A 72,089-nucleotide genomic window follows, 5' to 3' on the forward strand; every position below is an offset into this window, starting at 1 on the left:
ATCATCTTTTAGTTAAGTCTTTTAGTATTTTTAGTCGAATACCTTGTCTTGACTTGTTTTCATTTTTCAAGAGAAGTTAAATACCTAGTTCAAGTATCTTAAGCATTGAGTGTCTAGATCAGTTCTCTCTCAAACACTTTTAGACAGGAGATCGTCTAATCAAGTGTCTGGTTGCTCTAGCGTAAATGTTTTTCTATTTCCTAGAACCTAAGTGTTTTCCTATTACTTCTAAGTTTTTGGTTTTAGGTTCTAGTTTTGTTTGTTTGGGTTTCTGGCCCTATGTTTTTACCCTAGGTTGTTTTATGATCTTTTAACCTGTTTTAATGTTATTTGATTAACCTTCAAAACATGAGATTCTTTATTCATATAGATGATTTTATCTTTAACAGACATCAGTTGTTCAAATAGTCGAGGCCATATGTCATTCCCAGAAAAAGAAAAATAAATAGAAATTTTGAAATTTAAATTAACCTTTTGGCCTTGGTTGTTTAGGAAACCACTACAAAAGGTAGATACAACAAAAATTGTTCAAATAACCAAGGTCATATGTCCTTCGTAAAAAAAAACAAGTAGCAATTTTAAAACTTTGATCAACCTTTTCGGAAATTGTAGCAAAAAGTATATATGACAACGGTTGTTCAAATGTATGTCATTCCCCAAAAAAAGGTCACAATTTTGAAATTCCGATCAACCTTTTTGCCTCGGTTGTTTAGGGAACCGCGAGTTAATACACCAAATTTACACTAATGAATGGTTGTCGTGGAGTAGTGTTTTCGACAAGGGAGGTTCGTTTCCAACAAGCAGTGTTTCTCGACGGCTTGAGTAACGTAGTGATGTGTGTCACTTTTCCAAATGTCATAACGATGGTGACAAGTTCATAAGGAACCTTTAGTGGTAGGCGAGACGCGCTTCTCCTTCCTCTTCTAACGACACTTGTGGTGGTTGTTGGTAGAGAGGAAGTGAAGATGAAGAGGCTTGAATGGAGAAGAAGAAAAAGTATGGAAAGAGTTGTTGTGCATGGATGGAGATGAAGAAATTAATATATATTGACATTAAACGTGAGATTTAAGAAGGAAATTTGTCGTTTTATATATCAAGACAGATTTATCTGTTGATAATAAATTATATAATTATCAATAAAATTTATATGTAATACATATTTTATTTATAAACAAATTTTATTGATAATTTTTTTCTCGATAAATTAAATTTGTAAATAATTAAAATTTAAAAATTTATTGATAATTTATATTTATCGATAAATTGATTTGCATTTATAAAATTTTTTGCCATGTAAAAAAAATCATAAACACAAAAGTAAAGATTGCTTTTTAAAATCAAACCTTTTAAATATGAAAGATAGTTGTCATCGTCACAAAATAATAACTTTTCACAAAGGAACACAAAAAGAAAACGGAAGGAAAAGATTATAGAAAAGAAGAAGTACATCGAAAATGAAACACTAAAAGATCAAAAGGCTTTGAATTAAGAGAAAATGAGGTAAACCGAAAATACATACAAGGAATGAGAGGACTATAGAACAAATCAGAGTGGTGGAGGAGATGTGAGCACAATATTAGAAAAAGTGAGAAGGGTTTCCTTTTTGATGAACCTCTAGGATTTCAGTTATTGTTTTGGAAGAGTAATAAAAAAGAGGGATGATGGTTTAGAGACACAAAAATGGAGATATTTTGAAACAGTTCATGTGCATTCATTTTAAAATAATTCTAAAGTAGGTAAAAAATATTAAATTTTGAAATCAGAAGTTAAGAAGATTGATTAACAAGATGACTACAAAAATTCTTAAAATTACCAACAAAATTTTACCGACAAACATAAATCTATAGATAAATTTGAATTATCGACGGATTTTACAATGGAAAAATTTATTAATAAAATCTATCGGTGAAAAAAAAGGAATTGTCCCACCTCTTTTTACTAATTGAAGGAAAAATTTGTCAGCAACATCCATCGATAATGTATATTTCACTTATCGACAGATTTTTTTTCGATAATTATCAACAAAATAAAATTTTGTTAGTAACATCCGTCGGTAATGTATATTTTACTTTTACTAACAGATTTTTAGCCATCAATTCGTCAATAATTTTGTTTAACCGACAGAGTATATACATTACTAACGAATTTTGATCATCAGTAATATCAATTTTTTTTGTATGTTTTTTTAATTATACTTTTTGTAGATTTATTTCAACATTACATATGTCGTGAACTACAATAATTATACTGTATACATGAATAAATGAATAAATATAAGTATAGGTACAGGAAAACGTTTAGAAAATAATAAAATTATATATATTTTATTTTATTTTCACCACTTTTTATAAATATGTATATACATATTTCGTGTATTTTAAGTTGTAATATTATTATTTTGAGATTCCACGTTCATGAGTTTATACTGTTTATAGATTATATTTTGTAGGATGTTATATTATATATTCATGAAATATGAGAAAATAATTTTTAAAATATATAAAATTGGAAAAAATATAAATAAGATATTAACTAATAATTTGTTAGAAATTCTTGTCATGATACTTTACGTAATGCTGATAAAAACTTTACTTAAATCTTTATGGTTTTTTTTTCCTACTAGTCTTAAATGAATATAATAATATTTTTTTCAAACAAATATCTTAGTTTAAAATAGTTATTAACTATTTACTTAAGTAACTCATATGTGATTTATCCTTGCGTACAAATATTCAAAATATTGAAATAAGCATTTAATTAATCTGAAAACACTTTCGTTAGGATGAAGGCTACAAAGTTATATTTACACAAGTGAAAGCTTAAAAAGAACGAATTTGTGTTACAAGTCAATCAACTCTGACAGTTTCTTACTCAGTGCATAGAATTTGAAGCTAATCAAAATTGATCATAAGTGATCGTAGAAGCATAATGTGAGACACACAAAACCTAAAACTATTAACAGCGCTGATCAATCCTAAGACTCCTATAAAATATATAGATAACATTTGAAACAAACCTAAAATTGATCGATATTGTTTTCTTCTATTTCATGAATAACTTCCAACTCTAAATTTTGAGGTCTTGCTGGAAGAACGGTATTTGTTGTAGAAGAACCAGAAATATGAAAAGGAGAAGGGGGTGCTACTAACTCACATCCATCCCCTTCAAGCATTTGTACCACAGTTTTCATGGAAGGACGATCTGCTGGGTTCCATTGAATGCACCAAAGTCCTACAATGGCAAGTTTCTTGGCAATTTTAGCATCTCCCTCGTCCTCAAGGCTAATTTGCACATCTTTTCCTTCCACCAAGTTATGGATCCACTCTGGATACAGAACTTGGAAACTGTCCTCAACTGAGACATTGGTATTCTTTCTTCCTCCAACCATTTCTAAGAGCAACATCCCATAGCTGTAAATGTCAGACTTGTAAGACACATTACCAAAGTTCCGAGAGAAAACCTCAGGGGCAATGTACCCCAAAGTTCCCCTGGCGGCAGTCATCGACACGGTGCTCTGATTTTTGGGACACAGCTTGGCTAAGCCAAAATCAGTGATTTTTGGGACAAAAAGGTCATCTAACAAAACATTGTGAGGATTAATGTCAAAGTGAAGAATTCTATGATCACAACCAAGGTGGAGATACTCAATCCCTTTCCCAACACCAAGACCAATTTGTTGCAACTTCTCCCAACCAAGGAAAACATCCTTGTTGTCCCGTTGAACCAAGAATCTCTGCAACGACCCATTCGGAAAGAAATCGTAGACGAGAGCACGGTGGAACTCATCTGCACAGAAACCAAGCAGGCGAACAATGTTAACGTGATGAATTTTCCCAATGGCTCTCACTTCATTTATGAAATCCTTTCCATCTCCCACTGTGTCTTTGAGTATCTTCACAGCAACAATAATTTCACTAGAGAGCATTCCTTTGAACACTGCTCCATGAGATCCTTCCCCTAAACTCTCACTAAAACCATTTGTGATTCTCTTGATGTCAGCATAAGTGAACCTGGTGGGCTTCATTGCCCTGTAATCCTCCAAGAATTTCTCTATTCGAGCTTGGTCTTCTCCTCTCTTTTCATAATAGACGTACGCATAAAACAATGCCTTGACAAGAAGCAGCAAAAGTATCAAACCAGCTACTCCTCCTGTGGGTGAAAAAATAAGTTAAACAAATGTGGTTGTTGGAATCAACAAAATAGCAAAACCATAACATAATGATCACTGTAATACTGCATACCTGCAGCAATTTGGACGATAGTTGACGTGGGAATCCTTTTTGTTCGGCAAGCATTACATTCAGTTCCACCGTTAGTACCATTCCTCCATTTACAGTTTTGGCCCTGTGCTTCACAGTATCCACAATCAGGTTTTGACCATTCCATAAAAAACTTCTCCTCATAATACGAAGACCACCATTCGACGGAAACATCTTTCAGCTTCGTGCAGGATACTAATCGTGGGTCCACAACATCTTTGTAGGATGGTAGTAGCGAAATAGGGCACGACAATGAGTCGCAACAGAAGAAGGAAACGTTCAACTTAGGAGGAGGACGACCAAGATATTTGGGGAATCGGAATGGAGAGATGGATATATTGCCGAGTTTCAAGAGTTTATCGGGAAGGCAATTTTGGGGGTCATATATTTCAATTAGCGTAGATTTGTAATCAATTTCTCTGACAAACAATTGTATTGGAAGGGCAGGCAGCTCCAGAATGGGCTCATTTTGTTGGGTGCATAACAGACCGAACTCAGGCGGGTAGTCGGTGGTGTGATTCAAGTTTTTATTTCTGAGATAAAATGGAAATTCAATGCGAACTTTGCCACATTTATCGGCGCAGTGGTTCTTGCCGGTCGCAGGATTCCCTACCAGAAACAGCAGCGTCCATAGAAGAGATAGCTTCTGAAAATTAAGCATTTTGTGGTTGATTTGCAGTTTCAGGATGTCTTTCTAGTCAGCGCAAGTTTAACATGGACTGGGTGCGCTGCCCCGGTGTAGCAGCAACTCCGCGTTGTCTTACTGTTCAGTCAATTCAATGACTTGTCGGTCGAAATTTTCCATTTTAAAAAAAAAGTCCAATATAAGATATAATTTTAAATGAACAAGCTATTGGTATCATCCCGTTTCTTGTCCAGTAGCTTGTGTTTTAAATGGGATTAAATAACACATACCTACCACTTGACTTTTGCAATAATTAAGTGATCAACTTTAGGGAATATATAAAAATTGGTTATACAAGGGAAGTTAAGGAAAAAAAGTTAGGTTTTAACTTGGGGTTTGAAAGTTTCTTATGCGTCGAGCTAAATTTTAGTTCAATTTGTCTACTCAGCTAAATATATTGTAATTTGGCTCTACTCTCAACTTTTTATTATTTATTATTATGGGTTGATTAGTTAGTTGTTGATTAGTTTTAGACTGTTTTGATTTTTTAATTTATTTCATATATATAAAAAAGGTGAAATTACTCAAATTTTGTAATTCAAGTCAACTCAATATATATTTATAGGCTAGGTGGATTGAGTCATATTAAATTCTTATATATTTATTATAATAAAATAAAATGGCTTAACTTTTTTTTATAATAGTATAATCAAATTATTCATTCATTTTATTAATCAAAATTAAAATATCAACTCGATAACTTGACAACAAATAAAATAAATATTTAAACGGTTCTGTTTCGGCAGGATTTAGAACCCTAATCCAAAACATTTAAAGTTGTCCGCTCCATCTTCCAGTTGTGATGTCTTCTCTTTTCTCCTTGTCCAAGCCGCGGAGGAGGGTGCCTGCAAAAGACACTATGACGCTCAAGTCAGTGACCTCACGTAGTAATCTTGTAATCAAGATCAGTTATCGGAGCTCTAAGTTCAGTTCAAAGTTACATGTCTTCTTTGCGAGACAAATATTTATAAATTATAATGAGCTTACCGTTGGGTCTGACTCATTAACCACCAATGAATGACAATATTAATTGTCAATAAATGACAATTATTTTCATTAACTCCCCGACAGTTATTACTATTGATTACCTTGACGACTGATTTTACCGATCGGTTCATTAACCTGAGAGGTATCATCGGTCGAACTGATTTTACTGATCGGTTCATTGACATGAGAGGAATATCAGTCGGACGACTCTTCGTGAGCTCTCACCTTGGTCTTAGGACACGCTCCTAGTGAACTCCTAAGACTTAAAACGAGCAGGTGAGGCAGATTTCTTTCGTGAACTCTCACCTTGGTCTTAGGACACGCTCCTAGTGAACTCCTAAGACCTAAACCGAGCAGGTGAGGTAGATTTCTTTCGTGAACTCTTGGTCTTAGGGCACGCTCCTAGTGAACTCCTAAGACCTAAATCGAGTGGGTGATGCAGATTTCTTTCGTGAACTCTCACCTTGGTCTTAGGGCACGCTCCTAGTGAACTCCTAAGACCTAAATCGAGTGGGTGATGCAGATTTCTTTCGTGAACTCTCACCTTGGTCTTAGGGCACGCTCCTAGTGAACTCCTAAGACCTAAACCGAGCGGTGAGACAGATTTCTTTCGTGAACTCTCACCTTGGTCTTAGGGCACACTCCTAGTGAACTCCTAAGACCTAAATCAAGCGGCAAAGCAAGCTCTCTCGTGAACTCTCGCCTTGGTCTGGGAACACTTCAAAGGAACTCTTAGCGCAAAACCCGCTCGGACGATAAAGAATGCATGCTAGTATGAATTGAAACTCAGGTAAAATCCTCTGCCGATCGATATAGCTTTATATAAACCCAACGCAATATCAAAAATTTTGCTAGGGCTTGGGAGGCTTATGTTACTGTGGGTTCATAGCCGACCGAACGGTAAAGGTGCAGAAGAGTGGTCCGACCGATCATACCTCTCATGTCAATGAACCGATCGGTAAAATCAGCCCGACCGATGATACCTCTTAGGTCAATGAACCGATTGGTAAAATCAGTCGTTAAGGTAATCAATAGTAATAACTGTCGGGGAGTTAATGAAAATAATTGTCATTTATTGACAATTAATATTGTCATTCATTGGTGGTTGATGAGTCAAACCTAACGGTAAGCACTTTGAACTGAACTTAGAGCTCTCATAACTAATCTTGATTACAAGATTAATACACGAGGTCACTGACTTGAGCGTCGAAGTGTCTTTTGTACGCACCTCCCCGCCGGCTTGGACAAGGAGAAGAGAGATGAATGTTTTGGATTAGGATTCTAAATCCTGCCGAAATAGGTTCAAATATTATTGAACAACAATCAAATATTTTAAAAAATTAAATTTTTAATCTAAATAATAAATAATTATATAACAACACTTATAAAAAAAGTAAAACAAATCGTAAAGTTATTATTAGTTGATTATTGATTGATAAGTGTATATTTATGTCATTATTTAACATTTCATTTTGACTTCTTAATTGATTTTAAAGTTTAATGAATTGTTTAAATTAATATTTATTATAATTATGTTTATTAAGCATAGGGGTGATAACGGGTCGAATCGGATACAAATAGTTCATATCCACTATATGACTCGTAATAAAAAAATTAACTAATTACTCACCTCATTATCTTTCAAGTATCTCTTTAAAAAATATTCATAAATATTTCAAAACTCTTAAGTATTCATAAATACTCACAAATATTTTAAAAAATAATTTATAAATTTTTAAAATAAAATTTTAAAAAATATAAAATTTAATATTTATTAAATTAAATTCTAATTTTAATTAATTTTAACTTAATAAAATATGTAAAATAAATTTTTATTTTAATTCAATTTAACCTAATAAAATATAAATTAAATTATAATTTTTATATTGTGGGAATGTATTATCCAATGTAATATGTTGTACAATTTCTATACTTTACGCAAAATTTTGTGTATGAATGATTAATCAATGTTGTACACTCTCTATACTTTTATTATTTACATTGCCAATTTAAAGGATGTTATAGGTCGAAAATAAAATATGGTTTCTGCACTAATGTGGATTTAGACAATTATAAATTGGATTTGAAAACTTTAATATATATATATATATATATATTCAAATCATTTTCTTATTTATTCTTTATATATATATATATATATATATATATATATATATATATATATCACTCTATTTAATTAATTATTCAATTTAGCTAATGATTGTTTATATATGATATAGCTTAATTAGCATTCAGAAAGTTGGATTGGTACCTTAATTCACAACTTTTATTGTCATTCCTTTGTGCTAACCAAATTTCTCCTTCTTTCTATAACTTTTTCTTCACAGTCATCCTTCGAAGACACACTAATATAAGGGAACATACGACTTCATGCTACTCCCTTAGATTTTACTATAGCAGTGTCGGATTTAAGCATTGCCCTACTTGTAAGCGATGTGTGGAACAGTTTGACCACCATTGTCCATGGATATCTAACTATGTTGAGAAGATTAGGGATTTTGTGCTATGAATTTCTTATGATTAATTTCTTTTATTTTTAATAATAATCACAATAAATGGAAGGTAAGGGATTTTTTATTTAAATTAATTTGAATTTAGCAACAAGTCGAATAATAGATTGAAAATGGCGTTGTAATAATGGAAATGATCATTAATGGGAATTTATTTTCAATTGAATAATTGATCAGTGTTATTTTATATTCAATTTAAAACGTCAGATGAAAAAGGATTCTGGTTGACTTGGTCACCACTTGTTTGCAGGGACCAATGTGGAAAGGGTATCGATTGCAACTTCAATCAAACCACGCAACAAATTCAATGCTTAGGTTGTGAAATGTTCAACCACGGAGTCAGCAATTGTGGTGAGATATATATCATTCTACCTTTCTCTCCCTTCCTAACCTTATCCTGTTAATTTTATCATTATTTATCTTTAAATTTTTAAATTTTATAGAATGAATAAAATATGAAAATACAAATACGTTTAAAATACGAGTTTTAATAAACAAAAACTATGTTTCGATAACATACTGAAAGAAAGTGTTCAGATTTCTCTTTTTTAGATTTTAAAACTAAAAAATAATTATATTATTCATATTAGAAAAAATAGAAAGAATTATTTTTTATCAAATATATATGTTTTAAAACACAACCTAATTTTTCTCTTTTTCTTTTTAAATTTACTAATTTTACATAATAAAAAAATGGATCAGTCAGGTCTTTTTGTCAATCCATCCTTGATCCATAAAAATACGGATCAAGTCATATTATCCCGTTAAAAAAACAAACAGAAATTATAATATATCTTATCACAATACCAACCACTATTTTTTTTATAAACTTTTAATTTTGTTTAAATTTGTTGGTTTTAATTTTTTTTATTTATACAGATATAAACAAATATTAAAAATATGATTAATTATATAAATCTTTTTTAAAAATTTTAATTATTTTGTTCTAACTAATAATCGAAACTTATAAATATTAATAATCTAAATTATAATATTATTACATGTTTATAATTTTTTTTAAGTGTAACATAAAATTTTTTAATTTTTAAATTATTTTAATTTTAATTTTTAATTTAAAGAAAAAAACGAATTAACGGAATAGGCCAGGTTGGTCCTACCCATTTTTCCACCACGTGAATGTAGAAAAACCTATATACTTTAACGTTAAGATGTCATGAGATACATCATTCTCTTTTTCCAAATTTTATAAATATTATAGTGAAGTATAACTATGGTTAACACATAATAAAATATTATTTTAAATTATAATTATAGTTCAGAATTCTTTTCTAAATTACATTTTGTATACTCTTTTTGTTTTTAATATTATAACGGCTTTCTTTATTAGAAATTATAGAATGATATTTTTGAAACAGTATATATGTAATTTAAAAACAAATAATATAAAATTTTAAAATAAAGGACAAATTTGTAAATTAAAAAAGTATTACTGTGTTAAGTTTTTGACGAAACAATTCAACATAATTTATTCGAGACATCAACAAACTTATTAGGTTATAACAAAATTTATATTATATATAAATTTATATATATATATATATATATATATATATATATATATATATATATAATGAATTTTCTCGTGTACAAAAATTTTTTACAGTATTTTTTAATATAACTGTTTTTATATTTCTCATCTGATTTTTATTCTTTAGCATATCATGTCTTAAATAACTAGAAAAGATAAATAAAAATAAATTATTCTTTATTTCTTTAACTTCTAATTATAACATTTAATAATAAACTACATTTTTATGTTCTTATATGTTTCCCAGCACGTCAATATATTTTACTTATTTTCTTCTTCTTATTTCTTATGTAAATAATATCATATTTAATTTTATTACTTTTACTTTTATAATCAAAGTATTTTCTCTTTGTTATTTTAGGAATTCTATCACGAATTAATCAATACATTAGAGGTACGCACGCTATCCGATGGGTAATTATTAGCAGTATTTTATCCATTTTATTTATTGCTTAATATTATGTTCTATGCTAAATTATAATTTTGGTTCTTGAAATATTTTTATCTGAGTTTATTTTTAATTTCTTTAATTTTAAAGATTAAATTTTGATAATTTTTTAATTTTGTTTTTATTTTCATTCAAATGAATTCTCTATCTCACATGTACAACAAGAAAATAATTTAACCAATTAAAATATATGGAAATTGAAAACTAAATCAAAACTATAAACTTTTAAAACCAAGGAACTAAAATCGTAGAAAAAAAACCAAAACCTTAGATAAAAATAACTTTAAAAAAACATGAAAATTTCAATTAAAACTATTATTTTGAGTAATTAATATGAACTACTAGTAAATAGGAATAATTTGAGTAACATGAGAGAAATTTTAAATATTAATTTATGAATAAGTTAATAGTAGCTTAGAAAATATAAATATAAATATATATATATATATATATATATATATATATATTATTTTTTTTTTATGTATGACTATAACAAAATATTAAAAAACATTTCTGTCAGTTCTCAGAAAGTATAGATGCTTTAAACTGCATTCATTTTTTCTCAGTTATTTTATATTTTACACAAAGAGTATTGTCTTGTCTAACATCAAAGACGTATATATGTGTAAGTCTAGTCTTAAAATCCCTCCATTAGACTGTAATGTGGGATAATGTCTTCTTCCTGATCCTTTCATTATTAGGAATTTCAAAATTTTGCTGTTGAAAAAATATAATGTTAAAGCATCTTAAACAAAAATAATCTTAAACAAAAATATCCTGCCATGGTAGATTTTTCTCAACCTTTGCAACATCATCCCAAGAGGGTATGACAATAGAGATATGTGTTTTTGTCAACATGCCCAAGTAGCTCCTAAACTTTTTTGTATGTGGCCCACTAGGAGTACCCGATCAGGGATCAATCTCCACTGCCAACTTCTCCTCCGCAACCCGACGGGATGTGACTTCAGGCAACCGAGTCACAAATCTACCACATCCTCCCGTCCGACCTGATCCAGAGCTCGTCATACCTGTTTAAAAAGTGTTAGTAAATTAAAGTTAGAACAGACAAAATAAATTGTATAAAGTTACTAAAATAATAAAAAAACACTTATTTCTCTCATATGCCTTCGTTGTGATCACATCTTATTGCATGTATTTCATCGGGTACATCATCAACCTTATTTTCAATGGTTTTTTATGAGAAGGAGTTTGTCTCAAGTATATCTAGAGAGTCTTCATCATCAGTTGTGTGCATGGTTCTACCTTACAATACCACTCACCATTTATGATTCACTAGGTCACTAATATAGAATATTTGTCTTGGTTGACTAGCCATAATAAACGGTTCATTCGTATAACTTATTTTGTTAAGATCCACCAAAGTGAACCCGAGGTCATCTGTCACCACACCAGAATTACTATCAACCCATTTACACTTGAAAATTGGAACTCTGAAACTGGCATAATCAACTTCCCAAATTTCTTGTATTATTCCAAAATAACTCATCGATGTTGTAATTTGATTCTTATACTTGGAACTAGAAAAGTGTACACAGTCTCAGCTTGTAGGGTAACTCCACTATTTTGAACTCTACTTTTATCATCTTCCTCCTTTGAATAGAAAAAGTAATTGTTTATGTAATAGCTATCGAAAGTGATCACATTGGTGTTAGGCCCACGAGCTAGTCTCAATAGATTTTCAGAAACATTTGGAGTCGCGTAAACATTTTTCTTAAACCAAGTTAAAAAGGATTTGTTATGTTCATGAAGTGTCCATCTTTCACTCATACGTGGGTGTACAAACTTAATTTCATCAATGTGTTGTGAAATGTAAGGAATGACATCCTCTGTGTTGTTTAAAAGGTACAAATGAGATTGACTAACTTCTTTTCTACAAACACTTTCAATCTTCACTCCTCGAACTCCCTTTCCTTCACATCTACTTTCATGTCTATTCTTTGGAAGTCTTATTGGTTCACAACTTGCGATATAACTTGAGCAAAATTCAATGGCTTCCTCTATAATTTAGTGCTCTATAATCAAAGCTTTCGGTCTCAATTAATTCTTAACATATCCCTTTAAGATCTTCATGTATCTTTCAACCGGGTACATCCACCTCAAAAAAATCGGCCCACATGTTCGAATTTCTTTCACTAGATGGACAATCAAACGAACCATGATATAAAAAATGAGGGTGGGAAATACATTTCTAATTGGCACAATAGTCTAAAGGCCTCATTTTTCAAATTATCTAACTGTCGAGGATCAACAACTTTCTTGCAAATGACATTAAAGAACAAACTCAAAACGTGTGAGAATACCTCTAACAGAAGTAGGTAATATGACTCGAATAACTACTGGTAAAAGTTGTTGCATTAAGACATAACAATCGTGAGACTTTAAACCAACTAACTATAAATCTTGCATATAAACAAGACTACTAATATTTGATGAATAACCTTGTGGAACCTTCACACTATGTAAACACTATCAAAAAATTTGTTTTTCTTTTTTTGAAAGAATGTGACAAGCTGGAGGAAGATATGTGCGTCTTCCAATGGATTGTGGATGTAACTCAGAACGGATTCCCATGTCAGCCAAGTCTTGTCGTGCTTTCACCCCATCTTTTTGTCTTTTCTTATACGTTTATTAAAGTTCCAACAACACTATCACATACATTTTTTTCAACATGCATCACATCTATGTGATAAACAATTTAGCAAGTGTACCAATTGTTATTGTAGTAATAAAATATCGTCCTTTGAGATTGAAATAGTTGAGTACTAGATTACTAATTCGTATAATTTTGAGCAACCAAAATTCAAGTAAAATAGTGAACATAAACAAATGACAAAAATTTAATTAAAATAAACAATGTTAGAGAATTGAATTTTTGTACGCTTTCATAAAAATTCTTAACCCTTCCCAATTGATGTGCAAATTATAATTATCTAATTGAGTTTATTAAGAGCTTGTTTACCCCTAATCCCTTAGATAGGCAAACATATTCATCAAATTCTAACCCCCAATCTCTTAGGCCAGTTATAAAATTTAATGAAGTTATGAAGAACAATTACCATCTCAATTGCAAACTAATTAGCTATGCCCAATTTCCCAATTGTGACAATTTCTAATCTGCTTTATTTACAATCGCAAGCAATCCCCAATTTCCCAATTGTGAAACTGCTCATAGAGAAAGACATTCAAAACATAAATAGAACACTGAGATAAATTAAAATTAACGAAACATCAATTGGAAAGGTTCAGAAGTTATAATCAAAGTACTACATCAATTCTCTAACAAAAGGAAATTAGTTCTGCATACTGGAAATAAAAATCACCCAAAAACCCTAAGGAGAAGAAGAATAAATTTGCGTTCTGGATCCTCCGCGTCCCCTCTCCCTCCAAAATCGTGGCATTATCTTGGCCTCCTACGTGCCTTCACCCTCCAAATTAGTGGAATTGGTCCGTTACTTCTCTCAGTAACTGTCCCTTTTTGTTTTTCTGCTTTTTTCTTTAATCTTTAATTCCACGTAATATCAGAGGTTGATTACTGCTCTGACCGTTTTCACAGTTCATGGAAAAAACCGCAGCTCATTTATGGAGCGCTCTGGTTTTGAGTTTACATCTCCTGAAGCAAATCCATAGGTTGGGTAAAAAATCATAGTTCAGTTGTGACGCTCTCTGGTTTCACCTTTACATCTTAAGCACTTATTCTTCCTGATTTGTGATTTTAACCCTCACAAAACACCTATTAACAAGAAAAAACACAAAATCCAACTGTATGATCTGAAACAACTATAATTCTTAATAAAATGATTCAATTAATATAATTATGCATGCAAATGACCTAAACTAAACTACTAATGCAACTACATTTTATTTACCTATCAAAATACCCCACACTTAAACTTTTGATTATCCTCAAGCAAAGGAAATTCCACTAATGCAACAAAATGATGAATGAATTTAAATGAAAATATACCCTCTTAACTCAAGTTCAATTCAACAATGATATTCCTCAAGCACACATTTCACAATTGTTTTAGACTGATGACTAACTTGTTGGGTCCCTAAGTGCAAATTATTATTTGAGATATGACACTAGACAACAAGGCAGATAATATTTGGAATTTTTGGTGTCTCATTAAAAGGATTTTCTATTAGGTTCCTGACTTAGAAGACATTTACTTGTCAACTAAGCCTGGATCTTCCACTCAATTACACTCAGTCTCAAAGGAGTGTCTCTTCCCCAGTAACATACAGTCTCAAAGGGGTGTCAATTTATTCACTCAATTTTTTTTATTTTATTTTTTTTATTTATTATTATTTATTATTATTATTATTATTATTTATTTCTAAACAAAAGATATTTGACAGACAATTCTCTAGTAACCCAATGCATTGAATGTCACCATAGAAACCTAACAAAAAAAACAAAAAACTTATTTATGTATATCTCAAAAATTAGCTTCCTTAAGTGTCATCATGTCAATTCTCACTGTGTAGTGTGTGAAGTTTCCCAGCAAACAAGCTCAAAAGAATTTTAATAGAGTGCTCGAAAAATCTCATTGAACTCACTTAGAACCTAGTGTTAAGATGATACATTTCCACTAAAACATGAGATGCAATGTTTGTAGTCCATGCATGCACAAGAACAAAGTAGCGTAAGATGATATATGATATATGAAAATGCACAAGACAAAATAACATAAAATGATATATGCAAATGCACAAGAACACCCTCCACCTAAAAATTAACATTGTCCGCAATGTATAAAGATTGATGGGAAAGGCTAGAACTCACCAAAGTACTAGGGTCGAGAACGAAGAGAAGTTAGAATTTCTTGCAAGAGATTGTGAACATCGTACTGATGTTGAAATTGGGCTTCTCGAAACTGGACAAACTCTTCATAATGGTTGAGTTGTTGAGTTTGAATTTCAGTAATAGACTGCTGAAGATGAGCAAGTGTGTCCATAGAAGATGTGGTAGAAGCAGAAGGAATTCGAGCAGAGGTAGGAGTGTGAGGAGAAGGACATTGAGCATCAGATTCAACAAAAATCCACCTTTCTTTCCCATGCACAGCAGTGAACTCAAGATTAGGAAGAGGTTGAGGTAGTATGCCTACCAGGTCACTCATTACCAAGTAATAACGATCATCCCTCTTTACCAAGATTTCATTATTTACCAACATTTCTAGATCAAGTCTAGAAGTTCCTAGTATTGGTGTATCATCTTCCAAGGGGATGTTGAGATGCAAAGCAATAATAGTGATTAACCCTCCAATTGCTATTTGTCCAGAGGAAGCCCTCCCTACCTTTGTAAACTGGCGTGCTAGCCAAGCCCCTGAATCTAATTGGACATCATTCACCATACCCCACAAAAATAATAATTCAGATTTTCTGACTGCAGAAGTGCTATCACCCCGAGCAAAAAGAGTATGAGCCATGAGGCGATGAGCATATTGAAAACAGGGGTTATGTATATGAGATTCTTTAGAGTCAGATGAAGCAAAAACACGAGATAAAGACAATTTATACCAAAATGAATGAGCATCAAATTCTCTGGGGTAATTCCTTTGACCTCCACAGGGAAATCCAAAAATTGCATTAAATTTAAATTCAGCTAGAGTAAAATTATAATTAGTGTTATGCAATCTGAATGCAATTAACCACTCTGTACAATTCTTTCCCTGCAAAATTTCAGTCTTCACAGAACTCAGAAATTCAAATGTAATTTTCTCATAAGCAGGATACTTGAGAGCAACAAAAGAACTCCAACCCAGTTTATTAATCATCCCAAATACTTCCTCCCACATGCCTAATGTCCTCAATGTGTTTTGATCTAAATACCGTGTAGGCACAATAACTCTCTTAATCAAAGAATCATACCTTAGCCTTTATTCTTCATTTTGAAAAACAATACCAAAAGAGTTGTTATCAGGTGAAGAATGTGCTTGTCTGCTTGAACTTGGTTCAACTTCTGGTATTATTGAAGATAGTTGTTCCGTCGAGGAAGACGATGGTTGAACAACATTACGACACTGGGTTGACGTCGTGTCGGAGGCGGTTGCTGGTTGGAAAGTGTGGTGCTCTGTGTAGGCTTACGTGATGACTGACGGCGACTATGGTTCATTTTTGCTGGTGTGCGAAATTTGTGACCTAGGGTTGCCGCTATTTGCTGTGGAGGAATTGGCTACCAGTGGTGAAGAACAACGCAAAACCTGAAAATGTAGAGTAATTAGAAACTGCATCAGATTTCCCCCTCTGTTACATTTTAAATTTAACACTTTTTTTTAATTTAAATAATTTTTTTTTGTAAAAAAAAAATTTAATTTTCTTTTTTAAATAGTGTAGTTAGTTTTTTGGTGGTGATCTAAGTGAGACACTGGTCCTATATTTTTCAATATCACCTCCTAAATACAATTTTAATCTTTGACCATTTACTCTTAAATTTCTTTCTGAATTAATGTCCGAAATTTCAAGTGTACCAAAGGAAAAAACTTTTTTAATAACAAAAGGACCTGACCACCTAGATTTTAATTTGCTTGGGAACAATTTAAGCCTAGAATTATATAATAATACATGTTGTCCTGGGGCAAACTCTCTAAGAAACAGCTTTTTATCATGCCATTTTTTTGTTCTTTCCTTATAAATTCTAGCATTTTCATAAGCTTGTAATATAAATTCCTTTAATTCATCTAATTGCAAAAGCCTTTTCTCACCTGCATTTGTTAAAGTAAAATTCAGCAATTTAATAGCCCAAAATGCTTTATGCTCTAATTCAACTGGTAAATGACATGATTTTCCATACACCAATTGATATGGTGACATTCCAATAGGAGTTTTAAAAGCTGTACGATAAGCCCAAAGTACATCATCTAATTTTCTAGACCAATCTTTTCTAGATGAGCTCACAACTTTTTCTAAAATTCGCTTCAACTCCCTATTAGAAATTTTCACTTGTCCACTGGTTTGGGGATGGTATGGGGTAGCTATCTTGTGTCTAACTCCATATTTTCCCAAAAGTGATACAAATGTTTTATTATGAAAATGTAAACCTCCATCACTAATGATTGCTCTAGGTACCCCAAATCTAGAAAAAATATGTTTCTTGATAAAAGAAACCACTACCTTAGCATCATTTCTTGGTAAAGCAATAGCTTCTACCCATTTAGACACATAATCCACAGCAACTAATATGTATTGGTTTGAGAAAGAAAGAGGAAAAGGTCCCATAAAATCTATACCCCAAACATAAAAAATTTCTACTTCAAGTATATTGTTTAATGGCATCTCATTTCTTTTTGATATATTTCCTACCCTTTGGCATCTATCACAATGTTTAATAAAGTTATAAGCATCTTTAAAGAGGGTAGGCCAATAAAATCCACTTTGTAAGACTTTAGAAGCTGTTTTTTCAACACTAAAATGTCCCCCATAATCTGACCCATGACAATGCCAAAGAATATTCTCAAATTCATTTTCAGGGACACATCTCCTAATGATACCATCACCACATCTTTTAAACGACAAAGGATCATCCCAAAAATAAGATTTAACATCATGCAGAAATTTTTTCCTTTGCTGAAAAGTAAGACCATGAGGAATTATACCACCTGCTTTAAAATTGGCAAAATCTGCAAACCATGGCAAGGAAGTAATAGCTAATAATTTCTCATCTGGAAATTCCTCTGAAATAGGCCTCATATCCTGGTTCATGTCATTAAATTTCAATCTTGACAGGTGATCTGCAACATAATTTTGCTTACCTTGCTTATCTCGGATTTCTAAGTCAAACTCTTGTAATAAGAGAATCCACCGAATTAATCGTGGCTTGGCATCCTGCTTAGCAAACAGATATCTCAAAGCAGCATGATCAGTGTAAACAATAACCTTAGACCCAACAAGATAAGATCTAAATTTATCGAAAGCAAACACTACTGCAAGCAATTCTTTTTCAGTCGTGGCATAATTCTTTTGAGCTTCATTCAAAACACGACTAGCATAATATATAACGTGAAACACTTTTTCTTTTCTTTGTCCTAATACAACACCCACAGCATAATCACTAGCATCACACATCATTTCAAATGGTAAAGACCAATTAGGGGCTGTAATTATAGGAGCAGAAATAAGTTGTTTCTTTATTGTTAAGAATGCTTCCATACATGCCTCATCAAACACAAAAGGAGCTTCTTTTTCAAGAAGATTAGTCATCGACTTTACTATCTTGGAAAAATCTTTAATAAACCGCCTATAAAAACCTGCATGACCTAAAAAACTTCTTACCCCTTTTACATTCACTGGAGGAGGTAATTGTTCAATTACTTCTAATTTTGCTCTATCTATCTCAATACCTTTAGAATAAATGTGATGACCAAGAAAAATACCTTCTCTCACCATAAAATGACATTTTTCCCAATTTAACACTAAATTAGTTTCTTGGCATCTTTGTAATACTAAGGTCAGATTAGATAAGCAAGAGTCAAATGAAGAACCAAAAACAAAAAAATCATCCATGAATATCTCAATGCAATTTTCAATCAAATCAGAAAAAATGGAAAACATACACCTTTGAAAAGTTGCAGGTGCTTTGCAGAGACCAAATGGCATCCTCCTGTAGGCAAAGACTCCATAAGGACATGTAAATGTTGTCTTCTCTTGATCTTCAGGAGCTACTGCTATTTGATTATAACCAGAATAACCATCTAAAAAACAATAATATGCATGTCCTGCCAATTTTTCTAGCATTTGATCTATAAAAGGAAGTGGAAAATGGTCCTTTCTTGTGGCTTGATTCAATGTTCTATAGTCAATACATACCCGCCACCCTGTGATTTTTCTTGTAGGAATGAGTTCATTATTTTCATTTTTCATTACTGTCATCCCTCCTTTCTTGGGTACAGCTTGAACAGGACTCACCCACTCACTATCAGAGATTGGATAGATAATGCCCGCATCCAAAAGTTTAATTACCTCTTTCCTTACCACTTCCTTCATAGTAGGGTTGAGTCTTCGTTGTGGTTGACGTACAGGTTTAAAGTCCTCTTCCAAATAAATTTTATGCATATACATAGTAGGACTAATACCTTGCAAATCTTCAATTTTCCAACCTATTGCAGATTTATGCTCTCTCAAAACCCTTAAAAGTTTATCTTCCTCAGTGGTAGTAAGTTCACTGCTCACAATTATGGGATTTAGCTTTTGCTCATCCAAGAACATGTATTTAAGGTGAGAGGGAAGTTGTTTCAATTCTATCTTGAATGTCTCTTCTCCTCCGTCCTCACTCTTGTGTAGATCTTATATTCCTCTCTTGGAATTGAATATTGGCTTGAGAACTTCTAATTGATGAGCACACTTCACCACCTCTTCATCAGTCAATTTTTTATTCAACTCCTTTGCTTCCATTCCTGACAATAGAGCTCTCTCTAATGGATTCTTCCTCACATGACAGTGTATATCTTCCAACACAAGAGACTCAATTATTTCAGCCCTGAAACAGTCTTCTTTGTCTAATTTATGCTTCACTGCTTCATTTATAGAAAATGTTACTTTTTCATCTGCTACTCTTAACATCAATTCACCTTGTTCTACATCTATCATTGCTCTTCCTGTGGCTAAAAATGGTCTTCCCAATATAATTGGGACTTTAGCATCTTCCTCCATGTCAAGAACCACAAAATCAGCGGGAAAGATAAATTTATCCACCTTCACTAAGACATCTTCCACAATTCCATAAGGATAAGTCATTGAACAGTCTGCCAATTGTAGAGTTATCATAGTAGGCTTCACTTCTCCAATACCTAGCCTTTTAAACATGGACAAAAGCATCAAATTGATACTTGCTCCAAGGTCACACAATGCCTTACCCACCGTTATATTTCCAATCTCACATGGAATGACAAAGCTTCCTGGATCCTTCAACTTAGGAGGTAATTTTTGTTGAATTATTGCACTGCACTCCTTTGTGAGCATAATTGTTTCATCTTTTGAAGCTTCCTTTTCTTTGACAACAAGTCTTTCATGAATTTAGCATAACTTGGCATTTGCTCCAATGCTTCAGCAAAAGGAATATTAATGTGGAGCTTCTTAAAGACATCAAGAAATCTTGCAAATTGCTTCGCTTGTTCTTGCTTCTTCAACCTGTGAGGGAATGGAATTGTAGGGACATACTCATGCATTTTACTCCCACTCTCTTGATTTTTTTCTCCCTCATTCGTCTCCTCACATTTTCTCTCAACTTCATGTTTTTCACTCTCTTCTACTGTTTCATCAACTCTTTTATTGTTCTCTCTCTCCATCTTACTCCTTTTTTCATTCTCTAACACTCTTCCACTTCTCAATTGAATTGCCTTACATTGTTCCCTTAGGTTTGGTATAGTGTCACTAGGAAATGTTCTAGGAGATCTCTTTGAGAGCTGTCTTGAAAGTTGACCAATTTGATTCTCCAAATTTCTGATTGAAGCCTCCTGGTTCTTGAAATTAGTCCTTGTTTCATTCATGAAATTAGAAGTCTACTCCACAAAGGTAGAAGTTTGCATAGTTAGCTTCTCTAATGCATTTTCCAATGTAGACATCTTGTTTCCTTGATTGCTAGGTTGTGTTTGATATTGATATGGAGGCTTTGGTTGATTAGATTGGATTGGATTGCTCCAAGGTCTGGTTTGTTGATGCCTCTAATTTGCATTAAGGTTGGTAGAAAACTGATTTTGTTGTTGTCCCACTACATTCACTTGTGCCTCTTGTTGAGTGGTCTGACATTCACCATTCTGATGCATTCCTCCACAAAAGTCACACACTGGAGATATTGTATTAACATTATTTGCTTGCATATTTCCCAACTTCTGAGTCAAATCAGTGATCTGTTATGTTAACAACTTGTTTTGGGTTAGGATAGCATCCAAAGTATTAACCTCCAAATCTCCAACTTTTCTATTTTGGCGATCAAACTGCATATTTACTGTGTTGTTTGCCATTAGCTCAAGAGTCTCCAAAGCTTCTTCTGGTGTTTTGAGATTGAATGATCCTCCACTTGCTTCATCCAAAATTTCTTTAAAAGAGGGTGAAAGACCATTATAAAATATCTGCACCTGTAACCAAACGGGTAGGGCATGATGTGGACACTTCCTAATTAGCTCCTTGTATCTTTCCCATGCCTCATATAAAGATTCAGTGTCTTGTTGCACAAAAGTAGTAATCTCGTTTCTCATTTTAGCTGACTTGGAAGGAGGAAAGTGTTCAGTTACAAATTTTGTAGCCATATCCTCCCATGTAGAAATACTCCCTTGAGGTTGTGATTGAAGCCAGCTTTTTGCCTTATCCCGTAGTGAGAAGGGAAACAACCTTAAACGAATTGCATCATCTGAAACTCCATTAATTTTCAAGGTATCACATATATCCAGAAAATTCTCCAAGTGAGAATTAGGATCTTCTGAATTTGCACCTCCAAATTGATTCTGTTGAATGACTTGCAACAATGCAGGCTTGATTTCGAAATTGTTAGCTTGAATAGGGGGTCTCACAATGCTCCCTTGATAACTATTAGGATTTGGCATTGAATAGTCACGAAGAGTCTTTCTAACAGGTTGTTGGTTTGCCATTGTTAATGCCTCCTTTTCTTGTTCAATTAATTTTTGTTCTTGTCTTCTTTCTCTCTTTCTTCTTCTTGCACTACTTCTATTTCTTCTAGCAGTGCGTTCAATTTCTGAATCGAAAAGGAATTCTTCTAGGGTAACAGTACCTTGCATAAACAACTACAAAAAACACAATACTGCAACAGAAATTACGTGACAATAAAATTGAAAATAAAAAAAAATCAAAAATAAAAACAAAAATTCCCTAAAATCTACAACTCAAATCTTAAGCCAATTAGATCACTAATATCAACAGTAATCAATCCCCGACAACGGCGCCAAAAAACTTGATAAACAATTTGGCAAGTGTACTAATTGTTATTGTAGTAATAAAATATCGTCCTCTGAGATTGAAATAGTTGAGTACTAGATTACTAATTCGTATAATTTTGAGCAACCAAAATTCAAGTAAAATAGTGAACATAAACAAATGACAAAAATTTAATTAAAATAAACAATGTTAGAGAATTGAATTTTTGTACGCTTTCGTATAAATTCTTAACCCTTCCCAATTGATGTGCAAATTATAATTATCTAATTGAGTTTATTAAGAGCTTGTTTACCCCTAATCCCTTAGATAGGTAAACATATTCATCAAATTCTAACCCCCAATCCCTTAGGCCAGTTATAAAATTTAATGAAGTTATGAAGAACAATTACCATCTCAATTGCAAACTAATTAGCTATGCCCAATTTCCCAATTGTGACATTTTCTAATCTGCTTTATTTACAATCGCAAGCAATCCCCAATTTCCCAATTGTGAAACTACTCATAGAGAAATACATTCAAAACATAAATAGAACACTGAGATAAATTAAAATTAACGAAACATCAACTGGAAAGGTTCAGAAGTTATAATCAAAGTACTACATCAATTCTCTAACAAAAGGAAATTAGTTCTGCATACTGGAAATAAAAATCACCCAAAAACCCTAAGGAGAAGAAGAATAAATTTGCGTTCTGGATCCTCCGCGTCCCCTCTCCCTCCAAAATCGTGGCATTATCTTGGCCTCCTACGTGCCTTCACCCTCCAAATTAGTGGAATTGGTCCGTTACTTTTCTCAGTAACTGTCCCTTTTTGTTTTTCTTCTTTTTTCTTTAATCTTTAATTCCACGTAATATCAGAGGTTGATTACTGCTCTGACCATTTTCACAGTTCATGGAAAAATCCACAATATGGGTGTGAACCTCTCTGGTTTCCATTCTGCACACCTTAGTTAAATCCACAGGTTGTGGAAAAAACCGCAGCTCAGTTATGGAGCGCTCTGGTTTTGAGTTTACATCTCCTGAAGCAAATCCACAGGTTGGGTAAAAAACCGTAGTTCAGTTGTGACGCTCTCTGGTTTCACCTTTACATCTTAAGCACTTATTCTTCCTGATTTGTGATTTTAACCCTCACAAAACGCCTATTAACAAGAAAAAACACAAAATCCAACTGTATGATCCGAAACAACTATAATTCTTAATTAAATGATTCAATTAATATAATTATGCATGCAAATGACCTAAACTAAACTACTAATGCAACTACATTTTATTTACCTATCACTATGCAATGCCGCACATCAAGTTTACATTAATATGGAAGATTAAAGAATATTGATCGCTTTTTCCAAATGTTTTTCTCAATGATCTTCTTTTTATGTTTTCCAAACACAATATCAATGTTCTTCACCTGGTTGTATACTTCTTCTCCATTGCGAGGTCTGGACACTACATTATCTTCAAGGCTTCCATTAAACGCTTTTTTCAATCTATGCTAAGGGTGATTTCGAGGAACGGATCTTCGGTGTCTTGTGTACACATTTTTCTACCCATGCTTCAATTGAAGATAAGTAATTTTGTTCACAAATCGGGCATGCAAAATGACCTTTAACGTTGTAACCACTCAAGTTTCCATATGCTGGGAAATCATTTATGGTCCAAAACAATATTGCACGCGAACAAAATTTTTCTTCTGAACATGAATCGAAGACCTCAACACCCTTTTCCCACAACATTTTTAAATAATCAATTAACGATTTTAGATACACATCAATTTCATTTTCAGGTTGTCTTCGACCCAATATCATCAACATCATATACTTTTTCTTCATGCACAACATAGGAGATAGATTGTAAATCATCAATAGAATTGGCCATGAACTATGTTTTCTACTTAAGTTTCTATAAGGATTCATACCATCGGTAGCAAGTGCAAGTCTTAAGTTTCTCGACTCTACAATAAATTCAGGAAATGTTTCATCAATCTTCTTCCATTGTGGGGAATCAACTGGGTGTTGAAGAATATTATAACACTTTCTTCCATCAATGTGCCACAAAAGATTATTCGCATATTCTTTAACACAAAACAATCGTTTCAACCTAGGTACTATAGGCAAGTACTACATGACCTTAGCAGGTGGACCATCATTGTCTTCATCGTTATTTCCATCAATTTTCTTCTTAAACCATGACGAACCCCACGCTAGACACACCTTCAGTGAAGAATAATGATCTCTATACAATACACAATCATTGGGACATGCATGTATCTTTTGGTATTCCAAACCCATTGGATATAGAATTTTCTTCACGTCGTAATATAGCCAACAACAAAAATCTGCAGCAAGAATAATCTTCTTCTGTAGTCACCCTTTGAGACACCTCTCAAAGCACAAAGAACCCCACACTCTTCTTCCTGGCCGCACGCACAGGGAGCAACTGATGAGTCGATATTTTATTGACTTCACTTAGTTTATTGTGCTAGAATTAATCAGGAAATTGTGCTTAAATGTCCGATATTTTCCCGTTTTCACCAATTGTGCTTAATTTGATCGGAAATTCAAATTTTAATTAATTTGAATTATTTGAGCTAATTATTTGCATTATTAATTGTAGGGAAATTATTGGATAATAATTTGGAACATTTGGAAAAACATTCACACAGTTTGCTTAGAAGAACTTGCACTGCATTTATTTATTTTGTGTGTTGATAAATATTTTTCTTGAATTTGTAATAGCTAAGGTCCATTGGAAAATTAATTTTGAAAGAGGGGGCCACCATATTACAAGATGCTTCCACGGTTTTTGCTGAAAGAATGGTTTGGCAAAACTCAAAATAATTAAGGGGACCACATTGAAGCACACGTCCAGTAAACATCACCTCGGCCCAGCTTGCTTTCATATGAAGAGCATCACGTTCCAGCAGCTTTCACATGGGAAGCAGGGGGTGCATCCAGCAACACGTGCAACAGCCACCGAGAGAATGAAGATCCACACGTCCATCACGGTCCAAGCAGCACACATCCACGCTCATTCTTCACGGTCAAGGGGTGCACATCCAGCCTTCAAAGGGGAAAGGAATTCCACGCGGCCCAGCATCCAGCTTGCAGGGGTGTAGGAAGAAAAAAAAGAGGAGACACATGCGCTGATTTGGGGACAGCCTTCACACGTCCACGCGGGCTTCACGTTCCCAGTATCTTCATTATCCAGCAAGCATTGGAGGCACACGGGGAATCCAGTAGCCACGCGGAGAATGGGCAGCAGCTTGGGAAAAAGGGGGTGCTGGAAGAAAGAAAAATACGGAGCTGGTTTTTAGTGGGTCATTCACCCTTAATAGGAGAGGGAGGAAGAGTTGTAGTCACTACCGAGAGGGGGGCCTAGGGCTGGATGGTCTAGGGCTCTAGCCGCCACTGTAGAAAGAGAGGGAGAACCACCGAGAGAATGGAACGCACACAGTGATTTACTTGAGAGGGGAAGATACGCTGCACGGAGTTGAGATGAGTGGCACGTGAATTGGAGGAAGAGGTGCTCTCGATTTTATTCTGGAAAAGAGAGCGGTGCATTCAGCTTTTCAAGTCCCATTTCTCTGTTCACATTTAAATGCTTAGTTTGCATCTTAAATTGGTCACACACTTTCTTAAAGTTACATTCCAATTGCACGGGTTTCTAAGTTACAATATACTTTTTTTTTTTCAATTATTAGCTTAAATGTTACAATTTTTTATTCCTGCTGCAATATGATACTTCTTTATCTAAATTAGCAAATTCACGCAACTTGCATTAAATTTTATTCTGCGGCATTGTGCTTTAAATTGGTGTGTTACATTCAAAAGTAATATATGCATTTTTGTTAAATTTTAATTTCGTTGCTTCCAATTGCTTGTGCCGACGCAAGCAGAGTTCATTGTTTTCGTTTATTATTATGTTTATTATTTTCGGTTTAATGTTTTTATTCAATATGTTGCAGTCTATTTTGTTCAGCTTTTTTATTTTCCTTTATTTTCACTTACTTTAGAGATTGTTCGGTCTCAATGTAGAACCGTTCGGTCATGGGTAGGACCGTGCGGTCTTCATGTTTTATTCATTTATTTATGTTTAGTTGTATTTAATTTCTAATTTTAATTTAGTTTATTTCCAAGCACAAAAACACTTTCAAAACCCCCCACTTCGTGTTTGATCTGAGACTGAACCCAAATTGGTCCTTGAGAGACGACCTAGGAGTCACTTCCTAGTACTGTACTGCATTCTTTTATGCACAACTTTTGTGGGAGGTGCGACCCTCTCATCAAAATGGCGCCGTTGCCGGGGACCAATGGTTCGGTCTTAGGTCTTTTGTTGTGTTAGTGTGTGTTGTGTTTTGTCTTGTCTTGTGATGTGATGTTTTGTTTTGTGTGTACGTGTCGCATGTTCAATTGTGTTGTGTTTTGTTTGTTTCGTAATTTTTAGCATTCCCTTTCTACCTTTCCCCTTCTCTTTCCATGTCTACCTATTTTGATTTTGTGAATACTGCTTATTCTGCTAGTGCCTCTGATTATGATTCTCCTTCTGCATGTTACTTTGATTGTGATTCATATTCTGCTGATTTGTATGTTGAGAGTAATATGGCTCATCCTCCGACTTCTGAGAGTTCTCTTTGGGAACCGGTTCCACCTACTAAGGATGATATTCATTGCGTTCTCAAGACTGGACTGATACATTTGCTGCCTAAGTTTCATGGTTTTGCAGGTGAATGCCCACACAGACATTTGGAGGAATTCCACAGCATTTGCTCTTCAATGAAGCCTCCACATGTACCGGTTGATCACATGTTCTTAAGGGCATTCCCACATTCATTACAAGAAGCAGCAAGGGATTGGCTGTATTGTCTTCCTCCAGGATCTATCACTTCTTGGGAAGATCTTAAGCATATGTTCTTGGATGAATTCTTCCCCGCGCAGTATGGTTACAACAACGATCCTGGATGGAATGACCCTAGTTTGGGATGGTATGATGCTCCACAGCAATATCAGGAAGCACCATCTCAGAATGCTTGTATGCCTCCGCCAGTCCAGCAACAACAACAGCTGCAACTTTATGAGTCTGCCCAGATAGCTCCTCAGCCTTCTACTTCTGAGCCTACATTGAAGGAGTTGTTGGAGCAGATGACCATGCAGAACTTTCAGTTCCAACAAGAGAACATGCAGTTCCAGCAAGAAATAGGAGCTGCCATTCAGAGTATGACTGATCAGATAGGGCAGATGGCCACTCAACTCACTGAGGAACAGTCTCAAGATTCAGAGTTACCATTTCAGACTGTTCAGATTCCAGATGATGATGATAGTGGCATCAACATAGAAGATTGGGAGAAGAGTCATGAGCTTACTACTGTGCCACCTACTTTCCCATCGCCCTATGGCCCCACTCTTGCACCTGAGGAGACTGCTGAAGATCTTGAGGACCAGGCAGGTATAAGCAGTAATTTTGAATCAGGTAGACAATTTTCATCTTCCACCACTTTTCCGATCTTTAGGGAAGTGGAAGAAAACATACCTAATTTTGACTATGCTATCCATGATTATGATGTTGATGGGTATGTTATTGATGATTATATTGTTGATGAGAATGCTTTTAATTTTCCCTCTCTGCATGATGAGAAACCACTTTTGCCATCATATCTGAATACTTCTCATCCATGCACTGAACATGAATCTGAGTCTGTGATTTATAATGTTTCTGAAATTGAAATTGATTCATGTTCTGAGAGTTTATCTGTTGTTCAGCCTGTTACACTGGGATTGGGTGGTATACCCCTGCATGTCATTTCTTTGGAACCACATTGCACTAACCCTATTGCAGGAGGTACAAATGAATTTGATCAACAAACACCCACAGTGGACAACAAAGGTGCTGACACTGACAAAAGCTTCAAGATCAATAGGCACCTGCTGAACCCACTCATCAACAATCACTTCTTCTTAGATCCAGCTGTGGAAGACATTTCCCTGCTCGATCAAATATGGAGGATGAAGCAGTTCTTCCTCAAAACTTCTTTGCTGGATCCTGTGGTGGAAGACATCTCCCTGAAAGTCCAAAATTGGCAACTGCCACCATGATCAGGGGAGTTTTCTTTCTCTCTTCTCCCCCCTTTTCCCTACTTTTATTGCACTTGTCCATGATCTGTTCACTGTTTTGATTTTCGATCTTATGCTTGTGACACATTGAGGACACTGTGTAGTTTAAGTGTGGTCTATTGGGGGAGATTTTTAATTTTCTTCGTTAGTTTTTGTTTTCTTGGTTAAATTTTTTCTTTTCTAGGTAGTTTTTGTCGTGTCTTGCATACAGTTTTACATGTTTCTCTTGATTTCTGGACTTTGTTTAGGTTGTAGATGTGTCTTTCACTTCATTGATACTCTGATATGTTTGAAATCCTTGCTTTTCTCTGCTTGGGAAGATGATCATGATGTTTGAGAGTTGAATTGATTGTGACACAAATGCCCTGTGTGAGAATTTGAGCCACTTTATGTTCTTTCTTGTGTGTGATATGTCTCTTGATTGCTTGCACATATGCCTTGGCTTGACTCTTGTTGATAATTCTTGATTGATATGCATGTTTGGAAGTGACAAAGGCAGTTTTGTTCTTGAGCCTCTCTAGCCACATAAGCCTACCTTGTTCTAATCCTTTGAAAACCCCTTTTGAGCCTATACTTTCCTCATTTCTTTGTTTTGAAGCTCATACACTAGCCTTAAGTGAAAAAACCATGATTACCTTAACCTTAGGGAATTTTGGAGCTTTGGAAGTGTTTTGGAAACAAGTGTGGTCTCCTTAGGGATTCTTATGAGTTGGCTAGTTGGTTCCTCTTACTGTTTTGTTTTTGTAAATCTTGTCTTTTACAGTTTTGTTTTGAAAAGAGAGAAAAGAAAAGAGACAGGATGAAAAAAAAAATGAAAAAAAAAAAATGAATAAAAAAAAATTGTGAATAATGGAGTCAAGAAGAGGATTAAATTAGAGGTTGTGGGTGTGTTTGAATGTGTTTACTTCCCCATTGCTCCTCTGTTCCTTATGGTTTGTAGCTTCTTATCCAGATATATCCTCCCTTGTCCTTGGCCCCATTACAACCATGAAAAGACCTTTTGATTTGAACAGGCATATGTTTTGAGTGTTGATATTAGAGGCTTGCCAAGTCTGTTGTTGTTTGCTTTCTTGAGTGCATTGAGTTGAAATTCTTTACCTTATACACTTGAGAGAAACACTGATAGTGCATCTGTGAGGTTTTGTTACTTTTGATTCACCTCTTGAGCTGATTGATCATTTTGCCATGTCTTGAGTTGCTTGGATGATTTCATGAGTATCTGCTTTCTCTGATTGATTCTGTGTTGGATATTGTCTACTTCCTTTCTTGGTCCAGATTCCTTGAGAACTATGTAATTCTGTTTCTTTCCTTGTTCGTCTTTATTTTCCGTGTGCCAAGTTTGTGTCATTTCCCTGATGTCCTCTGAACTATTCCTTGATCTGCGTCTTGATTTTGCCCAGGAGTGCAAAAGACTAAGTGTGGTCTATTTTGATGAGTCGATATTTTATTGACTTCACTTAGTTTATTGTGCTAGAATTAATCAGGAAATTGTGCTTAAATGTCCGATATTTTCCCGTTTTCACCAATTGTGCTTAATTTGATCGGAAATTCAAATTTTAATTAATTTGAATTATTTGAGCTAATTATTTGCATTATTAATTGTAGGGAAATTATTGGATAATAATTTGGAACATTTGGAAAAACATTCACACAGTTTGCTTAGAAGAACTTGCACTGCATTTATTTATTTTGTGTGTTGATAAATATTTTTCTTGAATTTGTAATAGCTAAGGTCCATTGGAAAATTAATTTTGAAAGAGGGGGCCACCATATTACAAGATGCTTCCACGGTTTTTGCTGAAAGAATGGTTTGGCAAAACTCAAAATAATTAAGGGGACCACATTGAAGCACACGTCCAGTAAACATCACCTCGGCCCAGCTTGCTTTCATATGAAGAGCATCACGTTCCAGCAGCTTTCACATGGGAAGCAGGGGGTGCATCCAGCAACACGTGCAACAGCCACCGAGAGAATGAAGATCCACACGTCCATCACGGTCCAAGCAGCACACGTCCACGCTCATTCTTCACGGTCAAGGGGTGCACATCCAGCCTTCAAAGGGGAAAGGAATTCCACGCGGCCCAGCATCCAGCTTGCAGGGGTGTAGGAAGAAAAAAAAGAGGAGACACATGCGCTGATTTGGGGACAGCCTTCACACGTCCACGCGGGCTTCACGTTCCCAGTATCTTCATTATCCAGCAAGCATTGGAGGCACACGGGGAATCCAGTAGCCACGCGGAGAATGGGCAGCAGCTTGGGAAAAAGGGGGTGCTGGAAGAAAGAAAAATACGGAGCTGGTTTTTAGTGGGTCATTCACCCTTAATAGGAGAGGGAGGAAGAGTTGTAGTCACTACCGAGAGGGGGGCCTAGGGCTGGATGGTCTAGGGCTCTAGCCGCCACTGTAGAAAGAGAGGGAGAACCACCGAGAGAATGGAACGCACACAGTGATTTACTTGAGAGGGGAAGATACGCTGCACGGAGTTGAGATGAGTGGCACGTGAATTGGAGGAAGAGGTGCTCTCGATTTTATTCTGGAAAAGAGAGCGGTGCATTCAGCTTTTCAAGTCCCATTTCTCTGTTCACATTTAAATGCTTAGTTTGCATCTTAAATTGGTCACACACTTTCTTAAAGTTACATTCCAATTGCACGGGTTTCTAAGTTACAATATACTTTTTTTTTTCAATTATTAGCTTAAATGTTACAATTTTTTATTCCTGCTGCAATATGATACTTCTTTATCTAAATTAGCAAATTCACGCAACTTGCATTAAATTTTATTCTGCGGCATTGTGCTTTAAATTGGTGTGTTACATTCAAAAGTAATATATGCATTTTTGTTAAATTTTAATTTCGTTGCTTCCAATTGCTTGTGCCGACGCAAGCAGAGTTCATTGTTTTCGTTTATTATTATGTTTATTATTTTCGGTTTAATGTTTTTATTCAATATGTTGCAGTCTATTTTGTTCAGCTTTTTTATTTTCCTTTATTTTCACTTACTTTAGAGATTGTTCGGTCTCAATGTAGAACCGTTCGGTCATGGGTAGGACCGTGCGGTCTTCATGTTTTATTCATTTATTTATGTTTAGTTGTATTTAATTTCTAATTTTAATTTAGTTTATTTCCAAGCACAAAAACACTTTCAAAACCCCCCACTTCGTGTTTGATCTGAGACTGAACCCAAATTGGTCCTTGAGAGACGACCTAGGAGTCACTTCCTAGTACTGTACTGCATTCTTTTATGCACAACTTTTGTGGGAGGTGCGACCCTCTCATCAGCAACACAATCCAAGATTGGTAAAAACGAAATCTAATTAGTCAAGAGTACACCTCAGTACTGCAGTAGTTGATCGGCAATGAAAACCCAAATATGTTCTTCAAGAAACCTTCAAGATTATCAACTTTTGTGTATCTCGTTTCTTCGAGCATCTCAGCACACCTATAAATCTTTTCTCAATTCACAAATATCATATATGAAAGTTTAGAATGATCCAAAGTCATTTGTGCAGTGTGCAATGTGTCAATTTATAGTTTTCTCTTAACAGACGCAATCAAATCGATTACTATAATAATGTAATCGGTTACATATATCATGTAAGTCAAAACATATAAAAATATGACCGTTGAGACAATTAAGACTTATCAACAAACAATTTTCAATGTATAACAAACTTAATTAATTACATAAAATGTGTAATCGATTAAGTACAACACTTAGGCATTTAGAAAACATTTTCAACACAAAACTCATCACATCACAATCCAGAAAGATGTATTTCAAAGGCACGAGTTTTAATCGATTATACACATAATGTAATCAGTTAAAACTTTTAGCTTGCACTAGTTTAAGAAAATGGCTATCTGATAAACTTAATTGATTTTCACATATCAGAGTATGAGTATGCATACAATAGATGTTAACACATGTATAATCACAATAAGTATGCCTATCAACCAATTCATACAAAATATGTTGCAGTCATGCAAACATATGTATTGACATCATCAAAAGCAACTACATGTGTTGTCATCATAAAAAAAAAACCATATAAGGAGTTGAGTTTAGCATTCATATTGCTCCCCCTATCAACAATTCACTATGAACTACTTTGAATCACATGCACAAACCAAGGAGCCATATGCAACTAAAAACACTAAAATGACTTAAAAAGTAGCAAAATATGTGATAGACGACGCTCCGAGGAGAAGACAGAACTTGAGCGATTTAGACTCCTCAAGGCTCCTCTATAGAAGATCGCAATGGAAAGAAACAAATGAAGCAGTCGAAAACCAACCCTAGCTAGGAACCCTAGGTTTTGGAGTCGAAGAGGAATAGTGACGAACAAACCCTAGATTCGAGGTTTGTTCGGTGGAGATTCAAGATCGGGTGTTGTATGGTGGTTTAATCGGTGGAAATGGCTAGAATCCGATTTCAATCGGTGAAATGGAACGCAAATGAGATTCTAATCGAGCAGAGATGAGGGAAAGAAGATCTAAAGGAAGAATGAGGTGAAAGGTCGAAATCAATCGGTGGATTGATGACAAACCTGATGGAAGAGGCTGTCCTGTACTTGGATTCATGATGGAGTCGAGAGTTGGTGAAAGCGAGGCCAACAATGGAGGTCGTCGAGAAGAGAGAATGGAAATAGGGCTTGGGCGTGAAAATATGAAATGAAGATGTGACTTACGAGTGAGGCAGCGAGACGTGAAGATGTTGCTGCTAGGAAGGATGACGCAAGCCACGGGAAGCTACAGATTGGTGAGAGTGGCATGAGATGGATGCCACGGTGGAGGAGTGTGAAACTGATGAGAGTGAAGGAGAATGGTAGATGTGAATGGAAGGTGGCTAGAGGAGATCCTTTGGGATTCTCTAGCCTTGACTTTCAAGGTAGAATTGCTCTAGAGTGTTCTCAACCGAATAACAATTCATTATGCTCAAAAGTGTCTTACAAGAGGTGGTGACATGTCTATATATAGGACTAAAAGTCCCTACGATCTACCACATGCCTAACACCTTTTACACATGCTTTAATAAAAGTAAAAGAAATATTACACTAGGATAAGTGGGCTTGGACCCCGTCTATCAAGATGAAATTACCCTATTTTGAACTCTAGTTGAATGTGTAGATCGCTCAACAAGGTGCCCTTCTACGATCTCTATTCTTCAAACAAATAAAGGATGAAGTTAGGATGAAGTTAGAGATTTAAAAATAAGGTAGAGAGAAGTTTCAAAAAGATTTCTTAGAATTGATGATTTTTATAAAATGAAACTTGATTAATAGTAATTCTATTTATAGTCTAACATCTTAAATATTAAAATGATTTAGTGTCATATTTTAAAAACCGTTACCACTCTTTACTATTTTATAGGTCCTTACATCTTTCATAGTAAGAGTTTTTCCTATATGACTTTCACATATCTTATTTCTAACTAAGAAAATGAAACTCCTTCAAAACTCAATAGTGTTTAACAAACCCAAAAATTAGACGATGTAAACAAAAGAAAATTAAGTAAGTAAATAAACCAAATATTTCACACAAAATCATTGCTCTTTTAAGTAGTCTCCCAAACCAATGGAACAAATTGCTATTCCGAGCAGCTTCCCCGATCAATGGTACAAATTGCTCTTTCGAGCAACCTCCTTAACTAATGGAACAAATCACTCTTCCAAGTAGCCTCCCCAACTTTGGAACAAATTGCTCTTTTGAGCAGCCTTCCTGGATAGTGAAACAAATCGCTCTTTTGAGTGGACTCCCCAACCCATGGAACAAATTGCTTATCCGAGTAGTCTCACCAACTAATGGTAGAACTATTCATAATCACATTTTCATAGATAATTCCAAAATATATATGTCTTCAAACAAACCTTTTTTTTAACCCATGCACCCAAATATTCATGCAATTCAAAAACAAACATAAAAAAGTTGGTGCCATTTATCAAAAACTTCCAAATTTCATATGCATTATTCACTAACTCTCTCTCTCACACACATATACACACAATTCAAAATTGAGACCAAATTAACTCCAAAATAGTAGCCCCAAAAGTTTTTGGTTCTCTCACACAAGAAAACAAGGCTAGGCTATCACTCAAGCTCTCCTAAAAGAGTATAAACTCCTCTAGGTTCGAAAATTATGAGAAAAGTAACAAAAAGATTTATGTTTTGATAAAATCATTAGGAAAGAAAGAAATGAATTCTGCAAATAACAAAACTAGGAAGCCTAGTGGCAAGCAAGAAAAGCGCAAAAACAATGAAAGTTAAACTCTAAGGAAAGAAAATTCATGTGACAAACTAGTAACAAGACTAACTAAAACAAAACATGGAAAGAAGACTCTATGGAAAATATTTAATTATACATTCACATAGACTAATCAATCATTCATATACCAAAGAAAATTAAGGCCAATTAATGATAAACTAATTTGCCAAAGCCATCAAACACTCAAATCATGCAAGATAGAAATGTAATGCACCATAATTTTTCAATTTTTGAGTTCACTAGGAAGCAAAATAATTTTCGATTTAAAAATTTTTCTAATTTCAAATCCTAGCTTAGAAAAAGTTAAGGAAGGGTGTGTAGATGTATTTCAATACTTAGATCCTATTTTTAAGTCACAATCAATTCCAAGGAACATACATAAAAACTAGTCATGGTGATCATGTAATTTCAAATACTTTAAAAACAAAAAATAGAGATTATTCAGTCATGTATTTACAAAGACCAATCAATCATGCATATACCAAAGAAGATTAGGGCCCATTAATGATGGAACCAATTTTCCAAACTCATTAAAACACTCGAATCATGCAAGCTAGAATCATAATGCACCATAATTTTTCAATTTTTAAGTTCTCTAGGAAGCAAAATAATTTTCAGTTGTTCACTTTTAAGGCTGAAAAAAATGTTCAATTTGAAATATTAGCTTAGCAAAATTTAAGAAAGATTGTCTAGATATATTTGAGCACTTAGGTCCTAGTTTTAGGTCAACCAATCAAATCCAAAGAACATACACAAAAACTAGTTATGTTTATCATGCAATTTCAAATACTTGGAAAACAAGAAATAGAAAACTTTAATTTAACATATGACATATGACTCACAAACAAAAGTTAAGTACATTTAAAGACTCATAAGAAATAAGGAAATGAAAATTATGACATAGGAAAAACCACAAAGCTCATAGTCATACACAAAACAAGGCATGTTTTCAACTTGGCAAAACAACAAACACAAAGAGTTAAGATTGTGATAATCTAACTTCAATGCCAAGTGGAAAATTTTTTCTAAACACCATGATTCTTCACTTTACCAAGAGCTCCACCAAACAAGAAACAAAAGACAATTGATTGATAGCATATGAAAACAACATATTTTAAAGATAACCTAGCCTCTAGATACCAAATGATAAAGACCCATTTTATAGTTTAACATTAAATGTGTTTTGATGATTAAGAAAGTTCTATGAATATTTCATCTAGACATTAAGATAACAATGTTATCTAGATCTAAAGGTAGACTTCAATGAACTTTAGAGACTAAGAGAAGTTCAATTACTCAAGAACATAAAACCAGGAACTTTAAAGACATGAAAGAAAGAAAGATGATAAAAGATGGAAGACATGAAAAGGAGAGGGCACTCAATGGTGATGACAAGCCATTAAGGGGGAATTAAAGCCCACCAACTAAAGCTTAGTGTTGTTGGTGCCACTTGAGAGCTATTCTCAGGATAAGGCTTAAGGAAGAATATACTCCTAAAGAAGAGCCTCTAAAAATTGGTCAAATATAGAGTATATTAACTTAAAACTATTCAACCTTTTCAACAGATAGTAAGTAATCAATACATGTGTGAATGTTGCTTGTGCAATAGGCTACCTGAGTGATATCATATTTGAGAGCATGACCCTTTAAAGGTAGTGACACACAATACTGAGTTTAACACCCAAATCATAAGCAATGCTTCCTGAACATAAATTATATCCATAATCATCTTTAAAATTGTACTATCATATACACTTTACTCACTCTAAATGCAAAGACATATATATTAACTTTCATTAAAAAACTTTATTTATCTACTGATTTGGTGTCCAAATAATAAACCCAACGCGATCAACGTCTCTCTAATCTCTCCTTTAAAATACATAAGAAGAAACTGGATAAATTTCTTTTAGAAATTGAACTACTTACTAGGATAACAACTTTTTTTTTGTTCTAGTTTGATCATCAACTTGCCATATAATTTGGCACTATAGGAGAGTGTTGATTATTCTCTAATTATAGAGAGATTGACAAAAATAAATTTTAGAGAAAATAAGTTTTAGAAAATTAATGAAATAAATAATAAATCTTTATAACTTTATAAACCTTTGTCCTGCATTTAAATTTTATCTTTATGAAACTCATGCCTGACAATTTCAACCGCTAATTTCAGCTATAACATAGGTAAAATCTTTACCAAACATACTAAATAGAAAGTCATTTAGCCGTACAAAAATAATATAAAAAGCATAAAACAATAAATGAAACGAAAAATGGTTTAATTATTTATAATTTCAACACTAAATATGAAATAATGTAGAGAGTGTCATATAAACATGTGAAGAGACGTTATAATAGAGGAAGAAGTTATCGGTTTGATTTTCATTAAGTAAACTATTTATAATTATTAAGAATAAAAATATTAAATGTTCAAATCATGAATATTACTAACTACGTGTCCTGTGTCTCTAAATCATAATATAAAAACATGTTAATGTTATCAATTTTTCTGATTCTAAATATAATTATTTCATATTATTATATATGTTCATTATGTTAGTATTCAAAGAAAGATAATTTATTATTATTATGACTATTATATATATATATATATATATATATATATATATATGAATTAAAATATAAAACGAAATATTTATATTTTTTTGAGAAGCAATAATTTATTGATAATTTGTTTATACTTAATATGTGAAAATTTATAAATATTTAATAATGTATTACTTTTGTGGAATGTGTATCACTAAAGTTTATAATGTTAATAAAGTTCTGTTTTGTCTCAATGTTATGCATATTTTTGAATTATTTATGCAGTCTTTTGTTTTTGCAGGTTATGTTGCATTTGTCACACGTGGTAAGTTATATATTTCTCCATTTTTAATTTACGTAATATATTATGCCCTGGAAAAAGTTATTTATTAGATCCATTCATATCTTTTACATTTTGACCAAACTTTATTTGACAGGATTTGCCAATAGAATAAAAAATATCATACGACCATTTTGGGACTATCGTGATGGAGAAATCCTAGGTCAAGATATTCTACCAATATTCATAGTAGTTAGGTATTTATTTGTACTCTCACTTTTGCTGGTGGTATTCATCTATAAATGGCGAAGACGACACTTTTCAATGTATGAAAATATTGAAATTTTTTTGTTAGACAACAATATAAATCCCATTAGGTATGAGTACAAAGAAGTGAAGAAAATGACTAAAGGTTTCAAAGTGAAATTAGGTGAGGGAGGTTTTGGTTATGTGTACAAAGGAAAGCTTCAAAGTGGGTTAGATGTTGCAGTAAAGATGTTGAGCAAATCCAAAGATAGTGGACAAGACTTTGTTAATGAAGTATCTACCATTGGAAGAATACATCATGTGAATGTAGTTCGGCTTATTGGATATTGTGTTGAAGGAAAAAAACGTTGTCTAATTTATGAATACATGCTTAATGGATCCTTGGATAAATACATTTACTTTAAAGAAGGAAGTGTTCCTTTGAGACATGAGAAGATATATGAAATATCTATTGGAATTGCTCATGGGATAGCGTATCTTCATCGAGATTGTGATGTGCAGATTTTACATTTCGATATCAAGCCTCATAATATTCTTTTAGATGATAATTTTATTCCAAAGGTTTCAGATTTTGGACTTGCAAGGTTGTATCCTGCAAAAAATGGATCTATTATTTTAACTGCAATAAGAGGAACATTAGGCTACATGGCTCCAGAGTTATTTTACAAAAATATAGGTGGAGTTTCTCATAAAGCTGATGTCTATAGTTTTGGAATGCTTTTGATGGAAATGACGAGTAGGAGAAAAAACTCAAATCCTCATACAGAACATTCAAGTCAACATTATTTTCCCTTTTGGATCCATGATCAACTTAAAGAAGACAAAGATATTGACATGGAAGGTGCTTCGGAAATGGATAATATTTTGATGAAGAAAATGTTTATAGTTGCACTTTGGTGTATACAATTTAAACCAAGTGATCGCCCATCAATGAATAAGGTTATAGAAATGCTTGAAGGAAAAGTTGAAAGTCTTAATATTCCTCCAAAACCTTCTTTTTATCCTCATGAAATGTTAGAAAATGATGGTACAATCAACTCTCCAAGAACATCATGGATTGATTCAAATAGTTCGATGTGCCCCTTGACATAAAAATTCCTAATCACTCATCTTTGGAATAACCCATTTGGCACGAGTTAAGTATTACTATTGAAAAGTTTGTAATTTAAAATTGTGGCTCATGGATTATATATTAATTATACTCATACTCTTGTATGACTTTCTAATGGTGTCTAAATTAATAATGTGTTATCTTTTTTCTTATTTCGTTAATACTCTTAGTTTTAGAAATTTAAATTAATCTTTTATGTTTCTTTATAAGATTTAAAGGAGTATTTTTTTTTCAAATGTAGAGTTGATCTTATTAATCATTTAAATATTTTTACTATTAAAAATTATCATAAAACAACACTTACTTTTTAAACATATTTATTAGTTAAAAGTTACTTTATAAAAAAAAACTCATCATTCGTTATTTGGAGATGTAAGAGGAAGGGCTAAATGAGAATGTTAAGTGTGATGTGTTTAAATTGAATATAATTTGTGATAATTATACTTATCAAGTTTGAGAATTAAAAGGTCTTAAAAGTTGATTTTTAGTTGCATAAATTATTTATGGATATTCTAATATTTGTTAATGTAATTGAAGTTCAAGTTTGATTCAATCACAACACGAAATTAAATTGTCCGAGTTACAAAATAAGACCAAAATTAATGAATTTGGGAAAGAAATGTACAATGAGCTGAATGCCCCCATAGTGTAACTTATACACTCTCTTAACCAACAATGGATCACTTTACTTCTACAATCCCTTTTTTCCTATTAAACACCCTTCCTACCAGTCACAAAATCACATTCAATATGATGTTGCCATATGTCCTGATCCACTACTTTCAAATTTATCCATTCAGATGATGCCATATGGTGATCCTATAACATTCATTAAATAACCTCGATCGCACCACCACAAATATATCAGGAAACACAACTCGCGAATCACCACCACGAGAAAACAACCACTACTAAACCTACAAATGAAACTAGGTCCAAGCACCACAACGAAACAGAACCGCCACTAAACCTTTAAAACGTGATGCACCTAAAACAAACCGCGAAAGCCTCAAATTGCGAAACCCAGTTTGTGTTGCCATATTGTTTCAGCCACCTAAAAACCCTAAACGACCTCCTCAATTTACCTACCATGTTTTCATTATCATGCCTTCTCCATAGAAGAACGCAAAATCTTTGCACCTTGCCATCATTTTTCAAACAACCACCGCGAGCCAAAAACCCTGTCAACTTTAAACCACCTAAGCAAAACCCTAATTTTGGGAGAAGAAAGTAACTGACATGTGGCAATCCCTCATTAGACAATCAACCTTGGTCATAGTTTCAATTTGGTTAAACAAAAGGGGCTAAAGTGTAAATATTAATATATTTCGAGTTTCTCTATAATTTTAGGAAAAAAAAGAAGGACTAAATTGAGATTTTGGAGAAAATTCAGTTATTGATAATTTATTAGATATTTACAATAATAATTAATTTAATTATATATGAAAATATCAAGAGAAATATCTCCCAAATATTTTTAAAACTAATTAAATATGTTAAATATTTGGGAGATATTACATTATCAGAAAAGTCAGAACCTAAGCCCAATCAAGTTCTATATAAAGAGACCAAGGGAAAGCAGAAGGAGGCAATTAACAACTTTGGTCTAGAGAAGAGTAATCCACCACTTCTCTCTTTCTCTTACTTTTATTTTTATTCATCATGTATTCAACTTCATCCATGGAGGGCTGAGCTTCTGTGGTTGTTCTCTTGTAATTTCATTATGGATTCTGAGGTTAAGTTGAAATAATGTTTTTGTTCTTTTGATTATTTTGGTTATCTTTCTTTTATGTCTTTTATCTCTCAATCACATTAAAAATAATGGTATTTACATCATAGTTAATTAACGAGGTGTTTTAATCTATATGCATATTGATCATATGAGTCTAAAAGTTTTTGATTTTCATTAAGAATGTACTTTGATTGAATTTAGGAACTTTCATATGATTAAATGGGTTTCTGCTACCTATTGAGAATGTACTTTGGTTAGTGGTAAAAACTTTAACAATAATTAGTCAAGAATGTATTTTGATTAATTAAATTTTCACTTGGTTAGGAGATAAAAGAATAGTTACGATTAAACATAATAACATTTAATTCAAAATGTACTTTAGTTGAATTTATTATGAGTAATCTAGAAAAATCTTGTTTTTAGTTGAGAATCTACTTTGGTTAATAGTAAGATCTCAATCAAATTAATTAAGAATATACTTTAATTAATTTGAAATCAAAAATTATAATCAATTGAACAATAATCTTTGATTAACCGATAAAGAATCTATTTTGGAAAAGCAGTGAAATTTGCCTATTTACTATTTCTTTAAAGTCTTTTATTTGTTATTTAATTAAATTCACACTTAAACAATCTTCAATATTAATTTCATTAGGATAGATTTTTACTTTTATCTTTTAGTATTTGCATTCTGTTTTACGAACAATTATTGAAAAACAATTATGTATTCGTTAGGAAACAATTCAGGACTAACTTAACCCTATCTAGTTTGTTAACAACTAACTTGATAATACTCAAGTTTCCATGCTAAGTAGTAGTAATTTGATAATGTCAATGATAGTGTATCAATGAGGAAGGGAGAAAACTTGAAATTATTTGAGAAACAAATAATGCAAAGGAGGAATTTGGACAATGAAACTTCATTGAATATTGATTTGATACGGACACTAAGCACAAATTTGTAATAAGAAAGAAAAGTATACTTCAATCTTAAAATGTATTGATAAAATTTGAAACTAACCCTATATATTCACTAGGTCAAGGAAGGCTCATAGATTAGAAGGATGACAAAAACATATTCATATTTGATAATTGATTAAGTGGTGGTGACATTGGGTTCATAGAGTGGTATCTAAGGGATGATAACAAGTTTTGAGGACCTTTGACGGTAAGAGAACCGTGTAGCTCTCTTGATAACCCCAAACATGTGAAGAATCACCATGAGTGGTTGAAAGAGTTCTACTTGTGCACTAGGTAAGAACTAAACCCTCAATTGTGACTAGAGAATGAAGAAAGATGTCACATTTATGTTTTTGAAATGCAAGAGGTTTGAAATATTGAAGGCTAAAACTATAATGGTTGTGAAAGAATAAGAAAATTGGTTAGGAGAGTCTAGTTAACTTAACAATATATATGTATGATATGAATGTAAGATTGACTTATTGATTAATTGAAGTCTAATAGATTATTCGAAGCCACCCATATATACGTTTTCCAAATAAAGATGTCGGGACTACCTTTGTCTCCTCTATTATTTAAACTAGTGATGCGACCAATTGCGAATTTGTGAATTTGTAAGACTCGGGAAAATTAGGAATATTTATAAATTTAATATAGTTTAAATGTGTCAGGTGAATGCATGTAATGTTGTGTAAGTGAATGTTATTTTTGATTTGATGTTGGAGAGCTACCAAAAGAGTAAGAGAGGGGTTATATATATATATATATATATATTTATATATATATATATATATATATATATGTATATGTATATGTATGTATTAGTTTTTGCACCATGTATTAGTTTAGGCACGTTGGCCAATGGTGGATGCACTTGACCTGACTATCCATGTTTGGGAGGACCTACCTCCGAACCTTGGTTGTTGCTGGGAATTAGTTTCCTTTTGAGTGCGTTGACGAACTCTAAGTAGAGGTTGCCGAGCTCCTTGCAACGTGGACTCCAAATCGAGCTTTGGAGTGGTCAAGCTACTTGTGTCAATGGCCTTGGACCAAGTTGTTGGGCTGCTTGGTAAGGTTGGCTAGGATGGGAGTTGATCGAGCTTTTTGGGTTGGGCTGGGTTCTATAGGGGGAATTGGGCCAGTGGTCTAGAAGTGTTGTTGTTTTGAGTTTTATTTTTCTAAAACAAGGTGAAAAACTGTAAGTGTGAGTAAGTACTTTGATTTTAGGCTTATGGGCAGAGGTGTGATAGTTTTAAGCCTAGTTAGGGGTTATAAATACTAGATTAACAAGTGCTAGCCTCATAATCAAAATCCCTAACAGCCGTGAGGGTGGTCTGGAAAGGAAAAGAGTTGGTAAATTCTGTCAAAGGGGACGTTTGGGAGTACTGTTGTGACTTGAAATCAATTAAAGGAAGGTTTTGCTTGGATTAGAGGTAAGGGGAGCTAGCCTTCAATGTCTATGATTGAATAATTGTGTGTGATTGCATGTTAAACTATTCTGTGTTTATGCCGTGAAGATGATATATGATAATTGTTGATAGGGGAACAATATGAATGCTGAACCCAATCTCTGATTATTTGGATTTTGATGATGACAACACATTGACTGTAAAAACACATATATGCTATATTGAGACAACAGAAATATGTATTTGTGTTTGATACATGTGTTGGTTTACAAGTGTTTCAATATGTTTAATACATATGTTATCATGTTGATTAGTTTGCATACTATTGTGTTCATAACTATGTATATCTTCTTTATGCATGTTAAATGTTTTGATGAGATTAAACATCAAGCACAAAGGAATTCTGTATGATACAATCGGTTACATTGATGTTGTAATCAATTGAAATCATAAGATAGCTTATGTTTTGAATTGTGGCAAAACAACAGGTTTTGAATCGATTACATTAAGTGTTAAATCGATTAAAACTCATGTCTTTGCAAACATCTTTTTGATATGTGTTGTGATGAGTTTTGAAGAGAAAACGTTTTCAAAATTTTCTTAAGTATTTAGCTTAATCGATTACACTGTGTATGTAATCAATTAAGTCTGTTATGTTTTGAAAACTGTTTTAAAGCTAAGTTATAACTATTTTAACAGTCATATTTTTAAATATGTTGATTGACATTTATTGCAAATCGATTACATTAATTGTGTATTCAATTAAATCTGTTTGAGATGTAATTCTGTTACATCTGTCATGAGATAACTATATATATTGACGCATTGCTTACTGTACTATAACAACAAGAATAACGAATTGATCATTTGAAATTTTCATATTTGATATCTTCGATTAGAGAAAAGTGTTACAGGTGATTGAGAAGCTCCAAGAACCAAGATTCAAAGATTTGGAAGAAACTTGAAGGATTCTTGATCATACTCTGCATTACTGAGGTGTTTTCTACATTGATCAGAAACATGTTTTTGCAATCTCGGATTGTGGTTCCCTGTTCGTACGAGACAGGAAGAAGAACAAGGGGTTCTTAACTCTGAGAGGTGGTCTCAAAGGGTTCTACAGCAAGGACATGTGGTTTTGTGTGCAGGTGTTTTCTCTCTATATTTTATTGTGAGTGGGAGAAGTGTTTACATTGTGAGAGTGTGTTCTCTATAAAACCTTTGGTGTAAATCTCAAATCATTATAGTGAAAGATCCTTCAATCTAAGTTTGATTGGAAGGGTGACTGGATGTAGGCATTGAGGCTGAACCAGGATAAAAACCTTGAGTTTGTTCTTCTTTCCTTATCTCTTTTACTTTGAATTGCATATGCGTCTTACTTAGATTATAAGAAAGATTCAAGATCATTCAAAGTTCATGAAAAGATTTAAAAAGCATTCATTTTTAGTAATCGCCAATTCACCCCGCCTCTTGGTGTTGAGAAACAAGGCAATTCATATCTAACAATTGGCACCAGAGTTGGTTTTCAAAAGTTATTTGAAAAACTAATCGATTACTCTCTTTGTAAAATCGATTAAGTGATCCTGTGATGGCCTCTATTTTTCAAACCTTCGGTGAAGGTGCATACAAACAAACCTCCGCTGTTTGCTGGTGAAAATTACCCTTTTTGGAAAATCAGAATGAGAATCTTTCTTGAATATGTAGATAAAGCTGTATGGGATGCTGTTTTAAATGGTCCTTTTGAACCCACTAAACTAGGTAATGGAAAACCTGTTTTGAAAATTTTTTCTGAGTGGAATCAAGAGGAAAATAAGAGAGCTTAATTTGATATTAAAGCTAGAAATGTTATATCTTATACACTTACCATTGATGAGTTTTTCAGGGTGTCAACATGCAAAAGTGCCAAGAAAATGTGGGAGGTCCTAGAGGTAACTCATGAAGGGACAAATGAGGTGAATAGAGCCAGAAAGAACTCTCTAATCTAAGAATACAAAATGTGTAGGATGAAGGCTAGAGAGACTATATATGATGTACAAAAAAGATTCACCCACATTGTCAACCATTTGATTGCACTTGGCAAAGTCTTTGAGATAGAAGAAATCAATATAAAGATCTTAAAGAGTCTCAACAGAAGCTGGCAACCAAAGGTAATGGCTATATCTGAATCTAGAGATCTAACCACTATGAATATGGCCATAGTGTTTGGAAAGCTCAAGGAACACGAATTGGAGCTGGGAAGATTGAAAGAAGAAGAGGAGACTAAACAAAAATAGTCAATTGCTCTTAAAGTAACCAAAGCAACCAGCAAGAAGACATCCAAGAGATAATGTATATGATGGTAAAGAAGTTTACAAAATTCATGAAAAATAGAAATAATGTATCTGACTTTGCAGGGAGTTTTAAAGGTGGAAAAAGGATAGCAAAAGCAGCAACTATTACATGCAATGAGTATGGAAAAGAAGGACACATAAAGCCTGACTCTCCAGATTTAAAGACAAAGTAGAAAGCTGCTAAAAGATACACTCGGGACAGAAGGAGAAATAAGCAGAGAAAATCATACATTGATGGGAAAATAGTGATGATGACTCGTCCAATGATGATGATCAAAGTCTAGAAGAAGAGACAAATTTATGCCTTATGGATGGATCAGTGTGCTCTGAAAGCAGCGACAATAACTTTGAAAACGAGCCAATAGAAGTCAGATATGATCAATTGCTGGATGCATTTCAAGAGCTACATGCTGAGGCAATGAAACTGCAATACAAGGTTAATTGATTAAATTCTATGAGACGAGATTTTGTATATAGAATAAATAACCTTGTTGATGAAATTGATAAGTTAAAATTGAACATGATCAAGCTTTACAATCTGTTGAAAATGCTAAAACAAAAATTAAAATTGTTGAAAAAGATTATAAAGAATGTCATGCTCATGCTGAAAAAGGTTGAATAGCTAACTAGTACTTTGGAAAAATTTACTCTTGGAATATCTAATTTAGAAGTTGTATTAAGATCACAAGGTAGAGTAATCAATAGACAAGGAATATGATGTAAAGCTAAAAGGGAAAGAATTAACTCGAAAAAATTCATTGATTTGAGTAAACCTTTAGCCACTACTTGTTTCTACTATAATATTATTGCCCATACTGTTAGAAACTGTTATTGTAGAAAGGCAGGTGTTCCAAAGGGAAAATACAAGTGGATTAACAAAGAACAACCTCTTGTGACTAACAAGAAAGGCCCTAAATTCATTTGAGCACCTGCTACAAAACCCTTTGAAAGTTTTGAAGAAAAGTATTAAAATAGAATGACTCAATTTCTCACACCAAGAGGGGGTTGAATTGGTGAAGTATAAAATTTAAAACTTTCAAAATCTTTTTCACCAAAATAGATGCCTTTATACTTTTCTTGAAACGCAAGTTAAAAGATTTTCAATGCAGCGGAAATTTAATCGAATGCGTATAAAGTATAATCGATTGAATGTAAAAGAGTAGGGATAAGAAAGATCACACACTAAGTTTTTATACTGGTTCTGCCAAGCCTACATCCATTGTCTTTCCAACCACAGGAAGCCAATGCACTATAATGATCAAGGTTTTTACAACAAGGTTTTTATAGAGACCTCACGTGAAAAATATAAAACAACTCTCTAACCCTCTAATCAAAATATAGGCAGTACATAAACAGACTAGCAGCAAGAATCCTGTCTCCTGCAGTCCAACCCATTTGAGGCGCTCTCAAAGTCAAGAACGCATCACGTCCTTCTTCTTGTAATCACAACAGGGAACTCAACCCAATCTTTAGCAGATTATAGAACCTGATCTTGCAGTAGACACCCAAATGTGCAGATAGACTAGACTTTGAAAACTCAGCAATCTTGCTCTTTAAGAAATCACAATTAGTTGATCACCACGATCAAACTAGTTTCTTGGAGCTAATTGTCTTTATGTAAACTTTACACTTTTCTGCAAAAGAATATGAAATTGTTAGAATCACAAAAGTCTATACAAAAATCAAATCCGCGTCAATATATAGATAAACTCGTACAGACGCAACATAATCGACTTTGCTACTAATGCAGTCGAATACACCAATTTAGTTATAACAGATAGTAGCAGTCAAAATAATTAGTTGAATTCACAATTAATGCAGTCGAATAGCATTTAATGCTTGGTCAACACATTTTAAAATATAGTCGTTGTGACAGTTATATCAAGCATTAACAGATTTCAAAACGGTAACAAACTTAATTGAATACATATCGCATGCAATCGATTATGTAACAATGTTAAGCCAAGTTTTGAAAACTTTTCTCTTTGAAAAACTCTGAACACTCTTGAAAATAGTTTGTGCAAAGACACAAGTTTTAATCGATTCACCCTATAATGTAATCGACTAAAAATAGTTGTTTTGCTACACAATTAAAATTCAACATTAGTGCTTGTAGTTTTTCTTATCCCAAAACATGTGTCATGCATTCATGTATAAAATCACATATATAACAGTGAAATACAATGAACAACACATATATAAGACAATCATGTTCTCATATACGCATAGAACATGTAACAGACAATACACATGTGTTATTAATTATGCATTGTCATCATCAAAAACTCATATATTACTGAGATTGTGGATTTCGCTAAACTAATGCTCCCCCTATCAACAATCTCAACAATCTCCCCATTTTTTGATGATGCACAACCATGATTAATAATCAACCATGTTGCACAACTCAATACAGATTATCAATCAATTACCAATCAACATAATTCTCCCCCTTTGGGAATTAGCAAAAACGGTAAGCACAATGGTATTGATATACAGATAAGCAAGCATAAGAGATGCATCAGATAATCATAAAACAAGTAATGATGCTCCCCCTGTCAAAGATATTCACATGAAATTAAGATATTCTCCCCTTAAATGAAGACATGTGAAATATATCAATGATATGCAATGCTTCTCCTGTCATTATGCACATTTCAATCCCAAAATACAAATGCACAATGCAGTAATCAGAATATGTCAGAGCATTTATCAGCATGTATTAACATTGTATCAGATCAGATATATACAACAATATCATAGTAATACTGATTTAATCAAACACACGTTTTAATCTCTTATTATCTCAGATATTTTATGCAGCAGATAAGCATAGAGATATAAGAAGAAACAATCAACAACAAATAAAATAAGATATAAAGATATCAGATACTCCAGTTTTGGAATCTTTAAACTCCTGTTGATGTTTAGTTGATTTGATCTCAGTGAGAGTCGATTTCTTATTGTAGTATATTTCAGATTATCCAGTTCCATCTAGTGAGCAAGTGATATTCCTGCAAAACCTTTCAAAGTCTTTCCAAATCAAGCATTTTAGAATAATGTTATATAGGAATTAATGTGTGAGTATGTAAATGTATGAAAGTAATAGTAATCAATAATTCATTCGCATACAAGCATAGTGTAATCGATTTTAATAACTTATAATTTCATTAATATCAAACTTGAAATACAATCAGATAAAGCCAAAAGAAGAATGGCATATAAAGCCAACAATACAACCAAAACAAACTAAAACATTACAATCAGAACACTAAAGAACTAAAAGACGCAAAACATAAACACAAGACTCAAGATGTGTAATCCTAGAGCCCTATTCCGAATCAGAAGAGTTCTTAGAGTCTTTATCAAAAGATACATCTTCTCTCTGATGTTGAGCATTGTCAAGTTTTCTCTCAAGGTTTGTCACCCTTTTAATTAGATTTATGAACTGGTTAACTACAAACCTCTCAAAATTAGTTTTAGGAAGAAAGTTGGTTCTATCTTCATTTACAGCAGGTGAGCTACCTGAACTATGGACCAAATCTTCTTCCCCTTTGAAGCAACACCTTCTCATTGTCTTTACTAACCCACAAGAAGCAATAGTGTTTTGGTTAACCACATTTGTTCAGTTACATGAGCATTTATGCTCTCCACCAACATTCACACCTTGAAGAATTAATATCCTGCTGAACAGAACTACATATGGCAAATAATGTGATTAACTTAGGGCAACTTCAGTCATGTGATCTTTTAAAACCTCCACCCAGTTGGTGGGAACATCATTCTTAATACCATGTAACAGATAAACATCTTCTGTGGTCATTCTATCTTGCAACAATCTTCCAGGCATAACCACCCATGCAAGAAGATATATTGTTATCTTTTCTTCCATGTTTGAGCCTTCGTGTACAAAGAGTCTTTCAATGGTGTATTTTCCCGAAAATCTCAACCAGCTTCTGTAAAGATCTCTTTTCTTTAGCCAACGATTTATTTCTGAGTTTGGTAAATGAGAGAATATTCCCTCAACTTTTAGTCCAACAACTTGTTGCCATACATTATTATCAATGCATATACTCACACCTTTCACCTTTGACCGAATATCATGATTCACGATTTCCAAATTGTGGTAGAACACCCTAACTAGATTAGGGTACCAGTCACCCTTCATTTGAATCAATGTAGAGAGTTCTTGAGTTTCCATCCATTTCGGAAACATAAAGCCTTCCCTTTCGAACAGATTTAAGTTTAGATACTTGGGGGGGGGGGGAACTACAATCTTGTTTCTTCCATTCAGAAATCTTATTCTTGTCTCATCATCACTGATTCAGCCTGAGGGATTAGGGTCTCTGGCAGTTGCCACTGCTTTTCCTTTGCTTTCTCCTGAGTGACGATTAGAGGATGCCATATGATATTGAACTCTTGAACACTCTTCTTCCGTTCTAGGGTTATGAAGATTACACAAACTGAGCACACTAAATGCTAACACATATTTACAAGTTTGATATGTATGAGGGCGCGAACAAACATCACATACAATCAGGCCCACTTTAGTTTTAAAAAAAAGTAAAGCCCAAAACAGAGATTATTAATCGGTTTCATTAAAAACAAAGTCGACTCAATGTTTAACAGAGTGATACCAAAATTAGAGAAACACAATCACAAATTATAATTGACTCAGTTCATAACATAATCAATTAAAATTCGCATAACTATATTTTCACAGAAAATAATCAATCAAGCAGCATACAACAAACATGCATATAACAGTCAATCATACAAAGGCTTATGATGCATGAAAGAGTTTTATTACAGTTACCACAATCAGTGACTCAAGAATTTTTTATGTCATAATGATAGTTCATCCTTGGGTTGAATACTGCTTCAGCAGCTACTGCTCCTTTCCTGCAAAACAATTAAAAGGTTTTGACGCTGGTACCCATTTGAACTTGGGTCCTGTCTTGTTAGTAGCAGGAGGCTGTTCCTTGGGAACCCATTTGTAATTTCCCTTTGGAACACCAACATTTCTAAAATAGTAGTTTCTAACATTGTGACCAAGTGTGTTGTAGTAAAAGCATGCATTAGTAGTAGGTTTACTCAGATCAATAAATCTCTTTGAGTTTATCCTATTACTTTTAGCCTTATAACCAATACCTTGTTTGTAGATAGCTCTTCCAGATAATCTTAACACAACATCAAGATTTTCTTTGCCTTGTGTATTGGACAATTATCACACTCTTTCTCAACAATTTGTATTTCGGTCTTGACTGTCTTTGTAGATTTCAAAGCTTTTTCAAGATCTTTCTCAAGCTTTTCATGATCCTGTACTAGATTATCAATTATGTATTCATAGTCTCTTCTCTCAGAGGATAATCGATTCACCTAATACTGAAGTCGCATGGTGATGAGTGCATATTTATACCCACATTTATGCTTTAAAATTTAAATTTTTGATGGGATAATTGTGCATAAATGATTGATTTAGAGTGAATTTGTGATGATTGGAATTGTTGGGGTTGAGAATTAAAGAGACATAAAAGGTGAAGTTTAGCGCATAAATTATTCCTGGATGTTCTAATGTTTATTTGTGCAGCTGGAATTAAAGCTGTATTGGTCCAAACTGCAAATTAAGGCCCAAAATCAGATTTTATTTGATAAATAATGTACAGATGGGCCAAACAGGCAATCTTTACCCTTGCACCTCCTAAAATCCCTACATACACTCCTATTTCTGAAATAGGCCAACAACCAAGCTCATTCACTAACCATTTTCTCCTGCAACCCCTAAGTTTCCTATTCCTACCCCTCCTAAATCAGACTCTGCCAGATTCTGCCATGTGGCAGTCCACAACTAATAAATCCAACCACCCAGATAATGCCACGTCACCATCTTCTTCAACCTTCAGAAACAGAAACCCTAATCCAGGCAAACCCTAGTCGTCGTTCCGCTTCCGCGAGGCCATGCGCCGTCGCCGCCATCCTCATCACCATGACCAACCTTGTCGCGCCGCAACCGCAAGACCGCCACCACCTTGTCGCAACTACGCCGTCACCAGAAAGCCACCATCATTCTCACGCCTTGCCACCACAGCATTGCCGCTGCCGCGCAACCTCCATGGGCACCATTCACAACCGTCAGCACCGCCAACACTAAAGCGTCCTTCCGCCGTGACTACCACTTCTTCCGCTCTGAAACCTCCATCTCTGATTGCGACATCTCCCAACCACGATCGCCACCACCAAATCCATTATCTTCTTCGTTCATCAACTTCTTTGCATCAGCAGCCAACCAGAATCGCGAAAACCAACATCGCAAAACCGATGCTTCCCACAATCACACTGCTGCAAAAGGCCACCCAAAGCCGCCTCCATCACCGCATCAGAACCTGCATCAAAACCAGACCTACAATAAACCCAGCAATCGCGATTCAACCTTCAAAGAAACACAGATCCAGAATCGCGATGCACCCCATCCTCGTGAGCTCACCTTCATCACCATTGTGCACCGAAAATGAGTGCAACCCCTTTAAGGACTTACCATCCAAAGAAATATCAACTTCAATCTAAGACCAAGAAAGGGAAGTTGAATAAAGGACTTAATCTTTTCTTTCCAAAGTCTTAGCATGTTCTTCTTTAACTAAATATCTTTACCTTGTTTTGTAGGACATTAATAAGGATGGAAAGTATGCTTATACATCCTAAAAAGCTTACCAAGCAAGGGAGCACAATAAAACTGTGAAGCCTTCACATTAGAGAACATTTTCAACTCTTTCAATGTGCCAAATATTCAACCATGCAAATGTGGAGCACATTCCAACCGTGGACCATATTTTCCACGTGAAACACATTCAAACCATGCATCTCCTTCATCTAAAGCACATTCTCCACGTGAAACATCTCTAGCTGGTAGCTTTATGCACGTTTGAATGTAAATTGGTAGCTTCCTTTGCACATTTCAGAGGCTTCTCTTACTCTATAAAAGAGAGCTTCTCATTCTTGTAAATCAACTTGAATTGATATAGTGAAAAATGTTGTTGGATTGTTTCCAGCCACTACTTTAAATTCTCTGTCTTGTGCCACTTTAGCACACTCACTATCTAGCTTCCTTCCCTCTTGGAAGGCTTTCTGAGTTAGAAACACAACATACACACCTTCAAAACCACACCAAACCTTCCATCGAACACCTGGTGTGCACCTCCGATTTCCTTCATCAAACCATTCCGCTGCCTACTTCTGGTTCATGGAGCTGCTCAATCTTGAAGAAAGGAGCTTCTTCCATCATTTGGTAGTCAGAGGCAGCACGTCCACACTTGTCTTCAAGAGATAAGCTTCTCTACTTTGCAAATTTCCAATTCTGTCATGTGTTGTTCTACTGTCATGCTATTTTTGATTTTTTTTTCAATTCTGTTTGGCTTAATTCGGGTCTGTGATTGTTGTAATTGTGTTTTCACTTTTCCTTAGTGTTTGTTGATCATTTTAAATGGTGAAAATCGTTTGTGTCAGTTCATTCCAGCTTTCAAATTCATTCTCCAGTTTTGTCTAGTATTGTGCACAAGTGTTGTCGTGTTTTACTGTTACATTGGTTTAAATCTGTTCCAGCTTTCATTTGGCATTTTAATCTGAGGTTTGATGCATATGTAGTCATCTATTGATCATATAAAGCAGTGAGACAATGTCTAGCCTGATCATATGAGCTATAGCATTGCAAAAAGAAAATTGATTCTGATTTTCAAAGTCTGCACAAAATTTTCAAAACTGGTGTAATATCCCAAAACTGTTCCAGTGCACATTTTGTTGTTCTTAAGCTTTGAACAAGTTTATTTGATGATGTGAAACATGTTCCAAGTAGTGCCAACCAGTACTAATCACTACAATGCAATAAGCATAGTTGAGTTCCTCAAAAATCTGGTTTCGAGTGCTGTAACAATTTCCATTCAATCTTCTTCACCGTGATTGATGTCTTTGATGTGTCTTAGGTGTTTAAAATTCTACTAGTTGATATTCTGCAGTTAGATCTAGTGTTAGGACTTTCCTAGAGTCATTGTATGTGCTTTCAAATTTTCATTTCCATGCTGTCAAAATCTGGTGCAGTTTGGTGGAAAAAAATGCTGCATAATTAGCAACTCAATCTGTGATTTAGAGCATTTGGTTGTTTCAGTGCAGTTTAACCATTTGTGCAAGTGTATTTTACCATTTAAAACTTGTGTGCACTGTTGATTTGGTCAAATTTGAGCTGATATGAAAAATCACTTCCTAAACCATCAATTTTGCCTAAATTTGGAAGCGAACTAGTAAATTTCTGCTACAGTGTGTTTCTTGGTTGTTTGAGTGTTTTTACACCTTCCTTTTGATGATATAAACTTGCTTGCACCATCAATTAACTTTTCCAAACAATACCATACAATTTTCATTTTGAAAGCACCATTTTCACATCACTTTTCTGGTGCAGTATGCAAATTATGTGTTGTTTGATTCTGTCCAACCTTTAAATCTCATTTCTGGATTGGCAAAAGCTAGGGATTCTGTTTCCATATGCATTTAAAAGCTTATTCAACTGTAAACCAATCATGAAAAAGCAAATAACCCTACAATCTAGTTTGAAAAAAATCAACAAACCAGAAAACACCAAAACAGTATCTCTTTGTGGCATTTCATCAAACAGTTTTGAATTTTCATCAAACACTTTACTACACACAATTCACTTCTTGTTTTGAGTTTTTCTTGCTTTTTTAATTTGTTAAAGTGCCTCTCCTAGGTTCCTTTAGTGTCCCTACTGTGATTCAAATCTTAAATTCACTTGAATTCAATTTGTTTGCCTTCTAATTGGTGCCCAAAATATGTACTGCGAAAATTAAATCCTGCTGCAACAGCTGATTTGTTTGTTGACTGGTTTGGTGTTGTGAAGTATTGGTGCAACTTTTCTACTCTGGTTTCTTGCTACAAGAGGGTAGCATCTTAGGAAGTGAATGAGGTGTTAAAAGGGCTACAAGCTTGCAACTTAAAGTGCACAATTTCACTACTGGTCCAACAGCATTATAACATCCAACACAACACATTTTCTCACCTTTTTCGTTCTGCACAGCCATAAACAACAGCCATACTTGGCTTGGTTCTTTTGTCCACACAATAATTTGTATTTTGGCTTTATATCACGGAACCTTTGTAGTTTCTTTCATTTTTGTGTTCATTTTCAACTTCAAGTGGCTTGGAAAAATGCTTTTCAAGCAATTCCAAGTGCACCATCAAACATTGTAATAGTTTAGTTTACACTTCTTAGTGTGAAAGTGTGTCAAGTGGCTCCAAGTGTCACTTGAACTTTCACTTAGGGTCGTGTCTCACTCTTTCATTTCATTATCATCTTTCTTTAATTTTTGCTTGTTGATATTTTTGTTTTTATTCTCCGTGATATCTAGGTGCGCGCTCATATAGATAAACCTTCTTTTGGTTTCTAGGCGCATCTCATTGTTGCATTCCAAATGTTTTTGAAAAACTTCTACATTGAAACTTGGGTAAGAAGCGACAGAAAAACTCTGGCTAAGGAAGGACAATGTTTTTAAGCTTGTCCGTTGAGACTCACCTCTCCTTCCTGGGAGCTATTTGGTTTCTTCACCTTTAGAATCTATCTAGAAGTAATTCACCAAAAATACAAAAACAATCTTTGAAAATTATTTTGACTCAACAACTGTGAAGCCTTTCAAAAACTCTTGTGAAACTCTTTTCTCTACTTCACAAGTATGACTCACTCTAGTGTTCAAGGTATCATTCATCATGATCAGGAAGTTATGCAATTGAGAGAGGAAGTTAATAGAACTAAAGCTGAGTTAAACGAACTCAGACAGATGGTTGCAAACCTCACTCTCAATCAGAGCGGACAAAATAATGAGGAACACTCTCATAGGCAACACCATGATAATGGTGATCATTCCCAACATAGTGATCACAATAGTTTTCATCCTTATGATCACTATCAACACCCTCTTAGGAGACACCATCATCATAGAAACCATCATGTGGAACCCAAATTAGACCTCCCCCCCTTCTATAGCAGAGACAATGTGGAAGAATATTTTGAGTGGGAGATGAAGGTTGAACAGATTTTTGAGTGTTACCACATAGATGATAGGAGGAGAGTGACCCTAGCCACCTTAACCTTTCAAGGTACAGCCCTCTACTGGTGGACCTCCATAATTAGAGATCAAAAGATGCATGGCGACTATACAATCCAATACTGGAATGAGTTAAAGGCAGTCTTGCATCGGAGGCATGTTCCAGCCTACTATGCAAGAGAGGTCATGAAAAAGTTCCATAGATTTCAACAGAGAAACATGAGTGTTGAGGAATATAGACAAAAGTTGGAATTACTCATGTTAAGAGCTGTAATCAAAGAGGAAGAGAGATTCACTACAGCTTGGTTCCAAAGCGGTCTTAACTATGAGATCAGAGATAAGGTAGAGCTTTTAGCTTATTTAGATCTTAATGACTTTATGCAGCTATGTGTGAGAGTGGAAGAAAAAATTAAAAGAAAAGCTTCCACTAAAAGAACTACCCTACCACCTCCGAGTATAGGACAGAGGTAAAGAAAAAGAGAGAAAGAGAGAGAGAAAGAGAGAGAGAAAGAGAAAGAAATACCTTTCACAAAGAATCTTCAAAAGAAACAAGTGGTAGAGAGACAAAATGCTTTAAGTGTGGAGAGAGAGGACATTATTCTTCTGAGTGTCCTCACAAACGGTTTACTTATCTCTTAGACCATCAAATTCAAAATGAAGATTCTTCTAGTGATTCAGATACTTCTATATCTGAGGAAGAGGCCTTACCTTGTGAAGGTGAGTTATTATTGGTAAGAAGACTTCTTGGAAGTCAAACCAATGAACTAGAACAATCACAAAGGGAAAACCTATTCAGAACACGATGCAAAATCTTTGAAAACACTTGTTCATTGAATGTGGATAGTGGTTCCTCTTGAAATTTTTGTAGTTCTAGAGTGGTGAACAAATTGGCCTTACCTACTATTTCTCATCCCAAGCCTTATACGCTTCAGTGGATAACAGAGGATGAAGAAATAGTAGTGACCAAACAGGTAACCATACCAATATCTATTGGCAATTATGAAGAAAACGTCTTATGTGATGTTGTTTCAATAGATGTTGGGCATTTATTACTTGGTATGCCATTGCTATATGATCATAACTCCAATCATGATGGCTATACCAACAAAATAACTTTCCTCCACAAAGGAAATAAAATCACATTGATTCATCTTACACCTCAACAAGTGAAAGAGGATGAGATAAAAATCAAAGAAAAAATTGAAAAAGAAAGAAAACATGAAAATAGGTTTGAAAAGCAATCTTCTTAAGAAAAGAAGAAGGAGACAAAGGTATGCATGTTGTTAACTTCTTCATTAACAGGTAAATACCTTGACTCTTCTTCTCAAAAACATCACTTTGATTCTTCATTTTCTCATGGGGAATGTTCCAAACAAAGTTAAACCAAAAATATATTAAAGGCCAAGACTTCTTTTCATCCAACTTTTGTCAAAAGGCCTTCATTTTATACCTCCTTTTACTCATACTAATTTTTGCTATTTTTTGTAGATATATTTTTTACCCCGGTGGCCAATAGGAACCATAGTTGTGCTTCTTTCTTCCTTCCCGATTTGAGGACAAATCGTTTAAAAGAGGGAGGGAATGACGACAATCCCTTTAGGGACTTACCATCAAAAGAAGTATCAACTTCAATTTAAGACCAAGAAAAGGAAGTTGAATAAAGGACTTAATCTTTTCTTTCCAAAGTCTTAGCATGTTCTTCTTTAACTAAATATCTTTACCTTGTTTTGTAGGACATTAATAAGGATGGAAAGTATGCTTATACATCCTAAAAAGCTTACCAAGCAAGGGAGCACAATAAAACTGTGAAGCCTTCACATTAGAGAACATTTTCAACTCTTTCAATGTGCCAAATATTCAACCATGCAAATGTGGAGCACATTCCAACCGTGGACCATATTTTCCACGTGAAACACATTCAAACCATGCATCTCCTTCATCTAAAGCACATTCTCCACGTGAAACATCTCTAGCTGGTAGCTTTATGCACGTTTGAATGTAAATTGGTAGCTTCCTTTGCACATTTCAGAGGCTTCTCTTACTCTATAAAAGAGAGCTTCTCATTCTTGTAAATCAACTTGAATTGATATAGTGAAATGTTGTTGGATTGTTTCCAGCCACTACTTCTTCAAGTTCTCTGTCTTGTGCCACTTTAGCACACTCATTTTCTAGCTTCCTTCCCTCTTGGAAGGCTTTTTGAGTTAGAAACACTGCATACACACCTGCAAAACCGCACCAAACCTTCCATGAACACCTGGGGTGCACCTTTGATTTCCTTCATCAAACCATTATGCTGCCTACTTCTGGTTCATGGAGCTGCTCAATCTTGAAGAGAGGAGCTGCTTCCATCAGAAAAGGAGAAGAACTTCTTCTCCAATAGCAGCGCGGCGCAGGAGCAAAGGGGAAAGCCCTTTCCCCAATCTGAACCCTAATTTGGGAGAAAGGGGGAATTCCACGTGGCAGGTCCTCATTGGGCTCGACCTCTCTGGTCAAAGTTGGTCAACAGGGGCTTCTGGTGCAATTTTGGAGAATTCGGAAGGGGCTAAAGTACAGATAGAGGAAATTTCAGGGCATTCTTTCAATTTTGGAAAGTTAGAAAAGCTAAAAGATAAAATTCAGTTGTTAATTAATTTAATTTGGGAATATCAACAAAAAATATCTTCCAATTAATGTTATAATTATCTAAATATTTTAGTTATTTGGAAGATATAAGATAAAAGATTCTGTCAACTCAATATTCAGAGTCCAAGCCCAATCAAGCCCTATATAAAGAGACCTAGGGGAGGCAGAAAAGGGACTTCATTCATTCACCACTTCTCTCACTTTTCTTTCATTTTATATTCAACTCCATTCATGGAGAGCTAAGCATCTAGGGCTATTCTGCTGTAATTTCATTATGGATTCTGAGGGTAGAGTGAGTTAATGCAATTGTTTATTTTGATTATTGATTTAAGTTGTTCTCTCTCTATGTCTTTCATCTCTCTATCAAATCAAAAACAAAGATTTTTGCATCATAATGTGTTTGAATCTACATGCATATTGATTATATGAGTTCTAGGGTTTCTAGGTTTAATTGAGAATCTACTTTGATTTAATTTAGGAACTTTCATATGATTGAATGGTTTTTACTATCAATTGAGAATGTACTTTGATCAGTAGTAATAATTTCAACTATAATCAATTGAGAATTTACTTTGATTGATTAACTTTTAACTTGGTTAGGAGATTTAAGAATAGACATGATTAAACACAATTGAATTTGATTGAGAATGTACTTTGGTTAATTTATTGTGAATAATCTAGAAATGTTTTGCATTTGATTGAGAATTTACTTTGGTTAATTGCATGATCGCCCTCAAATTAATTAAGAATGTACTTTAATTAATTTGAAACTTGAACAATAATCAATTGAACAATGATTTGTGAATAACCGATGATGAATCTATCTTGGAAAAGCAGTAGAATTAGCCTATTTCATTATAATCTTTTTTAAGTTTCTTATTTGGTCTTTAAACCTTCTCCAAACATCATTTTTATTCTTGAACATTGCATTCCATTCATAAGATTCAAATATTAAAAGGCAATTTCGTATTCGTTGGGAGACGACTCAGGGTTACTTTAACCCTATCTACTTTCTTGAATACTACTTGGCAATACTGAAGTTGCCTTGAAAAGTAGTATTAATTTGATAGCTTCAACGACAGCGTATCAAATGGCTTCTGCATGTATCTCCTGAAATGCATCCAATAGCATGTAGTACTTGACCTTTATTGGTTCATTCTCAAATTCACGATCACTGTCATCATCAGATTGTGTAGAGCCTGCCATGAAGCATAAATTTGACTCCTCTTCAACACTACAATCATCATCACTTGAAGAGTCTCCATCAATATTTTCCCAGGCAATATATGCTTTCCTTTGCTTCTTGTTCTTGTCCTGAGGATACTTGGTGAATTCTTTCTTTTTGTTCTCCAAGTCTGGATAGTCAGGCTTGATATGACCATCCTTTCCACATTTATAGCATTGTACAGCGTTGCTTCTTGAGCTCTTCTTTCCTCCTCTTGAAAATCCTGCATTATTAGTTGCAGAATTTTTATTCTTCATGAATCTATTAAGTTTTCTCACCATCATATTCATGATTTCCTTTTCTGGTACATCTGCATCTGAGTCAGCTTCAGGTTCAAGATTCTTTGTAGCTTTCTGCTTGTGTCCTTTTAGAGCAATTGATTTCTTCTCTTCAATTTCTTCTTCCTCATTTAGCCTTCCAAGCTTCAATTCATGTTCTCTGAGTTTTCCAAATAATGTGGCCATGTTCATGCTGGTCAAGTCTCTTGATTCAGATATTGCAATGACTTTCGGCTGCCAGCTTTTGTTGAGGCTTTTCAAGATCTTTATGTTGATTTCTTCTTTATCAAACACTTTCCCGAGAGCCATGAGGTGATTGACTATGTGGGTGAATCGTTTATGTACTTCATAGATAGTCTCTCCCGCTTTCATTCTAAACAGCTCATACTCCTGTATGAGAGAATTCTTTTTGGCCCTTTTCACTTCATTTGTTCCTTCATGTGTGACTTCAAGAACCTCCCACATTTCCTTAGCAGTTTTACATTGGGAAATCCTGAAAAATTCATCCATGGTTAGTGCAGAAGCAATAACATTTCTAGCCTTAACATCATATTGAGCTCTTTGGTTCTCATCTTGAGTCCACTCTGAAAAATTTTCAAAACAACTTTTCCATTTAAAACATGAGTAGGCTCATATGGACCGTTTAGAGTTGCATCCCAAACTCCTTTATCCACCAATTCAAGAAAGATTTGCATCCTTATTTTCCAAAAAGCAAAATTTTCTCCAGCAAATAATGGTGGTCTATTTGTCGAAGCACCTTCACCATAGGTCTTAGAATTAAAAGCCAATTTCCAGGATCAGTCGATCTAACGAAAATAGTAATGACTAGTTTTTCAAATATTTTATGAAAACCAGATCTAGTGCCAATTGTTAAAATAGAATGGCTCAATTTCTCACACAAAGAGCGGGGGGTGGGGGGTTGAATTGGTGAAGTATAAAATTAAAAACTTTCAAAATCTTTTTCACTAAAAGAGATGCCTTTATACTTTTCTTGAAACGCAAGTTAAAAGATTTTCAATGCAGCGGAAATTTAATCGAATGCGTATAAAGTATAATCGATTGAATGTAAAAGAGTAGAGATAAGAAAGATCAAACACTGAGTTTTTATACTGGTTCGGCCAAGCCTACATCTAGTGTCCTTCCAACCACAGGAAGCCAATGCACTATAATGATCAAGGTTTTTACAACAAGGTTTTTATAGAGACCTCACGTGAAAAATATATATAAAACACCTCTCTAACCCTCTAATCAAAATATAGGCAGTACATAAACAAACTAGCAGCAAGAATCCCGTCTCCTGCAGTCCAACCCATTTGAGGCGCTCTCAAAGTCAAGAACACAACACGTCCTTCTTCTTGTAATCACAACAGGGAACTCAACCCAATCTTTAGCAGATTATAGAACCTGATCTTGCAGTAGACACCCAATGTGCAGATAGACCAGACTTTGAAAACTCAGCAATCTTGCTCTTTAAGAAATCACAATTAGTTGATCACCACGGTCAAACTAGTTTCTTGGAGCTATTTCTCTTTATGTGAACTTTACACTTTTCTGCAAAAGAATATGAAAATGTTAGAATCACAAAAGTCTATACAAAAATCAAATCCGCGTCAATATATAGATAAACTCGTACAGACGCAACATAATCGACTTTGCTACTAATCCAGTCGAATACACCAATTTAGTTATAACAGATAGTAGCAGTCAAAACAATTAATTGAATTCACAATTAATGCAGTCGAATAACATTTAATGCTTGGTCAACACATTTTAAAATATAGCCGTTATGACAGTTATATCAAGCATTAACAGATTTCAAAACGGTAACAAACTTAATCGAATACATATCGCATGCAATCGATTACGTAACAATGTTAAGCCAAGTTTTGAAACTTTTCTCTTTGAAAAACTCTCACAACACTCTTGAAAATAGTTTGTGCAAAGACACGAGTTTTAATCGATTCACCCCATAATTTAATCGACTTAAAACTGTTGTTTTTCTACACAATTAAAATTCAACATTAGTGCTTGTGGTTTTTCTCATCCAAAAACATGTGTCATGCATTCATGTATAAAATCACATATATAACAATGAAATGCAATGAACAACACATATATAACACAATCATGTTCTCATATACGCATATAACATGTAAGCATAAAACATGTAAGCATAAAACATGTAACACACAATACACATGTGTTATTAATTATGCATTGTCATCATCAAAAACTCAAATATTACTGAGATTGTGTGTTCAGCTAAACCAGTGCTCCCCCTATCAACAATCTCAACAAATTCAATTATGAAATTGTAACGAGAATGAGTTCAATACACGAAGAGTAAAAGAAAGCAAAACCTAAAACTCCCAAATGGGTAAAAGAAGAAAACGCACCCAAGCTGCAAAAGACCTAGAGCCAAACGTGAAAATGAGAGGGGAGAGGAAGAAGTGAAATATGATTTTGGGGTTTATAATCCCCAAATTACAAAAATGCCCTTCTAATGGGCTACTCCTAAATGTTGACCAAAATGGGGTCCAAAGTCATAAAGTTTGACCTAAAAACAAATATAATTAAAATTACAAAATGAAATTAGACACAATTATGGACGTTGCCACACTCTTGTTTTCCCAAAATATGTTTCCAAAATTGCGCTGCAATGGTTTGGTATGATATCATAAACTGTTGTTTGTGATGAGTAATATTCTTGTGTTTGCTCTATTGTCTATGATGCATGTTGAGTTAATGACTGGTTAGGCTTTTAAGCATAGATCATGGTTGCTCATGGTTTTGTTAAAAACATATGCATGATTTCAATTGTGATTAATATGATGGACATGATGTTATTAAATTGTGGAACTTGAGTTAACTGGTGAGAGGTTGGACTCTAGAGTCTTTGATTGATTGAATGCTATTGCTTTGGAATCATAATTGATTTTGCCTGATTTTCTATGATTGAACCACTTGCTTGCTTATTACACATGATCAAGGTCATTTTTTCTTTTCCCTTATAAGCCAATCCCAATATGTGAACCCAACAAAAAATAATGTTTTTTCTATCCTTTGAACCTTGAGCCTAAATTTGAATTTTGAATGAAACCCTTTTTGAAATCCTTACCTAAGTTGAGTAGAGTATGTTTATATGGTAATGGAGAATGGTTCAAGTTTGGGGTTGTGAGAAACTGGAAAGAACTTTGTGAAATTCATTAAAGAGAATTGACCAAAAGTAAAAAGCAAAAGAAAAGAAAAGAAAGAAAAGAAAAGGTTAAGCTCAATGCAAGTAAAGTTGGGAATAGGTTCAAAATTTGTTTCTCACATAAAAAAAAGAAAGAGAGTTGATTGTTAATGTGAATAAATGAATTGTGCACTCTCTTAACTCAAGGATTTTGTTGTCTAGAAAAACCAATTTTGTTGGCCTAAATACAAACCTCAAAGAGTCCTTATGATGATAACTTGCTTGTAAGTGTGTTTGATATGTGGTTAAATGAAAGGCAAAGTTGATTCATGTGATATTGTGATGGTAGAGTGTAAGAGTGTCACCTCACTATACATCTTTGAGTTTGAGTGAAACACTTTTAAGTGCTTGAGTGAAACACTTTTGACTGCTTGAGTGAAACATTGTCTTTGGTGAGGAATAATTCCATGCACATAAGGTAACATTCTGTCTGCTTGGTGATCACTCATAAGGTTGTTGCATCTGTTGTGTATGTGTTGATTATATGAGCACCATAAATGAAGCTTGATTGGCTAAAGCATCAATATATCTAGACTAATCTTTCTATGATGAGCAAACATGAGTGATTTACTTGTCCTAGAGGAAAATGTTTTTTGGTGTGCTAGACCATTGTAGTATGATTATTTTATTTAAGCCAAGTTACTTTTTGCTTGAGGACAATCAAAGTTTCAAGTTTGGGGTTGTGATAACGGTTGAAAATACCATTATCTGTGATTCAATTTTGACATTAAATCAACCCTTTTTGACTTAGAAGCTTGCTTGAACTCATGTTTTTAGTATAGTTTTGTGAATAAGTGAGTAGTGGGTATACTTGATGATTTTATCACTAAATTCCCTTTATTTTGTAGCCAACAATGTATAAAGCTTAATCAGCCATAAAAGCAAGCAAAACAAAAAAAAAAGAGTTCTTGAATGCTACCGCTAGGGCTGTGCGCCCTAGAGTGGGGCTGAGCGCAGAATCCAGTCCCGCACCACGCCTGGGCGCCCTTCCAGGGACGTTGAGCGCTAGTTTTCTCGTAGTTTTGCCCGGGGCCCTTAATGAGGGTGTTGGGCGCCAGCGTGTTGGGCCTAAACCCGTTTTCTGTTAATTTTTTGATCTATTTAAGGACTTGAGCGTCCTAGGGATTGTATATTTTGATCGGTTGAGCACATAAACAAACGTTTCGCCCCTTTGGAGGCAAATTTGGGGATATGGGAGCTTTCCTCTTCAGTTTCTAGTGTTTTTCTATCTCTTCCATTCCATTGTTCATCTAGTTTCTTGATGACGATGGAGAACTAATCTTATTTGTTGTTGGGGAAGATGTAACCTTGTGAATTCTCATGTATTTGAATTGATTCCACTTTATTTATCCTTCTTTCATCAATTGTTAGGGATTTTCTCCTTTGTTCTATGCTTGTTATCTTTTGATCACACATGGCATGATTTTGTGGTCTTCTTTGTTATTGGAAAATACCTAGAAACCACGATGTGGAGAATTTTTCCCAAAAGCAGTATTGCTTAGGGATTGGGGTATGAGTTTTGGTCATCTTAAGCTTCTAATCGTAGTGCATAATTAATTATTCGGGATGCAAGGTATTGTGATTTAGTAATTAAGGATAGGCTTTCTTCGCCGAGGGATCGGGTTTTAAGTAATTTAGAAAGTGGTGTTAACAATTGAATGAAGAAGATCATTTCTTAAATACATGAGAGTAAACTAGGTGAAATCTAAACCCCAACAACATATTCATCTCATATTATCAACTTCATCCATCCATTCTAGTGTTTAGCCTCAATTGATCAAATTGATTCATATTTATTTTTATTGCATTTGCATTTAAAAACCCCAAAAATTGTTCTTAAGCCTTAATTTGTTAAGCGATTACATGATTGTTTAGTGCCATGAGTCTTCTGGGATACGATACTTTGTCTTACCATTTTATATTACTTGATACGATTCGATACACTTGCCGACATCTTAAAAAGTTTTTGGCGTCGTTGTCGGGGACTCGTGGTTTAAACTATACTTTTGTGTGATTCTTAACCGATTAGACTTTATCTTTAATTTTATCTTTTTATCTTTTTATATTTAATTTTTATCTTTTTATCTTTAATTTTTGTTTTATCTTTAATTTAATTCTATTTTTTTTTAGCTAATTGGGTGCTGTCGTGCAGTGTTCTTTAGTGTGTGCAGGTTGAAATTCCAAAATATATATTAGGAGCGCAAGATCATCAAAAGCTTTCATTTTAGGTTTGGAAATAGAGAAGACTGCCAATAGTAGATGAAAAAGGCAGATAATGAAGGGAAACTAGTTCATCAAGACTTTGTGCATGAAAATAATGAACCTTACCTTGGCAAACCAGTGAAATTCAAGAACAGGTTATGGGTGATTAAAGATATTAAAGATAATGGAGTTATTGAGATTGAGTCTCCTTATTCAAGGAGAGTAAAGATGGTGACTAGGAATTTGTTGAATTTATGTTGGTGTCATGAAAGAGAGAAAAGCACCAATATAAAAAATCTAGATTGTGCTTAATGGTGTCAGACTCGTGACGTTAAACAAGCGCTTATTGGGAGGCAACCCAATTTCTGACTTTTTCTTTTTAATTGATTATTTGTGTTGTTTGGATTTGATTTTGCTTAGCAGTAATGACAACATCTACTAATGGATGTTAGACAATATCTACTAAGGGATGCTAGGAGGACTCAGATGATAGCATCTACTGATGGATGTTGCTATGAAGAGGAGCATCTACTGGTGGATGCTACTAGATTAAAGCATCTACTGATGGATGCTACTAGATTAAGCATTTACTGATGGATGCTATGTGATTAAGCGTTTACTGATGGATGCTACTGAAGGCATCTACTGATGGATGTTGATGAGAAGGATTCGCATCTACTTGTTGATGTTGGGAAGATTCAAAGGAAAGCATCTACTGATGGATGCTGCTGGATCAGGATTTTTATATTTTTGCTTTATTTTATGCTTATTTGAATTTTGTTTATTTTGTTGTTGTTTTAGTGTTTGTGTACTTGGTTTAATGAATTGTGTTGCAATGGTTTGGTATGATGTGATAAACTGTTGTTTGTGATGAGTAATATTCTTGTGTTTGCTCTATTTTCTATGATGCATGTTGAGTTAATGATTGGTTAGGCTTTTAAGCATAGATCGTGGTTGCTCATGGTTTTGTTAAAAACAGATGCATGATTTCAATTGTGATTAATATGCTGGGTAGGATGTTATTAAATTGTGGAACTTGAGTTAACTGATGAGAGGTTGGACTCATCATTCATTGATTGATTGGATGCTATTGCTTTGGAATCATATTTGATTTTCCTGATTTTCTATGATTGAACCACTTGCTTGCTTGTTACACATGATCAAGGCCATTTTTTCTTTCCCTTATAAGCCCATGCCAATATGTGAACCCAACAAAGAATAATGTTTTTTCTATCCTTTGAACCTTGAGCCTAAATTTGAATTTTTAATGAAACCCTTTTTGAAATCCTTACTTGAGTTGAGTAGAGTATATTTATATGGTAACGAAGAATGGTTCAAGTTTGGGGTTGTGAGAAACCGGAAAGAACTTTGTGAAATTCATTAAAGAGCATTGAGCAAAAGCAAAAAACAAAAGAAAAGAAAAGAAAGAAAAGCAAAGGTTAAGCTCAATGCAAGTAAAGTTGGGAATAAGTTCTGTATCCGCAGGGGCCGGACGCCGTACGAAGGGACCCGGGAAGCCGGGCGCCGTACGGAAGGACCGTCCGGTTGTCCAAGGACCGCCTACCCAAAGATACACCGGAGTCCAATCCGGAGTCCAATCCGGAGTCCACGGCGACTTACGACAATGCCTGTACGCAATCGTATAAGGCAAGCCGGGGGCTCATGCGTTGAAGAGCCGGCCAAAGATTGAACCTAGACCCGGTATAAACTCTCCTAACCCTCTTGTAGCAGGGAGGAACACCTACCAACCGGGTCGAACCTCTTTATAAGAAAAACTTTGAAGAACTCACAAGGAATCCTACCATCACAGAGCAGCCCGACACGACAGCCACTGCATCAAATCTTGTCTGTTAGGTGACCCAAAGTCCTACGTTCACTACGGGCACTAGGACTTGGGGGGCTTGTGTATCTGCAAGGGCCGGACGCCGTACGGAAGGATCCATGTGAGCGGACGCCCAAGCTAATTGGGCGGGTCTCCATGCGGACGAGGCGGACGCCCATATCACATGGGCGGACACGACGAGCAAAGCCGGACGCCGTACGGAAGAGCCCACATGGGCGGATCCCACATGGGCGGATCTTCGCGGACACGGCCAGCAAAACCGGACGCCGGACCAAAGATCCCACATGGGCGGATCTCACATGGGCGGATCTCCGTGCGCGCGAGGCAGACGCCCATTTCACATGGGCGAACGTCCACGCCCGCCAAATCACTAATCAACATGACTTAAGGAAAAGTAGCCTAGTTTAAAGGTAAGTAGAAATTAGAAGCTATCGGGCCGTTTTGGGCCGTGATTAACTTTTCACTAATCCCAAGCCCATAGCGAAAACTATAAATACAGGTCCATGGTGAGTGGTAGATAGGTTACATTGAATGCATATTTATTGCTACCCCTTGAGAAAGGCCATTGCTCTGAAACTGACTTTGGCATCGGAGAATCTTTTGTAGGTCTCCACCCCACCGGGTCAAGAGGAAGGTCAAAGCTTGGAAAGAAGATACGCCGTCTGGAGAAGACCGAAGAGCTGGAAGATTCAGAACTGCACTGCCCTACTACACATCCGAAACATTTGGCGCCCACCGTGGGGCCGTGTGACTTAAAAAACCCAATGGTGACCACGAGAAACATGAGCTTAGACGATCCCGCCGAGATGATGCGCGTGCTACAACAAAAAATGGACGAGATGCAGCAACGTCATGAAGAAGAGATGGCGGCCGTGAAGGCCGACTGCGAAGCCCGGATAGCTCGGGAGATCGGGCGGATGAACGGGGAAGAACGAACGAAGGATAAAGGAAAGGGGGTGGAAGGAGAACGCCCGCCCCCGGGTACCGAGAGCGATAGGACTTGGAGGCCTTCCGGATCGGAGGCAGCGGAAAGCAAGGCTAAGTCGGTGCACGCGGAAAGCGCTGCCGAGGACGGGCGGATGGTTATCAAGCCGGAGCCTTCATCCACCCTATTGCTTCCATTCACCCAAAGCATAATGAATGTCCAAATCTCGGAGCAATTCATGGCTCCGCAGTTCAAAATGTATAACGGAACGACGGACCCCGCGTCCCATATCCAAACATTCTCAAACGCGATGGCGTTCCGGACAGGCAATGACGCCATTTGGTGCCGAGCATTCTCGCTCTCGTTAGAAGACGAGGCACTGGAATGGTTCAACACCCTCCCCCCTAATTCTATAGAAAACTTTGCTGATTTGAAACAACTATTCATCAAGCAATTCGCGGCCAGTAGCACCCAAGACTTGACCGTGTTTGAATTAATGACCCTCAAGCAGGGGAAGGACGAAACACTACGGACGTTTATGGATAGGTACCAGAAGACCGTCCGCCGCGTAAAAAGCTTGACCCCTGAGCTTGCCCTTCATTATATCCTGCCGGCCTTAAAACCGGGACCATTCAAGGATAGTGTCTGCAGGCGTGCTCCTAAAACAATGGAGGAGCTGAGGGAGAGAGCAGCTGACGAGATAAGGGTGGAGGAGATGAAACTCTCCTACAAAAAGGAAAATCAAGAAGTTAGAGAAAAGGCGGACGGTAATAAAATCGGTCCGTCGACGAGAAAAACGTTCGGCCTTAGACCCGGGGAGCACAAGAAAGGACCCCGCTTCCAACAGTATACACCTTTGAACGCCTCAAGGGAGAAGATCCTTCGGGAGGCTCTGAGTGCAGAGTTGATAACAGAGCATGAAGGGCTCCCTACTTCGAAGAACGCTGACCGGAGCAAACACTGCTCCTACCACAAAAATATGGGTCACAGCACCGAAGAGTGCTGGACCCTCAAGGACAAAATAGAGGAGCTCATCCGGGCGGGAAAGCTCAAGAAATACGTCCGCGATGAGCGTCCGCCACAACCAACCGAACGGCCTGCTCAGAGGCCGGCCTACCGAAAGGACAAGCCAAAGAACACGAGGGCGGAGCGACCACGCTCAGAAAGGCGACCAAGCCGAAGCCGTAGCAGGGAACGCCCCTTGAGAGGGCATATCAACACCATTTCCGGAGGATTCGCGGGAGGAGGATCATCTTCCTCCGCCCGTAAGCGCCATCTTCGAGCCCTCCATTCCGTCCATGTGATTGACAAGCCGCGCCGATCCATGCCGCCCATCACATTCTCCGACGAAGACTTTCACGCCCCTGATCCCGACCAGGACGACCCAATGGTCATAACGGCAGAAATAGCACGGTACGGGATAAGCAAAGTTCTAGTTGACCAAGGAAGTTCGGTCAACATCCTTTACTGGAAGACTTTCCTGCAGATGGATATCGCAGAAGACCTGATTGTTCCTTACGATGGGCAAATAGTCGGGTTCGCAGGAGAGAGAGTTGACACAAGGGGATACGTGGAGTTGAGGACGAGGTTGGGGACGGGACGATCTAGCGAGGAGAAGAGGGTCCGGTATCTGCTGGTAGAGGCTAGCACCTCATATAACGTGCTGCTCGGAAGGCCGTGCTTAAACGCTTTTGGAGCGATCGTCTCTACCCCCCACCTCACAATGAAATACCCCTCCGAGAAGGGAACTATTTGTACAGTCCGGGCGGACCAGAAGACGGCGCGAGAATGTTACGCGGCAGGGTTGAAGTTGCACGTCCGTCCCGTAAAAAGGCGGGCGGCCGGCTCGGAGGTGGCCATGGCCGACCTCGATCCTAGGACGAATACCGAGGACCGGCTGGAACCTATGGGAGAAACCCAACCTATCCTGATAGGAAAGGAACCTGCCCAAACCACTCTCATCGCCAGGGAGCTGAACCCCGAAATGGAAAAGGAGTTGAGAGCACTCTTGTGGAGGAACCGTGATCTCTTTGCGTGGACGGCAGCGGATATGCCAGGCATTCATCCGGCGGTGATGTGCCACAAGCTCTCGCTTTTCCAGAATGCACGACCTATAGCCCAGAAAAAGCGAAGAATGGGCGAGGAGAAGCGCAAGGCGGTCGAGGAGGAGGTAGAGAAGTTGAAGAGAGCCGGATTCGTCCGGGCTGTCACCTACACCACCTGGCTAGCTAACGTGGTCATGGTGAAGAAGGCCAGCGGGAAGTGGCGCATGTGTACCGACTACACGGATCTGAACAAGGCCTGCCCAAAGGATTCGCACCCCCTACCCAGCATAGACGCCCTGGTGGACGGCGCCTCCGAACACCGAGTGTTGAGTTTCCTGGATGCGTATTCCGGGTATAATCAGATACCCATGTACGGACCAGACATCGAGAAGACAGCATTCATCACAGAGAAGGCTAACTTCTGCTATGAGGTTATGCCGTTCGGCCTGAAGAATGCGGGGGCGACATACCAGCGCCTAATGGATCGAATCTTCCGGGACCAGATAGGCCGGTGCATGGACGTATACGTGGACGACATGGTGGTCCGATCGGCAGATGGAGAGGGACACATCCAAGACCTCGAGGAGGTTTTTCGCCAAGTCAGGAAATTCGGCATGCGCTTGAACCCCGCAAAGTGTACATTCGGGGTAGCAGCCGGAAAGTTCTTGGGTTTTATGCTGACTTCAAGGGGGATTGAGGCTAACCCGGACAAGTGTGACGCGGTACTACAAATGCAGAGTCCGGCCACCCTTAAGGAAGTCCAGAGACTGGTCGGACGCCTCACTGCCTTGTCCCGGTTTATCCCCAAGCTAGCAGAGCGGATGAGGCCGGTCCTGCGTAAGCTGAAGAAAGGGGCCGGCCCGGCGTGGGATGACGAATGCGAGCGAGCGTTCCAAGACGTCAAAGCCATTCTAAGTAACCCACCCGTCATGAACCGCCCGGTTCCGGGTGGAGATTTGCATATCTTCTTGGGAGTATCTGAAACGGCCATCAGCGCCGTATTGATGCAAGAGCGGCCTCAACCGAGGTTAATTTACTTCGTGAGTCGAACGCTCCTAGATGCAGAAACCCGGTATCAGCGGATAGAGAAGGTGGCCTTGGCTTTATTGCACGCGTCCCGAAGGCTTCGCCCTTACTTTCAAAGTTATCAAGTGATAGTCCGAACGGACTTCCCAATCTCCAAAATCCTCAGAAAGCCGGACCTAGCCGGACGGATGGTGGCATGGGCAGTAGAGCTCTCAGAGTTCGGCTTGCGCTATGAACCAAGGGGATCGGTTAAAGGCCAACATTTGGCAGATTTCGCGGCCGAATTACCCCCACCCGGCCTAGAAGACTGGCATCTGTACGTGGACGGAGCGTCCGGACGTTCGATAAGCGGGGCCGGCATCGTTCTTGAAGGCCCCAACGGATTCTTACTGGAGCATTCCTTGATATTCAAATTCAAAGTATCCAACAACCAGGCCGAGTATGAGGCCCTGGTAGCCGGCCTCGAGTTGGCAAAAGACATGGGGGCGCGCAGGATAACCTGCCGGACGGACTCTGAGTTGGTGGTCGGCCAAATGAACGACAACTTCCAAGTCAGAGAGGAGCGCCTTTTACGATACTACCAACGAGCGACGGAACTCGCAAGGGCGTTCGACAAAGTTGACATACAGCACATTCCCAGGGAACAAAACACGAGGGCGGACATACTGTCTAAACTCAGTTCGGGAAAGGAAAAGGGACAGTTGACTACTGTCGTGCGGCAAGTTCTACTTCAGCCTTCGGTAGAATGCTCGGCGGTATCCGATGGAGGGCAGGACTGGCGTGCAGAAATCAGGGAGATCATGACCCGCCAGGACGAGGGGCGGACGGTAGGTCCGGGCGAAGCCAAGAAAATCGCCCATTACCTTATCGTGGGGGATGACTTATACCGAAGAGGATTCTCCTCCCCCCTCCTTAAGTGCTTGGGCAACGAAGAGGCGCGCTATGTCATGGACGAGCTTCACAATGGCATCTGTGGCCTCCACACGGGTTGGAGGACGTTGAAAGCCCGGTTACTGAGAGCCGGATACTATTGGCCTACCATGGAGGCGGATACGAAAGCGTTCGTCCAAAAGTGCCTCAGTTGCCAAGCGCACGCCAACCACTCTCACCGACCGCCACACGCTCTGAATCCAGTATCATCCCCTTGGCCGTTCGCCCAATGGGGAATGGACATCGTGGGACCGTTTCCGTTAGGGCGGGCGCAGAAGAAGTTTCTTTTGGT

General features: G+C 35.7%; 4 protein-coding genes, 1 non-coding gene and 1 pseudogene across 5 annotated transcripts in view; 3 read left to right on the plus strand and 3 right to left on the minus strand.

Moving 5' to 3' along the window:
- Positions 1–2,996: 2,996 nt before the first annotated feature.
- LOC124846302 (rust resistance kinase Lr10-like) lies at positions 2,997–4,974 on the minus strand. The gene is made up of 2 exons (XM_088110014.1): positions 4,242–4,974; positions 2,997–4,149 (listed from the first exon to the last, which is right to left on the minus strand). The coding sequence occupies exons 1-2, from the start codon at positions 4,918–4,920 to the stop codon at positions 3,017–3,019; spliced, it is 1,812 nt and encodes a 603-aa protein (XP_087966140.1). The 5' UTR covers positions 4,921–4,974; the 3' UTR covers positions 2,997–3,016.
- Positions 4,975–8,507: 3,533 nt separating this feature from the next.
- LOC124821053 (rust resistance kinase Lr10-like) lies at positions 8,508–38,916 on the plus strand. The gene is made up of 5 exons (XM_088103449.1): positions 8,508–8,514; positions 8,670–8,813; positions 10,373–10,405; positions 37,579–37,602; positions 37,715–38,916. The coding sequence occupies exons 1-5, from the start codon at positions 8,508–8,510 to the stop codon at positions 38,914–38,916; spliced, it is 1,410 nt and encodes a 469-aa protein (XP_087959575.1).
- Positions 16,634–22,209, minus strand: LOC148205168 (uncharacterized; annotated as a pseudogene).
- Positions 21,569–21,675, plus strand: LOC148205169 (small nucleolar RNA R71). Its single transcript, XR_015783970.1, has one exon. It is a non-coding gene; the product is annotated as a small nucleolar RNA R71 (small nucleolar RNA).
- A 20,258-nt stretch (positions 38,917–59,174) lies between the features above and the next one.
- On the minus strand, positions 59,175–60,101 carry LOC148205170 (uncharacterized). Its single transcript, XM_088103469.1, has one exon. It carries the CDS (start codon positions 60,099–60,101, stop codon positions 59,175–59,177), a length of 927 nt encoding a protein of 308 aa, XP_087959595.1.
- Positions 60,102–65,085: 4,984 nt separating this feature from the next.
- Positions 65,086–72,089, plus strand: part of LOC148205171 (uncharacterized) — a 7,786-nt gene continuing 782 nt past the window's right edge. The window contains exons 1-3 of the mRNA XM_088103478.1: positions 65,086–65,259; positions 66,514–66,658; positions 67,478–72,089. The exon at positions 67,478–72,089 is cut by the window's right edge and continues 64 nt beyond it. Coding sequence (XP_087959604.1) covers positions 65,086–65,259; positions 66,514–66,658; positions 67,478–72,089 — 4,931 coding nt within the window. The remainder of the gene's footprint in view (positions 65,260–66,513; positions 66,659–67,477) is intronic.

Source organism: Vigna umbellata, chromosome 1, assembly GCF_029865625.1.
Source record: "Vigna umbellata cultivar VRB3 chromosome 1, Vumbellata_1.0, whole genome shotgun sequence".
Lineage (NCBI taxonomy): Eukaryota > Viridiplantae > Streptophyta > Magnoliopsida > Fabales > Fabaceae > Vigna > Vigna umbellata.

Excerpts from the sequence above, each read along its gene's own strand:
- LOC124846302 (XM_088110014.1), bottom strand. The coding sequence starts at position 4,920 with ATGCTTAATTTTCAGAAGCTATCTCTTCTATGGACGCTGCTGTTTCTG. Across the intron at positions 4,150-4,241 it reads TATCGTCCAAATTGCTGCAG|GAGGAGTAGCTGGTTTGATA; the intron begins GTATGCAGTATT and ends TTTCACCCACAG.
- LOC124821053 (XM_088103449.1), top strand. Across the intron at positions 8,814-10,372 it reads CCACGGAGTCAGCAATTGTG|GAATTCTATCACGAATTAAT; the intron begins GTGAGATATATA and ends TTGTTATTTTAG. Across the intron at positions 37,603-37,714 it reads TGTTGCATTTGTCACACGTG|GATTTGCCAATAGAATAAAA; the intron begins GTAAGTTATATA and ends TTTATTTGACAG.
- LOC148205170 (XM_088103469.1), bottom strand. The coding sequence starts at position 60,101 with ATGGATGAATTTTTCAGGATTTCCCAATGTAAAACTGCTAAGGAAATG.